The sequence below is a fragment of the Colius striatus genome, chromosome 1 (genome assembly GCF_028858725.1).
Source record: "Colius striatus isolate bColStr4 chromosome 1, bColStr4.1.hap1, whole genome shotgun sequence".
Taxonomy (NCBI): Eukaryota; Metazoa; Chordata; class Aves; order Coliiformes; family Coliidae; genus Colius; species Colius striatus.
The window spans coordinates 138152940-138216942 of NC_084759.1; the positions used below are offsets into that span (position 1 = coordinate 138152940).

General features: G+C 37.4%; 1 protein-coding gene across 2 annotated transcripts; it reads right to left on the minus strand.

Annotated features, from left to right (window-relative positions):
- Window positions 1-9921: 9921 nt before the first annotated feature.
- Window positions 9922-60527, minus strand: AEBP2 (AE binding protein 2). Of its 2 annotated transcripts, XM_062009391.1 has the most exons (9): window positions 59725-60527; window positions 42366-42573; window positions 38509-38616; window positions 30601-30787; window positions 22917-23041; window positions 17700-17767; window positions 13768-13881; window positions 13439-13505; window positions 9922-12154 (listed from the first exon to the last, which is right to left on the minus strand). In XM_062009391.1, the coding sequence occupies exons 1-8, from the start codon at window positions 60381-60383 to the stop codon at window positions 13451-13453; spliced, it is 1524 nt and encodes a 507-aa protein (XP_061865375.1). In that variant the 5' UTR covers window positions 60384-60527; the 3' UTR covers window positions 9922-12154; window positions 13439-13450. The 2 variants fall into 2 exon arrangements, with proteins under 2 accessions (XP_061865375.1, XP_061865385.1); XM_062009401.1 differs by lacking the exon at window positions 13439-13505 and having other exon boundaries at window positions 9923-12154.
- Between the last annotated feature and the right edge of the window lie 3476 nt (window positions 60528-64003).

Below are 64003 nucleotides of genomic sequence, written 5' to 3' on the forward strand. Positions count from 1 at the left end.
TTCTGATAACACATGTTTACTGAAAGACGCAGTTAATGCATCAGCCCCTGTACTTCTCATGGAACCTTGCTAATAATAGTGAACAGGTCCAGAAGACTGGAGTCATTCGGGGTCATTTATCTAACAGTATTAAATAGATCAGGAATGTAGCAAAACGACTGGTCATGCCAGAACTCAGAAGTTCATATAAAGGTAACTAAGAACCTCCTGACTACGACGGCAAATGACAGGCAAACTGAGGCATTAACAGGAAAATGGGTTGCCATTTTAATACAGTTTGTGGGCACATTTTCCTCCTCAGTGATGATAGAGACTTCTTCACGCTCTATCCCGTTTCCACTTTCTCCCTTAACTCTAAAAGTTCCCTTTGTTTTTGACAAACTTACAGCATCTGGACTCTCAGACATCTAACACTGCATGGTTTAATACATTTGAACTCGTAGACTGTCATTACACTGAGAACACAAGAGCTTGTCTGCACAAAAGTTTCACTGGTACAACACATCAATACAAGTTAATTTTGCCTACCAATCTAAGCATAAAGGCATGTTTATCCCAGTCACTTTTCAGTGTAGCTTGATGTCCTCTCTAACATATATATAGCTGAAGAAAACCCCTGGTGTCACTAAAGAAAGGTGACTAGAAGGAATTCACATCTTACGCCAGTGCAAGTTTTTGGGCAAATTCACTCTTCCAGATCTAGATGCGCTAGAAAAAGATGTCCATCTTTAGAGAGCATATTCCAGCAATTTATTGTAAAGTATTCATATAATTACACTTGAATTTTCTTCAAGTAGGATTAGGTTAACTCCAACAGCTACATGTAAAACAGACATTTCTCTCTTCACTCCTTGATAAAACTGGTTTGAAACCAAACAAAAACTGCCTTCTTTGTGGGAGGCTTAGTCTAAGTTGGTTTCCTTCATCAAAACATTTTAAATATTTAGGAGGAAAAACTGCATAGGCTTATCAACAAAGATATAAATTATCAGCTATAGACCATTTGAACAAGATCAAAGTGTTGAGACTCTATTTTCGAGATACATTTCTGAAGTCAATTGTGCATCAATCAAATTTCTTGCACAAAAAACAAACAATTCTGTTGTATTTCATCACTTAAGTGCAACCCTTTCATAAATAAGCCAGGGATCCCTTCTGATTTTTATATTTAACTTAAGCAAGTTATTTTTATATATATAACTTAGGTAACTTGAAAAATTTGGACTAGTGATGCTGTGAGTTATGACATTCTATGAAGACGAAAATGCAGGACATCAATGGAGGGTAAATTTTAATTTTTACTCATTTCTCCCACACACTTTGAAAAGCCTCCAGATAGAGATGATACTTTAACACTGGAAATCTAATGAAGGCCAGCTTGGAAGGTCAAAATCGGAATAAACTGGTAATTTCAGGCCACCTTTTATGCTTTTTACCTGTGAACCATTTGTTCCATTTGTGCGTGAGCCTCTCTTCTGTGAGGAAACAACACAGATTCTTTCATGGTAAAACAGTAAAAAAAAATCCCCAGACTGAAGTAAACTAATCAAACAGGGAAAGAACAGGTATACAAAACCAGAAGGACATGTTGACTTTTAGATTTTTACTTTTACAATATACAATCACTCAAAATCACACATCATCTGTATGACTGACAGCAAAAAAATTGTCCCTTATTTTAAAAGAAAGTGATGAAATGCAGATGGCAGCTTATGTACGGAGCTGGCTGTTTCATAAACTGTAATTATGGTGGATCTGAAATGAATCACCTCATCCATTTGGAATACAAATGGGATTATCACTTGGCAATTTTGGTTTACATAGGATTGCAAAATATCTTGCCCATCTCCACTCTTTGGCAAGGCAGGGGATTAACAATGAAATATAAAGGAAGGCAGAGCCTAGATTGTCTTTTATTTACAGAAGTGATAAGTTAACCACTGGAAAGATAAAACCTACTTAAGCAATCAATTCTTCTCACTGACCTCATGCTTAGGCACTGCTTGGAATGAGATCAGCTTTGGAAAAAATCATCCATAATTGAAAACAAATTGTGGCAATGCATAAAAAAAAGATAACATCAATAACTGACCTTATAGCTTCAAGATAGTTTCCTAAGCTCTGTGAATGCCTGAAGCTTTCCTAAATAGGCAGCCAGTATCTAGTGACATACGTAAAACCACTTGCCAGACTGTTGTCCGGTGCACGTCATCTCAAACAGTGGATTCGTTTGTTAAAAGGAAATAAAATTAGGTATACTGTGCTCATTTTAGCTCTGCAAACTACAGTGAAATAGAACTTGCTATGAAGTCCATCGTACACCACAGAAAACACATAGCTAAGGATCATGGAAATGCATATAATTATCACTCAAATCACCACTTACACGACACGATATTAGGGTTTGTTACACACAGGCCAGTAATGACTTAGTTACTCAGCATTTGCTTGTGTACTTACACTCAGGAGACTATTTCAGAGGTAAACAATGAAAAACAACCCAAGTTCTAAAATTGGTATTTTAAAGCCCAGAGATTTGGTGATGACACCACTGTTGGGGGTAGGGAGAGGTACCACACAAAGCATAAATGCACATTATACTTTAGCAAGGATGTTGACTAAACAGTTTGTAGAACTAGAAAAAAACAATTCATCACTGATTCCAACCAAAAGACAACCTGATTTCTTCTATAACTTTGGATGAGCACCTTGTTAACACAAATAAGTCAAAACCACCTGGATCACTAGAAAATAACTTACTTTGGACACACAGGCATGGCCAAGAACAAAAAAAAAAATTAGCTTTAAATCACTGCAAAAAAAAAATTCCCTAAAAGCATCCAAATCCAATTTTCAACTATGACTCATTCATCCCATTATTATTTCTAGTTTCATTCAGTTAATCATCCGTTGCCATTTGCATCATGGCAGAACAAGTACAGAAATTCTATACTTCTGCTTTGGCAGTATTCTGCATCTATTCTGGATGACTATTGAGCTGAACAGTAACACTGAATTTGGCTCAACAATTTCTTACATAGATGAGATGCTTGCCAAAAAAAAAATGCACACTCATGTTTAGTCACCATCAAATAAGGAACTGGATCTGCAGAAACAGAGAAAAGTGGTTGTTTAAGAAACTGCCATCTTACCACTTTCTCCTTATAAGTCCTTGCTATAGCAATAGGGCAATTTAAGTCTAGGTTGCCTTTGCCTCAGACTTATCTGCCATTGATCTACTTGCCTGTTTTTAGCCTTTGTCATTGTAACTGGAAGCTGGAAAGCATGACCCGAGTGTACACATTGTACTGATCTCTACCTGAGACTAAAAAGAGTTTCACAGAACCGTATAGCACACCAGAAACTCGACAATGACATTACTGGAAACCCTAGAAAGCTAGAGAGGGTGAAAGAAGCTGGTCACTTTCCAGACAACTGCTAAATGAAGGAAAGAGGGCTGCAACCATAAGATTTAGTATGAGATAAGGTTCAAATGCTACAATCCCTGGGCTAGGTGTAGAGTACACATCTGGCCATGCAAGCTAGTTTCTGAAATGTCAACTTAAAACACCAGGCTGTAAGTAGGAGAAAGACAGATACTATGTCAACAGCTTGTTGTTTACTGCATTATCTTGCACTACTCTTGGATAGATACAAAGTAATTCCCTTACTTACTGGGAACAGAACTATGTTGCATTATTTTTCATTTACTAGAAGATAAAGATTCTGATTACTGCAATACAGCAGATGCAGAGTAAAGTTTTGGGACATCAAAAGGTGCTAGAGATCTCACACGTGAAGAAATACAATGGAAAACAAACCAATTAACACTATCTTTTTGGAAAAAGGTTTTTCTCCAATGGAGTTCTATAACTAGCCAGGACAGGTTTAGTACATCTTGCTGCCTTCATTTTAATGCTGCTACTGGACAATTCTGAAGCTGACTTCAGCTCAGAGTTCAGGAAATTTGCTTTAATCTTGGATTGCACATGGCTACATGGACAAAAAAATCCAATTCTCCCTCTGAAAGGACTACTCAGATACAAAAGAAGGTGTGATCCTGCTTCTAGCAGCATTTTCATCTATCTCCTAAAGTGAATACCAACCTGAAAGGCTGATTGGAATTAGCAGGAATTTAAAGTTGTTTGGTTGTTTTTTTGTTTTCAAATCCATGCCTTTTTTGTGTGGGGGGTTTTCTGGGAGGCGGGGGTGCTGGAGAGAGAAAAAACCTGATCTGATTACTTGAACAACTTACAGACAACAAATACAGAACGCCAGAAATGTACTTCCCACTGTGCCCCTCCAGGAAAATAATCAGGTGGTCAAAAGTGCAATCTTGGGCATCACTGGCAAAGAACAGGTAATCAGAGAAGAAAATCGTGCTAGCACCACAATCATTCAGTCACATTTTAAAGAAATTTTATAAAGTTCAATCTTTTCAGTACTTTGATAATAAAACAGTAAAAAAGTGAAAATACTTCAAAGCAGTGAGTTTTATTAGAAGACAGTTTCTGGTCTCCTCTGTAATATCTGAAAGATATAGATGAGCCAATTAGACAGCTAGGAGAGCTGTTAAAATTAATACATAATGACATCCTATTTCAACCAAGGCAATAAATCGCGCATAAAGAAACTGGTTTAGAAAAGGAAGTAAGCACCTTAAGTAGTACGTTGCCAAGGGATGTATGACATTTATGCACAGCCAGAGAGTGGTAGGTTGCTGCCACCTTTTGGTTACAGATTGCTGTGAAATTACATTTGTACTTAAAAGGCACAAACACAGGAAGTGTACAGTGACACTGGATGCCGGTACCTCCGAGAGCAGTGGGGCAGGGCAGGGACATCATTTATGCTTTCATTGAACCGTAGAGTGTATGCCTGCATGACTTGACATCTACTTACCATCTTTTGGCTTAAATATCTTCATCTATTGCTGAAATCAGCTCCCATTGGAATACGTGTAATAGTTACTAGATTATGAATATCTCCCCTAAGATTCAAATTAACAAATTTATCCGTCAAGAAAAAATTTAAAACTGAGGATTCTAAGGGGACAAATACATCAGAAACTACAACGTGCAATTTGTACAGCTTGCAGATTACCCAGATGAGGCATTACCCAAGATAACACTTTTGTTTTGCATTTTTCCTGCACAATAATTCACTTCTGAACAACAATAACTGCAGTTTAAAACAGAGGCCACCTTTTATCCCCAATTCAACTCTTTGAAATTTTTACAGGATATACTGAACTTTGATCTTCATCTGTTCATTTTTAAAAAGCTATTTCTAACTAGTCAATGAGAAAAAAACATGCAAAAAAAATTAGAGTCACCATAGTTTTTAACTCAGCAGTCTATGTTTTAACTTGAGAGACTATGTATGAAACATGTGAGCGAACAAAGTTAGACAGTTTTACCCATGAGGAAGGTATTTCCTGACTGTGAGATCTGACTGTAATATAAATCCACAGCTTTCAAGTCTATGGCAAACTCTCAACAACTATAGAAGGAAGAGCTACAATGAAACTAACAGATGAGCACAAGACTAGATCTTCCAATCTACTGTTCTCCCTTCCTAAGGATATATAACCCCATCAAATTTCATCTGAATCAGGCAGCACATGTGTCCAGTCAGCAAGGACAAGAAATTCACAGATTACTGCACAGCACAATGAAAAGGCATCAATCAGTCCCACATGATGGCTCAGAGTTATGGAGGCAGGGCAAAAAATTTTAATAAGTAATTACACATGAACTTGCTCACTGTCAGCAGAACATCTCTCGACATCCTTTTATGTTTCCCCACCTCCCCATGTTTAAAAAGAAAGAATCCAGCTGCAGGCAACTGCTAATTAAATACTTTGGCTTTCAGCTACAGTTGCTATATGCACACATCTGCTATGCTATAAACACTGTTTTAAGTGCAATTGACATATTTTCCATGCTTTAGGAGTGAATATTTATGACATGAAGAAAGAAATCACAAGCAAGGTCCAAATGCCAGTCTTGTAATCACTAGAAAGCAAAAACTGCAAAGTGTTTAAAATTAAAACTGTTTAAAAACCCTCTTTACTACCTAAGGGCAGTCTTTAGTCTCACATTCCGTTGCTTTGCTCCCAAGACAATACATTTACTATTTTTTTTGGCCTTGAAATTACATAAATCCAAAGATATATTTCAGCGCCTAGACACGCTTAAGTGGCTCATGTTGAGCATTTTGGCTAAAATGAATCACAAGCAACATCATGCTCCATTCTTCCTGATTTCACAATCTGGGCTTAAGACGATGCACTTCAACAGGGGTAGACAAATATCCATAGCAAAGCCCTTCTAAAGTCAACAAGGCATTGGTCAGACTCCATATTCCTGTAAAAACCTCACTGAGCTATGTGAGCTTAAACATAATATGGATGGAACAAGCCAAAAAACCATGACTGAGCAACGATATTCAAAGGAGATCTCAGAGTTTGATCAGTGGCATTAAATGTCTAGTACTATTACATTTGTTTTGGACTGTAAAGTTGTTGTGGAATATTAGTACTTGAGTATTTTATAAATTCCTTTGGAACTACTGTGAAACATTTTTCATACCTTTTGGTGGATATTGTTGAAAGCAGGTTTTCTCACAAGCATTACAGGAGGAACATTTCCATTTAGATCCACCTATCTCCCTAAATATAGTAAACATTCTCCCTAAATACAATGCAACTATAAGGTTAAATAAATAAATAAATAGCTTGCCACCAAACACAAAACAACCCCACTGAACAAATCATCACTGACTACATTTTCTTGTTTTCTTTAGTCAGGACTACTGATTGTGTCAAAGCAGATGCAGTTCTTGATAGTAAATATTTAAGGGGATCTTATATCCTCAACTGAAGACTACAAACACGGGCAAAATACTAAGACAAGAAGATACTAAAATTTGAGAAAATTTTTGATCAGCATCCAGCAGATAGCACTTAAATCTCCTGTAAGCAAGCCAATCCAAGAGCATGCTGACCAGTAATTATCTCTGGTCTGGGATGAAGTAAACAGATTTCTCGTATTACTCTTTGTTGCTCTACTACCAAGGAGGATGTGTATGAGTAAAAAGGGTCATTTTTAGAATTAGTAAAAGCAAATTTGAGGTACATCTGACAGCAAAATAGCACTGGACTGAAATAATAGGCCAGAACACTGCTTTTCTTTATGCCTTAAAATATTGAAAAAAAGAAAAGAAAAAAAAAAGCACAGAACTTTAGCAGAGGTGTCTAGATCACTGCTCCTTCCTGTCTCTTGCTGAGCACAGCATTCCTAACTCTCAGCCTTCAGCAGTTACCAGACTCATGGGTAGCATTTCCTTCTTCCTCTCTTGTTCCAAGTCTGCATGAGACTACATCCACTCCTGGTCTGGGTTACTCCAACAGGACAGCTCAGCACATTAAGCCTCGTGGGTAGACACACAACTCCTAATTTTACTCTCACCCCTAAAAATGACGGTAAGATGCTAAATTTTGGAATTGGTATATATTCTTGAATCATTTAAGAAACTACAGATAAAAGTACTTTAAGATGAGTTTGCATGACAAATTTTGAAAAATTAGTGCATGCAAGACTTACAGGTACACGTGGAACTTTACTTTGGTCCACTTCTGTACTTGGCACTACAGTGTGCTATAACACAGTGTAAAGGGATACTGCTGAAATACAGTAGGAAAGCTAATTCTCAACATTGCATTTTCAGTCAAAATAAAAAAATGCAGACTGCAACACTGGTCTATGCTCACCACCAATTTCTTACCTGGAAAGAGTAAGTTCACAGCTTCTGTCTCCTGGAACCAATGTTCAGCTTTAAACACAAAACATAAATCTCTCACTTCCTTCCCTTCTGGGAGATAACCGGAGATTTGACAGCATATCTATTTGGTTTTTTCTAGTTTGTCAGCTATATTTGGAGAAATATACAGAACAGATGGCTTAAAAAACCCCAAAAATCTCTTTCCAGGAGCATGAGGTTTTATTGTTGGTCAGATTTTAGTTCACCCTATGTTAAAAAAAAATATATATCACAGTGAATATAGTAGTGAAGCCCTTTGGCACTGTGACAGATTCACTTCTCGTAATTATGCTCAATTCTTCTAAGCACTAGTAGATTACAGCTGTATTAATATAAGCATTCTTTCTTTTAGTTTTATTTGGTTTACAGAATTGCAAGCACATAGAATTTTAGAAAAAGGGGCCTTATTGAAAAGGCACGAATAAATGGATCATCTTGATTTTAAAATACTTGTCCCATGATATTGCTCAAACCCTAGTGCAGGTGGGGTGCTTTTAAAAAAAAAAAAATCAAAAGTTTTTTTAAAAAAGTCGAAGCAACATAGTTTACCAAGTAGTACTCTTTGCTTGGGATAAGTAAACACTAGGATAATTAACAGATCTAAAGGCACCTTTACTTGACTAAGAAAATCCATGTGATATTAAGACCGTCTTTTGCTGCTGGAATGTTTTGTTTAGAATACCTTGTTTTAGGGATTAAACTGCTTATTTTACTTTCAGAGCCATGTACATATAGCAGCTATTCACAGAGTGTCTACTCAACAACTTAAAGTGACTGCAAAAAAACACAAATTCAGATGCTTTTTTAAATCCAACTTCCCATACTTATGTTAAACTCATACATAGGTTTAAAGTGTCAAGGCAAGTAAGCATTAAGTGGAGATACATCCATTTCAGAGTGAAGTATAAAGTAACACTGGTTTTCTACAATAATCAATTCAGATGCTGCACTGAAAAGCTGAAAGGAACATAAATCAACCCCTTAAATTTCTATTACTAAAACAAATACAAATTTAAACAGAATTATTCTATTTGTTCCCAAATGAAGCTAGTCCAGATTTAATATGTAATTTAAACTGGAAGCTGCTGATATAATTACTTAACAGACTACCAGTATCAGGGAAAACACACAGTGCTGCATATTATGCAATTTAGCTAAAATCTGGAGGGGAGCAGAAAAATCACAGTAACTTCAGCTAAACTTGTATGTAATATCACTATTAGGAATGGACTGATCCGTAGATAGAATGAGATCTCGTTTCAAACAATTGGCTGTATGCTATGCTCAAATGCTAGGGAGTCTTCCCAGACAAGAATTTTCATCCATTTCAGCAAAAGGCAAAGTTGTTCTTTTTTCCCAAAACAGCATTCTTCACTCAAAAATCCTATCATTAAGCTTTAGAATTCAAGTCAATGCATTCCAAAAGGACTGGTGACTTTGGGCGCAAATATTTGCGTGCACTGCAACTCCTGAAAACTGTGACTTTCAAAGGGCTTGATTCAACACTTCTCCGTAAACATGTACTAGAAGTAAGATAAACCAAGGCACCCACAAACACATTTGATATTTCTGAAAACCTTTGCTGGGGAAAATAAACACTCCAGCTGTGAAGGAAGGAATTCTGTAGCTATTTGATTTTTTTTTTTTTTTTTTTAATGTTCTGAGAAAAACAGGAAGAAATCTCTTATGTTACATTCTGAAAGAAAGCTCACAATCATTCAAAATAGGTGGGACTAATTATTACATTAACGCTTTTCAAGCATTACAATAATAAGATTTTTCTTTCAGACCAAAGCATCAATGCCTCCCAGCACACTGTGCCAGTTCCACGTATCTGCTACTCTAACAAAACTTGAATTCATCTAGACACCCATAAAAAAAGAGCAGAGCTTTACAGACATGACTGTCATTTGAACGAAAACTCCACCGAGTAATCACACAATTGTAGAATACAAACAACTTTCAAACATTATGTTACAACAATTCGAGGTAAAAAAAAATGACTAAAGTCCACTTACCTTTTGACTGCTATGGAAAAAAGTTGCATTAATTCTATCTATTTGTTCACCGATGTTTTGAATTTAAACTGATTTTTTTTTTCCATGGCTGAAGCTATATCATGAGAACATCAGACAGCACTTTTCTCAAACCCAAGAAACGTCAAAGTTTATGTGAACAACACATGACTTCTGCATTTTAAAAAGGTATCTTTAAAAACTTAATTGAAATGTTACAATTTTGAGGCTAATGAGGTTTGTTTGCTTTGTTTTATTAGAAAAAATACTCAGGCAAGGTCTACAATCATCTGTCAATTATAAATGACTTACAAGAAACTCATGAAGCAATAAAATTAAAAAAATACAAATACAAACTATATCTGAAACACTTCTATTTGGCAATTTTATAACAAATTCAAAAAAAAAAAGAAACGAAGATTACGGATTACTTTATAGGTACAGAAAAAGCAGTAGGTGAAGTGCTCAAGCAAAAAAAAAATCCAAAACACTGCATTTTTTTTAAAAAATAAAGTCACATCACTACAGATTTTATGAATAATACCCTTATTAAACAACCATTCCAGAACATCTTATATTAGTGGTGCTTTTAATCTGCACTTCATTTCGTTTGATAAGATTTTTTTTTGTGTGTATATAAGTAACATTTTTTAACCCATTGGAGCTAAGCAAGATTCTCGTGTCAATACCAATGCAGAATGCATCTGTATGGTATAGGGATATGCTCACTTCTGCAACCAAAGGGTTACTTTAAGTTTTATTTATTTAATAAAAATTTAGTGTAAAAACTGCTGGTTATTAGTTTCACTGTAGTAAATTCCTCCCCAATAAGGAGGACTAACTCTGCAGTTTGACTGCATATATCCATACAAATTTTACATATTAGTTCCTTCCAATAGTAAGGAAAAACCTAATTTCATGTTCACTATTAGAAAGGAGCGCCATGAATTAATTATGGGTACTATTCATCCCCCTAAGATTTCTGGGAAGGATGTTCAATGTATTTTTGTTCTTACAACAGATATTAACAGTAGTATATAGTCCCTTAGGTATGTAAAAGAAGATTTTTTTATTGTTAAGGAAGGTGCTTTTTAAAACAATTCTTCTGGCAGCACTAGTGAATTACAATATCCTTCAATATTATTTCTACCATAATATATACATTTTAACTTTCATGCCTCTAGAAAAACATCTACAGTACATTTCATAATATAAAAATATATTACAAATCTGCTGAAATATTTACAAGCAATGTCCTATTATCTATATGCAACATTTTTGTCTCCATACAAAGACTAACAGGTTAGACACATCTCTATTCGTCAGTTAAAAAAATCCATGTCTTCTTGCTTATTAAGCAAGAAAATGATTTTACTTTCCTTTTCAAAGCCAACTTTGGTGCATAAAGGATTGAATTTCTAGATTATTTTTTTGTAAAAAATACCATTTTCTTTACATCTAGAAAAGATTAGGCCAAATAAAAAAAGTATACTTTACAAGTGAACAGGGATCCTAAAGGGTCAAAAAAGTAAAATAAAACACCAATTATACTAACTGCTTAAGTAAAGGTTTTTCAAAAACCGTCCATTGATACAGATCACATAAAAGCAGATCTCATTAACACACTATACTACTCCTGAAAAGGGGATCAGACATACTGCAACACTCTTAACATCTTTAAACCGTACTATATGTATTCATAGTTGACTGGAAAAGACAAGCATTCCATCAACATTTGTTTAAACATTATAATCCAACATATTTTAAGGATCTGCAAAAGGACACGCGATTACAAATGACAAATGATTACTACCCACCATATTCAAAGGGCAATAGGATATTCCCTTGGTAGCTGTTTTACTGTCTGGCAGTGTTATATTTAGTTTACATTGACAAGAAGCCTAATAGCTTGTTAACAGTTGTCCTGGGAATTGTGAGTAAATGGTGACGGTTACTTTTTCTTTCCATCAAATATAAACTACTGTATTCACTAAAGAAAAAAGCAGCTTATAGAAGCATGCATGCAAAGCCTTTTAGTTGTTCCACTAAGTTGCCAGAAGAGTGTTTGCTCAGTCTCCCACTGTACCATTCCATGAAAATGTGGATATACAGTAATATATTAATATATTCCACGGAAGCATCAACTTCATTCACAGAATGTTTACACTAAGCATAAATATTTATCTAAGAAAAAAAAAAAGGATGGGATTTGACTAATGTGCAACTTTATTTCTAAATCCATTGTCAGTGACTAAGACTGCAGGCATTTCCACTTGCTTGGTTTTTACCTCTTCAACCTCTTCTGGGGCATTGTTCTGTAAAAGAAGATAGTACAGTTTTACATAAAGACACCGAGATGTAAATTGGAGTCAGCTAGAGCAAACTATGAAATCATGACTATATAAAATCTGCTTTCATTGCATTTGATTAAAACTGAAAGACACTTTATATAAACCCACATTAGCGTATACTTCAAATAATTATTTGAAACTTTCTACTGGAGCCACCATTTTACCATGACATTAACAGCTGTCACTGCACTCCCTTAATCACTTATTTCCCTTGCAAAGTTTTAGAACTTTTGTTATCTTTGGTTTCCCACAGCTGGTCTCAAGGCTCTTTTTAATCACACAACAATCTACACTGCTACTGATCTAAATTTTATTTGGGGGAAGTAGAAAGGGTTGCTCTTTTTTCTCCAAGGACTTAATCCTAAAGATCACCACATTTTTATTTTAAAACACTACTTTTTCCTTTTCAAATCAATCTATTCTATCAAGTTCTGCAAAAGTATTCAATATAAAGATGATTAACACCTAAATTAGATTATAAAACAGTCACTGCATTAAGCCATTTTAAAACACACAACCCAGTTTCCTCATAACATTTTAATGGTTTACTGTTAAAATCAGAAATTCATATAAAGTAAGTATTTTAAATACTTACATTGACACAAAGCAGATACAGTAAAATGATTTATTTTTATATTGTAAACCAAGTTTTCATTAATTTGATTAGTGAAATACACTAAATATTAAAGGTGAACTGAAAAGCTTATCACATATCAAGACCTCAAATTAGTGTTCTAGTTACTCCTTTAGACATTAGGTCACCGGATATTAAGGAAGAAACACAGGAACACTGAACTTCTGTTACGACAGAAAACCTTTTTTTTCCTTCAACCATTTCAATGAATTTTTAAAATAAGCCCATAAATATGTATCTTTGTGCATTCAAAAGCTTAAAGGGTGACTTAAGCATTTCAGATTACCTTTAAAAACTGTACACACAGAGAACTGTGGGTACTGACAATTACATGAGCACACTAATAAAGGGAGGGGAGGGGGAAAAAATCAGGAAAATATTAGAAACAAGATGGATTAGAAGCCAATCTGAAGTCCTAAAAACACAAATGTGAATGCAGCTTAAAGACACGTAACATGTACTGTCCCCTTCTGTCCCCCTCTAAAGAATCTTGTTTTAAAAAAATAATAGTACTTGTATACAAGTACAGGTTTCAAGGTAATACTATTTGTATTACAGTTGAATATCAAATATGTAAAGATAAATTTGGACTTTAAAAAAATTGGTATACAAACCAGTATGTGATCTTAACAGAAGTGATCTTTCAGGATTCCACTGTATGTACCTCCTTTACTAGAATTTCTGTACACCAAGCACAAAAAAGTAAAATACACTTGGTAAATACACACATTCCCCATTTCTCAGTAACTAGAGTTCAGTTCAAGAAGTTAAGTAATTCTGAAACAACTTAAGACCTCAGAACTTAACTCCTGGACGCTGACACGCTCAAGGCTCCCTGGTCTGGTGTACAACGCATTAGCAATCCTGATCTTCCAACGTCAAAAAGTTAAGTGAGGCTTAAGACTATATTTAAGTAAAGGAAATTTTAAAATTAGCACATTACCTGTATATGTTTGGGTCCAGAAGCAAGGCAGTATCTTTTGGTAGTTTTGATAAATGAACTACTTTAGTTTTTAACTGATGTCGCTCACTTTCATTTACCCACACATCAGGCAGGCTATGAATAAATAAATAAAATAAAAATATTCAAAAAAGATCAACTGTTTTTCTTACCATATAATTATGTGGTAAACTATTACATAGGAACTTTTTAAAATAATCTTCACATTTCACTGGTTAAAAAGCATCTTCACTGAAGTGTGGAAAAAGACAGACAATCTTTTACGCATTATACTTCAGTTTTTCAAGATCTCAGTGTTTAAAAGATACTAAACCATTTAAATTACTCCAGAAGAATACTGAATCAAACATACAACAATAATGGCACTATGTTCTCAGTTTTAACAATTTTATGTCAAAATGGGTAGCAGAAAAAGAAACCCAGATCTTTGAAAATAAGTAAAGGCCAGAATACGCTGCAGGCACTGAGCTTCTAGTTATACCCATTTGCTTGCTCCAAGTTCAAAGCTTTCAGTTTCAAAATACTCCAACTTTGCTGAAATTTATCTTTTGATTATCTTCTAAGGAAATTCTGGCAATCACAACAAAATATTTTGGCTGTGTAATAATTCTCATCATTAGATGGAATAAAACCTGGTCTTTATACATTAAAGGGAATTGTTGCTTCCGAGTCCCTTGCAATGAAACTTGGGGAAGAGGGCTGGAGATAACATCCGCAACTGATCTGTGCTTTGTACTTTAATTGCTTGAAACCAAACACGTCTACTTCAGAGTGGCTTATTGCACTATTGCATCAGGGTTTTAAGGCCCTGCTGAGGTTGTCGGCTAACGCATTAAGAGAGGCACTGGGCTTGCAGAGGTCATTGGTGTCTTACTGAAATCTCACTTTCCTGTCTCCTACCAAAAGGTGGCATTTGACCAAGGCTGTGCAGAACAAAAAAGTGATCAATTTCTTTTTTATAACCAGTAATAGAAGCAGAAAGAAAAACAAACCAAATCTCCAAAAGGGAAAATAACAAGAAACAAACTCAATACCAAACAATTCTATGAGATTATTTTCAGCCCACAGTCTTTTTTTTTTTAAAATTACACGACCTAGGAGCAAAAAAAAACCCCAAAACTTCCCCAATCAGAAATTAAGAGCTTGTAACTAAGAATTCCAATATTTCTAAGCAAGTTTCAAATTGAGAAGCGCAACATTAAAGACTATCTAAACCAAACACAGGCGGACAGGGACCACCCAGGAAGCAATCCATAGATCTACTATGGCTTAGTAAGGATCATGAACGGAGAAAAAAAAAAGTCATAAAACTTTTTTTTAAATAAAGAAAAAAAAAAAATCAGGATTTTTTGACAAGCAATATTTGTAAATCATTTTTAGTAGAAGCTATATGCTGAAGATGCAAAACGATGAACAGAAAATAAGCAAACTTTTCACATGCAAGAACTATTTGAAACATACAAAAAGACAACTCAGTTAACTAAGAACTATTATAACAAAGAAGAAATTCCTGCTCTAAAAAAATAGAACTTAAAAGTTATTTCCCTCTTGTATAGGAAATTGTTAAAGACTAGTATCTACTTTTCCTGAAAAAAAAAAAAAAAAACCCCACAAACAAGCCAACCAACCAAAACTTAACATACAGGTAACCTTCATCGATTTAACATTTTCTCAAGATGACTCAAGGGTAGAAAAAGTTAACTTATTATTACTAGTCTTCCATGAAACACTGATGAATAGCTCAGCACAATGGGAAGAAATCATCATGACTGCATTCAAATTTTCTGAAGGGTGAGTACATAGCGGGCACATATAGCATAGCGTTATGGCTGCTACCTCATGAGCGTAATATACGCTGTGCAAGACATGACGGATGACATGAACCATGCTACCTCACATCTGCTATTCTTAATTGTAATAATCAAGATTAAATTGAATTTACCAAGTACTCAATTAAAAACTACATCATTCAGTGCAGAAAATATATCCTCTATTTAACCCAATAAAGATGCAAGAAGTACCAACATAAAACACATTCTTCCTATGACCTGACCAAACAAATCTACATTCTATTGGGGAATGCATTAACATAACTGAATAACTTGTCTTCTCTAACGCACAGACTGTAACATTGGATTAATCTATATCAGTAAGAAAAAAAATCATTTGACTGTGTATTAGGAAAAAAAGTACTCTGTTTTTTCTTCTTATTTCCTTTTCATGTTTCTACAGTTTTATACGATTTTTAATTACATTTCCATATAAAATGCATTATAACTGTCATAATCAGTAATACTGTAGTGAGAATAATTTCAGAATGCTGTTACGTATAGTATTACCAGTTGTCCTAAAAGGAAGCAAAGTAGTACACTTTTTACTAGACTATTTTATTCTCTTCCAAACTGAACTGAAACTTGCAGTCTACAAGTGCTGCAATGAGCAGCAAAAGCTACAGACGCTTTAAAATTTCACCAAAATGCCAAACATTGCTGCAGATCATGTAACAACCCCAGCCCTCTGCAAATTAAATTTATAATAGATTCACATTGTTAGATTTACATTACTGGACGTGATTAATTTGGAACATTACAAAAGTGAGTTACTTCCACCCACTTCCTCAAAGCAGAGGTAAATTTCTGTTATGCTAAGGCTTTGCATCACCATCCCACTCATATCACTTAAAAGCAGAACTGAATTGAAGAGATCTTCTTGTTGGAAAAGTTAATTGCATTAACTATGATATTCTTACCTAATGATTTCTACCAGTTTATAAAAATATCTGAAAATTCCTTTTAAGAAAGAGTCTCTAAGCCTGCACATCCTACCTAATTGCGCAGGCGTTCATCTTAGTGGGAACTGCATGTCCCAGCAACTTCCTTCTTGAAGTGAACTAAACGTCCCAGTAACTTTATCTGTATGAAGGTGTATGGACCCAAGAAATAAGTTCTATTATAATTATTCTTACCTTTAAAAGGAAAAAGTAGTTAATTGTCTTAAAACTATGGAAGACATAATTCATACAGGTACTGCCTCTCCTAAAACCACACAGCTTACTGCTCTCCTACAGCACAGTGGAAATCAAATACTGATTCTACTTTTTCACATTAGTAAGATGAAAATATTTACATATAAATTCTTCTTTGTGCCAGAAGAAAGAGATGAGATTTCAGATACCTCAAATAAGTAGATAGCTTATTTCAAAAGCACACTTACTACTTAATATGCCCCAAACCTACTCAAGGGCAGTACCTTCAACCTGTTATTACACACAAGCATACTCATTTGGAATAAGACAGAAGTTTAAAGGAAAGGGGGGGAAAAAAAAAAAAAAGCACTGAAACATGCTGGAAGGGTATTCCAAGCTTCAGTGAGAAGCTCCAAAGAAGCAACAATAAGAGATGGATACCTTAAATGACCAACTGCGGTTATGATACTGCTAAATTTTGGTACCTAGGCAAATACTGTAGTTCTTGTAGTTCTACTATTACACCAATGATTGTAAATTTTTCAGTACCTGAAAGTATTTCAGGATCATGATGAATCAGTGAGTAAAACCAAGTTGTCTTAGTGATAAACTCCCTTATGTATATGGCTGGCAAAACCGAACTGAGCTGCCCATTCAATAATTAGAGAACATTGTTAATAATATCCATAGTGACAAAATGTGTCAACAATACAGTTTCAAATTCACCTGGACTGGTATCAAAATCTAAAGACTGGAAATCTGAAGTAAAAAACAACTAAAGCATTGCTTATTATTTTTTAAATTTACTTCTAGATTACTTTTTTTAAAACACAATTTAAAAACATTAAATATTCAAAGGCATAACATAATTTAGCTACAGACAGTTCATTTGCCCCACTGTAAATCCTTCCCCATTTAAACCCTGTATCATGACTAGCAATATACTCACATGTCTTCTGGTGTCCAGTGAAGCAAGAGTTTTATTTTTCCAGAATCTTCTTTTCTTTTAGCTATTACCTGACAATAATTACATAAATCGTAATTAAAACCAAATCTGTAGATCTTTTGCTCAAAAATTGTTGTTCTTCATGTTCAATTGTACATCCATAAAAGGCAAATTTTTTTTTATTCTTTTAAAGCGATATTAATTCTATATATAGAGTAGTGATATGTATATTCTACCAAGTCATTCTTGGTAAGGTTTACTATTTTCCTTTGTCTACTCCAAAAGTTTTCAAGAACATACTCTTCTACAAATATGCTTGTGTTGCTCCACAAGATGTCTACAGTAGATGTGAGAACCTGATGCAGTTCATAGTTTAATTGTGGAACAGCATAAGAATAAAATCTTGTCTCACAAATGCACTGAAATGTGGACACGCTGTACATCTAACTTCCCAGCTAACTTTTACCCGTTCCCTTTCAATATCTAAACCAAGCACTGAAAGAGGCAACAGCAAAGGCTCATTGAAGGCATTCATGGAATTACAGAGATCATTTAATGCATATGTAATGGGGACCCTTAATGTTGTAGAGGATACACTTGCTACTATTGTTATAGGAATGACAAATCAAATTACATGTCAAAGACCTGTTGACAAATGGTAAGAGTTTATGTAGAACATATGTACTCTGCTGGTAAATATCCAAAACAAAAAGTGAGAGCTCCTTTCTCACAGAGAACAAAATTAGGTACAGGACCCTGAAGCCAGACTCCCTCCCTTTAGGCAAGACGAAGTCAGAAATACACAGAAAAGTTTACAGGTGACATTTTAAAATTTTAGCATTTGGACACAGTAAACTAGCTATACCCGAGTTAAAAGTTACTCTCCACAAACTGCTTTTTATCCTTTCTAAAATAAGAAAACCATAAAAAATATACAAATCACAGACGTCTATTACATCTAAGTACTAGTTAAACCTGGGGTTGCCTTCCCCATGATAGTAATCATATTGATCATATGAACAATAGCATTGCTTCTGTGGGAATTACAGTATTTTATTATATTTACACTGTGACTCCAGAACCTCATAGATCATCACCTCCATTCTCCAAGAGGGGAAAAAAGGTACAAACAAACTCTGACATCAGCAATTTCTCATTTTCAGGAATATGCAGTACAAAATTTGGGAATCTACTCTTTTACCATTACCACATGGGAAAAAAAAAGAGATGTTTGTAAAAATTCAAGAAATGAAACACTGATGTATAAGAAGAGATTCAGGGTACAAAATTCAGAGCAAGTCTTATACTGCCTGAATGATACAGTTGCAAGTACCATCTGAGCCCTAGTAACATCTTCAAGCAAACAGTCATGAACTAAGGACTTGAACAAGATTTCGCACATACAAAAGTTCAACAGGATTGAAAAGTAATTTTTAGTAATAAAAAATCCAAATTTTTTGTAACAAGAGAGCTAATCATATATAATACATGAAAGTTATGAAAGCTATATCTAGGATTCTGTCACACAGAGATATCCTTGTATCCAAGGTGAATTTTGCAGACTTTCTCCTCATGTCATCAGCTAATCTTGTCTCCACTAAATAACCAACTCAGAATCTGATTAAATTCCTTTGGTTTTGACAGAGATGAAAGATCCTCTCTCTGTATATGGAACAAGCTTAGCTTTGTTTAATATTAAGTAGCTTTCTCTTAGGATACAACAGAAATTTGGTATCTGTAGCTGCCATTGCTTTCTCCCACATATATTTTGAAACAGACAAATTTGAAGACATTTTCATAAGAAGGCACAAAATGTATCCACTTTTAGCACAAGTAGTGCAGTAAAAAAAATTTAACATATCCTAGGAAGACTAGAGTCACAAACATGGCTCTGATGCAGATAAATGCAGAACCGCAAAAACTTTGAAAAAAGTCAATAGAGAAACTGATTTACTATTTTGACACTAATAATCAGGGCTTTACAGTCAAGTTTGCAAAAGTTAAAAGTAAAATGGAAGGAATACAGCATGTCTGCAATAACAATGTACTGAAGACTTTAAATTGTTTTGTAAAGAATGGGAGTCCATTTAAGTTTTTCATTTTAAATTACAATTCTGTCAGTAGATGCACGTTCAGTACAGCTTTATTTGAAAAAGTTCTTAAACTATATTCTCTAAATTTCATGCGCTGCCCCAGAAACAAAACAAATTTAATTCTTCTCTGTGAAGAAAACGTGCATCAAAGTTGTCTCAAATCATAGATGAAGTTCTGCTGACCTCTTCTGGAAGAAGAAAACAATTTCACCCCATAAATTGGTGTGCATCTTACTTTATTAATGTCTTGTGTTTTAAGATTCCAAAACACATGTAACTAGTATCAGTACATGTGAACTATCTAAAGAAGATAAAGTTGGTGAAGAACAGTTTAGTATTCAAATATTTTAGAGAATTAATTCTAGTAATTTCAAAGGAGTGTAGCAGGAGAGGTAGGAGACCGGATAATATACGAGTCGCATTTTTAAGCAGTGTTATCTGCTCTTTAGGTTGCACGGAAATGCTTGACTTTTTCTAACTGATAATTCAGAGAATCAAATCACCAAGAATTTGCAATTAAAAAAAAAAAGCAGGAAAAAAAAAATCAGAATGAAGTCAAAGGTGAACTCTGGATAGTAAAAATGTTTCTTCAACAAGCCTTTACTGACAACCACATTCTAAAGCCCTCCGTGTCTATAAAGAAAAGGACAAGGTTAAAAGAAAATATACATATATATATATATATATATATATATATATATATATATATAGAACTGCCCTTTCATAGGAGATGAAAGGTATCTACAATGATTGCTTAGAAATTCTTTGCATTAGTGCCTAAGATAATATCCCACATTTAAAAAAACAATTACACCATTTATGTCAGTTTTAAGACAGCAACACAATTTTGTCTTCCTATTTTTTCACCCTTCGAATGAATACCTCCAATAATTTCCTTCTTAAAGTGAAGGTGCACCACACAAACCATGTGTAATTTAGCCAGTCACCATTCAAATTCAATATCCTAATGCTTGTAAGTTATGGAAAATGTGTTTGCATCTGAGGTGATCTTTATCCTAGTATAACAACGTACATTCACAAGGCAGCTTCCACTCTACCTTTTCTTCTTAAAGCAGATTTCAGCCTAAGTCTCATCAATACAGTTGATGTGTGGCACAAGTCCACAGAACTGTAGCAGCACACTAAAATGGGGTAGCAAAAAGTGCAGCATACAGCTGAAATCTTTGAAACTGTTCTCCCACTAGTACGATCTCTCTCACAACTGACGTCTAAGCAATTTCAGATCTAATGAACTCCCTGCCATCATGAGTGATGCATGCACAGGTAAACTAAAAGGATTTTCACCACTTCCTCCAAGTTAACTTGAAGCAGTTTCAGAGCACATTCCTCCCTCTAATTCCTCCTTCTTACAAATTATTCCCATAGCCAGAGATGAACTGCCACAACCAAGTGGCCTATCTGGATAACTTTCAGATTAAAGCAAGCTGATAATTAAAAGATAATTGGCTTTTCTCACAGCATTGTAAAATCCATGTTGACCAGGAAAACCAGAATGAGATTTAAATACAGCTAAGACACCTGCAATCACCACCTGCAGCTGGTGCTACATGCACATGAAGTTCAAGAGTAATCATTTGAGAAATCTGAGGCTAGTGCTAGAAATCTATAACAGTCATCAGTCTTGTAGAAAAGGACACCATAAGTTTCATTCACCTAAAATCACTTTTTATTTATGGAAAGAGACTAACAGTTCAATAGTTTGAATCATGCTAAGGTTAAAATATTGCTGAAGCCACAGTAGCTGGCATTCCCTCCTTGGGCTACAGTTTACCTTGCACTAGTCTGTGAATTTACAAAGCACTCCCTCCTCATTTTGTCCCATCTCTTAATCCTTTTCTTCAGCTATGTTTCTACCTTTTGTGGGCCCATAACTCCCAATTTGGTTAAGAATATCTAATGTTATATAGCTTTTTGAATTTCTGATCCCTATAACCCAATTCAGTACTCTCTTCCCCATTTTGAACTTTTCAAAATTAATAGTGATGTGTATCTACATCAATATTAATTTAGAAATTACGTGTATCTAAATCAGTATAGAAACAGGACTAAAAGACAGTTCCCCAACTCACACTTGCTGCCTCCTAGCAATTCACTGACATTTTGGTGGTAAGTTTATTAAAAGAAAAAAGCAAAAAAAGGGGGACAACAATACATTTATTCAGGATTATTTCTGTTAAACTGAAAAAAGTCATTAAAAACAAATTTCAGAACAACATCTCTAAATATTCAGTTATGCAATTACTCTCAGAATATTCCTTGCAATAAATGAGCACTATCACTCATGACTATGGACAGACCATCTGAATTGCATTCACAATTTTTTCTGCAACACATACTTGCTGTTAGGTATTTCCCCAAGTGTGTCAGGCAGGAAACACTGAAAGCTATTCAACTTGCTCATATTACTTTTGAACATTATTAATTTCTGTTAGCTAATTTACTGATAGAAATGGACAAATCAATATAAAACGTCACAGAATTGTTTTGGTTGGAAAACATCATTAAGAATGTTGAGACCAACCATTGCTGCAACTCTGCCAAACCCATCACTAAACCATGTCCCTCGGGACCTCATCTATACATCTTATAAATATCTTCTGGGACAGTGACTCCACCACCTCCCTGGGTATCCCGTTCCAATGTTCAACAACCTTCTCAGTGAATAATTTTTTCCCCAATATCCAATCTAAACCTCCCCTGGTGCAACTTGTGGCCATTTCCTCTTATCCTACCATTCATTACTTCGGAGAAGAAACTCACCATCACCTTGTTACAATCTCCTATCAAGTAGTGATAGAGACTAGTAAGGTCTCCCCTCATCCTCCTCTTCTCCAGGCTAAAAAACTCCAGTTCCCTCAGCAGCTCCTCGTAAGACTTGCGCTCCAGACCCTTCGAGTCCACTCCAGAATCTCATTGTCTTTCATATTGTGAGAGGCCCAAAATTGAACACAGTACTCGAGACGCAGCCTCACCAGTGCCAAATACCCCCTTATCACTTATTTCTGATTAAATGCTTACAGCAGTAGGAAGAAAACAGAAATCTTTCTGAAGTATTCCATTTTTCAGACACATAGGTAAACAACCAATGCATAGTACGTATACTTACAGTACTATGAAATACAACACTGTGGCCTTTTCCTAAACTTTCTATATGTGCTGAGAGGTTAAAGCAGATGGCTCGATGTCTTATAGCATCCAGTGTCTGCGCATCAAAGAAGTCATGAGGTCTTGCTAGAAAAAAAGGAAGAGACATCCTTAGTGTACAACACATTGAAAGTATTCAAACACATTCAAGCACGTAAATAAGTCTGAAGTGTCATTACTAAATTATTTATCATTATGGCAGTAGCACTAACTTATCAAAGAGTTGTAAACATTAATTTAACTGAGAGGAAGAAATTACGTCAAGAGGGGCACTACTCATTTAAGTTCGGTCACAACATACTCCCTGTAGACAGAACAGCTATTTTAACAAAATGAATTACATTCACTCAGGTTTTTTAAGTTCAAATGAATTTTATTAACTCTTCTTCAAAATTAAGGATTCATTAATTCTGCTGAGTACCTCTGGGAAAAGCCATTGCTATTAACTCTTTAATAAAAAGGTTCCAGTACAAAGAATCTAAATCCACAATTCTTTAATAAATCTGAGTTCTAATTTGATGCCAAAACAGCCTACCTATGATGTTTATGGGAACCTAACTGGCCAAGTCACCCTTACAGCAGAGTCAATAGTTCCAGTACTACTGTTGTGACTTTTAAAAAAATAGTATTGAAGTACTTCAAAATATGATAGCACATATAATCAACATCTTAAAAGCAGAATTATATCTATATATTATTTCTTAACTTTATTAAAAATAATCAGCTAAAAATACCCCAGTCATTTCTAATGAATACTCGGATGCTGTAAAGAGATCAGCAACAGCAATGAAAACTAGAGCTTGGTACTGCAAGGATTAGTAAGAACTCCGGTGAACAAAAAATACTAGCTTATCAAGACATTTCTGATCCCCAAGGAGTAATACTGTGAAAATCTCCCCTCTACTAGACATGTTTCTTTCTCTATACAAGTCATCATTTCATGTTCCTTTATCATTAGTAAATAGCTTAGTTTCTAGCTAAGAAGCACCAATTGCACCTCATACTATACTTAAATTTATAATGACTAAAGTGCAATTGACATTCATCTGATACTTTACAAGTATTCTAAAACCAGCAGGCACTAACAAAGTCTTTTTACATTAGCAAAAGGAATTAACAGTTAAGTGTTTCTTGAATAGCAAAACCTATTGATTTTCATTTGGACTGCAAAGAAGGGCTATCAATTCTACATTAAAAGCACTTAAACAAATAATTGCTACTATTTATGTACTGTAAAATAGTATATTTTTTTTTAAATATACCATATACAGTAGTTAAATTACGTGAGCAAATACTCACATTTTTTTAAGCCTTGAGAGTACCTTTTCTCTATATCATAGAATGGTAGGGGTAGGAAGGGACCTTTAGAGATCATCTAATCCAACCCCCCTGCAGAAGCAGGTCCACCTAGATCAGGCCTCATAGGAACATGTCCAGGAGGGTCTTGAAGACCTCCAAGGAAGGAGACTCCACACTCTCCCTGGACAGTTTGTTCTACTGCTCCCTCTCCCTCACAGTAAAATAATTTTTTTCTTATATTTAAGTGAAACATTTTGTGTTCCAGCTTCATCCCATTACCCCTTGTCCTGTTGCTAAATATCATAGAAAAAAGGGATGTCCCAACCTCCTGACATCCATCATTTAGATATTTGTAAATATTAAAATACTCTCTCAATCTCCTCTTCTCCAGACTAAACAGCTTCAGTTCCTGCAGCCTTTCCTCATATGAAAGATGTTCCAGTCCCCGATCATCTTGGTGGCCCTGCGCTGGACTCTCTCCAGCACTTCCCTGTCCCTCTTGAGCTGAGGAGCCCAGAACTGGACACAGGACTCCAGATGAGGCCTCACCAGGGCAGAGTAGAGAGGGAGAAGAACCTCCCTCAACCTGCTGGCCACGCTCTTCTTGATGCATCCCAGGATGCCATCGGCCTTCTTGGCCATGAGGGCACATTGCTGGCCCATGTTTAGTTTATTATCAATCATGACTCCCGTGTCTCTCTCTGCAGAGCTGCTCTCCAGCAGGTCAATCCCCACCCTGTACTGGTGCATGGGGTTGCTCCTTCCCAGATGCAGGACTCTGCACTTGTCCTTGTTGAACCTCATGAGCTTCCTCTTTGCCCAACTCTCAAGCCGGTCGAGATCCCGCTGAATGCCAGCACAGCCTTCTGGGGAATCAGACAGTCCTCCCTGTTTGGTGTCATCAGCGAACTTGCTGAGAGTACACTCTGTCCCCTCATCCAGGTCGTTGATGAAGATGTTGAACAAGACTGGCCCCAGAACTGATCCCTGTGGAACTTCACTGGCCTTCTGGGCTCTGTCATTCAGCCAGTTCTCAATCCACCTCACTGTCCACTCATTCAAGCCACACTGCCTGAGCTTTGTGTGATGAGAGATGATGATGAGAGATGAGAGACAATGAGATAGTGTCAAAAGCCTTGCTGAAGTCAAGGTAGATGACATCCGCTGCTCTCCCCTCATTTAGCCAGCCATTTATGCACTCATAGAAGGTTTAATCAAATAGGATTTCCCCTTGGTGAAGCCATGTTGATTCCCCCGATAACCACCTTTTCCTTCAGATGTTTAGTGATGACATTTAGGATGAGTTGTTCCATCACCTTTCCAGGGACGGAGGGGAGGCTGACTGGCCTGTAGTTTCCCAGACTTACTCTTGTATTTACTCTTACTCTTGTTGTTCTTACTCTTTTTGAAGATTGGAGTGACATTGGCCTTTCTCCAGTCCTCAGGCACCTCGCCTGTCCCCCATGATTGTTTGAAAACAATGGAGCTGGTATTTCATTATCAGCTTGTGATGAGTTTGTGTGGAGCTGTTTGAGCTCTGTATCGAGATGAGGGGGTTGCAGCGCTGGTCCCTGTAAAAAGTTTCCAAAAGTTCCTCCAGCTCCAGGTGGACCCACTCAGAGTCCAGACAGGCCAATCTGCCACCTCTGCCATCACTATTTAAGAATAGCACGTAGTGCATAGGAGGAGTGCATAGGTCACTGAGGAGCCAGGCTGCCTTTAGGAGAGATAAGCAGCAGAAGCCATGAAAAAAGGACTGAACTCTCACTCCTTGCCTCCCTGAGCTGTTTGGGGTGGGGGATGGAGGTAAAAACACCAGGTTCAAGTACCTGAGCCTGGAAAGAGGGGAAGGGTAGGGGTAAGGGATTTTAAAAGGGCTGGTTGTACTTTTCATCATTCACCCTACTGTCATGGTTTAGTAAGGAGCAGGTTTTGTTTGGTAACAGGAGGAAGGGGTTGCAGTGAAGACCCAGTAAAACGTTTTTGGACTCTCCCCTGGCTCCTGGGTTCAGACCCACCTCCGATCCAGCTGGGCCAATCTGGTGCTTCTGCCATCACTATTTAGGGATGGGAATCTGAAGTGCTGGTAGGAAGTGTAAGAGGTGACCATGGAGGTGACCACATGGACTCCACAGTCAGAGAAGGAGGAAGGAAGAAGGAGCACCATACCAGAGATCCCTCTGCAAGCCGTGGTGAGAATGCAGGCTGTACCCCTGCAATTCATGCAGGGCCATGGCAGGACTGAGAGCCACCAGCAGCTCTGTGTGAATGCATCCGAACAGGCGAGGGACTGTGTGGGAAGGCAGCCATGGCACAGGCTGTGCCATAGAGCCTGCGCACCGCAGAGCAGACCCACATGAGAGGCAGAGAGGAGCTGCAGCCTTTGGAATAAACAGGCTGCCATGTGTGTGAGGTACCCCACGGACTTGCAGGGAGGATGAGTGCGGAGCCCACCTGCTCTGAGGAGAGACAAACAGCAGAAGCTATCAGAAATTGACTGACTGAAACCCCCACTCCCTGCCCCCCTGGGCCATTCAGTGGGGAAGGAGGTAAAAACACCAGGATCAGGACTCTGAGGCTGGGAAGAGGGCAAGGGTGGGAAGAAGGTGTTCTTAAAGGGCTGGTCGGACTCTTCATCATTGTATCACTCTGTGTTGTTTTATTTTGGTTATGTTTTGTGGTTTTATGGTTATGTTTTAGTTGGTATTGCATGAAATTATTTTCTGTTTTCTTCCCCCAGCCGAGTAGCCTGGTCTGTTTTGTCCTGGACCTTAAGTGGCAACTAAGCTCTCCCTGCCCTTTGGCAATCCTCAAGTCTTTGGTACTTGAGGCTAAGTGTGGTCTTTTGTTCCCTGATGGGCCTAAACCAGGACACCTACTCCGTACTGTTTCCGGTTGGGTATTTTTGTTATTTAATATATGTATATGTTGCTAGTTAATCTGTCTAGAGGCAGATGGTTTTTTTTTCCTTCCCCAAGTTGAGCAGTCCTGTCTGCTTTGCCTGGGACCATAAGCGGTGAGTGAGCCCTCCCTGTCCTTAAGGCATTCCAAAGACCCTTGATACTTATGGCTGATTGTAGACCTTTGTTCCTGGATGGGCCTAAACCATGACATAACTATATATCTATCATCCTGTACTCAGCAAAAACAGTGATTCTGTTGATTTCATTTAAAACAACTGCTGTATTCCTTTCTACCAAGATTATTTCTCTATTATTTCAAAACAAACTACAAGTCCCTCTAGTATTTGCTACACTCCTGAGACTAATTGTTTTTAAGCATTCATCTGTACATTATGTCCTGTCCTTACTCCATCTCAGCTGGATACTGCCAATTAGGCAATCATCTCACTGAAATGTTTTCTCATTGTGAGTGGTAACAGACTCACAGCTCATGCTGCAGGTGGTCAGTGATGCAAGCATATAAATATTTTAGAAATAAACATGAAGAAGGAAGGAAGGGAGGGTGGAAAGGAAAAGACAACCCCAAACTTATGCTTTTGGTTTTATACACCAAATGTCTTCAGTATCTACCATTGGGTAATATTCAACAGATGCAGAAGTAAGGGTGTAATTTGTCAAAAGCACATGAGTAGTTTTGTTTATTCCTTATTGAGTGTGAATGTTGTGTCTTCTATGTATCTTAAAATCTATCCCCTCAAAACTATTTTCAGAGTAAGGTGTGTTTCATCTTGCTTAATACAAGTTGCAAGTACACATACGTTACTCAAGTCAAATAAATTAAAATATTCATACCAGTAGCCTATCAAATGAAATTCCAAGTCTTATGTAACTAACATAGTCTTACTGTAAATTCCTTGTAAAGACAAAATACAGAAATTTGCACACTTCATTCTTTAACTAAAACTAAGCTAAGAAACAGAAAGAGAAGCAAAATTTTATCAGCCCTTTATCAAGTTCACCTCATCAACAGTAATCCACACAGTTTTAACGAAAAGCTACCAAAACTTCATCTTTTCAGAAAATGTCGTCTACTTTGGATACATTTCTGGGTCACATATCCTCTGAAGAAATATCGCAGTAGTCAGTTCCTAGCTCAGAGATGATTTTTGCCTTAAGGCAGAACTCTGCAGCCAGAATTGCATTTGTCTCAAGAGGCTGTCATTTTTCCTCCTACATAACTCTTGATCAAGACAGAAGACTGTTCAAGTAGAGTCAGGTCTTTAAGATTACTATAATATTTACTACTTACATTTTTTGCCATAGATTCATTCAAGAATTCTGCAATAAATTCTCATTATGACTAGAACATCTTTGTTGAGCAGATTATTTGAAGTTTTAACTAGAAAGCTCTGAGAGGAAACTTTGTAACTCAATACTGTTCATTAATTACTTATGAACTGCCAAACTGAAAAATTATTTCTGCATATGCTGTGGGGAAAAACTGAATTAAGATGCATTAAATCAGCTATGCTGCAACTCAAGAATCTCAGAAAGTGAAAATTTTGAAGTGACCCATCTTAGACATCTAAATTTTGTCTGAGTAACACACTTAAATCAAGATGATTCTTGAGGAACCTGCAACTATTTCAAGTAAGGCTCTCTTTCATTAAGTCTAAGAGATACTAAAGATATACTGCAAAGTGACCACAGAATCCTTCATTGATCAGCTTTCCCGTCTTGAACCTTCTCATTTATAAAGAATGCTAGAGTAAGAAGAAAAGCTCTTTGAAAGTCAAATTCTGGAAAGAACAGAAATAGCTTTCTACTTTCTTTGAATGTTGAATCACTGTCAAAATTACAGGAATTCTCAAAGTTTACACTTCTAAGATGTGTTTAATTACATCATTTGCTCATATGTATTTTAAGAACACTCAAGCATTTTTGAAAAAAGAGGGGGGGGGGGGGGGGAAGCCCCGTAACTAAGTTCACAGTGGCTCCTCTAACACTGAACTGCAAATTTGTCACAGCGTGAAAGACACAGGAAATAAACTTTTCAGAATGCTAAGTGATACTGTAACTTCCTAGGACAGGCTTCTTTACTCTCAAGGCATAAATATAAACATTGCATCATGAATCTCAATCCTTTAAAACACAGGTGAGGTATTAAGGTAAGAATAATCACAATAATGTGATATAGAGCAATTGCCTAAGACCACTACTATATGCACCCACTGTTGCGATACTATATGAATTGCTAATTGAATAATTGCAAAAGAAAGATCAATGCATTGAAGTGTTCTGCCATAGAAGAGTTCCGGAAAAATAACACTACGACTCCTAACCCAGCCAAGTAACACAAGTTCTCTGGCACACCATCACTAAAATCCTATCATCAGCCATGAGACAAGAGTGAAATAATTGCCAGCTTATGAAGAGAGCTCTAGTTCTGTGGACAGTATGAGATACAATAGGTCCGCTTACTCTTTTGCTTCTCTCCAATACTGCAAGGTAAAAAACTAATGGAAGTTTTTTCTTCAGCTGTTGACACACCAGCAGGAAAAAAAAATAAATGGGTTTAGATGTCTACTCTGAAATACGGCTGTCATAGTAAGAGTATAAAATAAGTAAATAATCAGCTCAGTACTGTGGAGTTGTATCAAGAGCAAGTTTAAAAACTTGCCTGGTCTTTCCTAACCATTTCTGTACACTAGAGTATCTGTATAAATTTGACATAGTTATTAGTCTGATGCAAGAATAACTCAGGAATAGAACAACTGGATCAAGATAGACTGGAAAAGGTAGTAGGTAAATGATTATCACTTGCCAGAGAAAACAATCCTCACTTTAAATTATAAATCTCACTTCTCAGAACTTTGGTTCATACAAAATTAACAAACACCAACTGTGTGAAGAAAGATTTAAAAAAAAAAAAACATAGCAAGTTAAATCTGCCCAAAATTAGATCTTGGTTATGCTCATAAAACCGTCATTAAGCTAATAAAATATTGTGCTTGAAAGAAAGCTTATAATATGCATTTCTCTCTAATTTATATGAATCTGCAATCTGTTTGCAGTACTGAACTTCATATGTCATCATCACTAAGCAGAATATTTTCCAACAATAATATAGTTAGTAAGCAAAAAGCAGCTAAAATGAAAAGCATCTTTAAATTGTAAACTCAAGCTGTTGCTCACAAGAAAAAATGATCTTTTCTACTGAACCCATCAATGCTTTACCCTAAAAAGGAACACAAACAGAATATGGAATTGTTTTTCTTCCCATCACAAGAGATGCCAACACTATAATGCTAAAGGACCACCAACCCTACTCAGACTCACATCTGCAAAGAAGAGGAACTTCCTATCTGAGACAATCTCAGACTGAAGAGGAACTTCCTATCTGAGACAAAACTTCCAAGAACTTCTGCTTCCAGTAATACTTACGTAATGATCGGCGTCTCTTGTTCTTCAACTTTCTTCTTTTATTCATTCCAGCTTTAGATGGAGATTCCTCTTTGGCCTTTGGCTGACTGGCAACTTTTGAAGAGTTCTGCTGGCTGAAGTGTGTGGGCACATGACGGGCAAGTCCTCCCTGAGATGCAAAGCTGGCGTTGCACCCACCAACTACACACTAATGAGAAAATAAACAGAACTGTATCAGTGCGCTGTACAGCATTCATCTCTAGAAGTTTGATAGATCTTTCAGTTTGACTTTTCTGGCTCAGCACACTAAAAAGAAGACAAATTCTTAATGACCATACAATTCTTAAAAAGAAAATCAGAAACATCATCTGAACTTTATAACTCAATTTTTCTACAGTATAATAATTTTTATGCTATATTACATTCTCTAATATCATACAGCATTAAACCAATCTCAAGCAATACACTGACAAACTCTTCCCACAGAAAAAAAAATGCTTCTGAAGAACTTTCCCCTTCACAATCCCATTGTCTTTCAAAATACTGCACTGTTCTGTATTTCTCAACAGCTTTCCAGTCTTCTGCATTTGGTAGCAGTAATCTCTAACATCCTCCTTTCTTGTGACAAGACAGAAGTGTAAAAAAAAAAAATACATCCCTATCCACATTAAATTTAAGTTTTTTCTAAATACTATATGATGCAAATAAACCATTTCCTTACAGTTCTGTCTAAAGCTTTAATTTCAGTAACTTAGAAGCATTATTAACATTTATATATTTATTTTGATATGCTGCTATTATTTCAGAATTATTTAAGAAAGTTCTTATTTACAGAGAATGGCCTCTCTTTCTCAAACAAAAAAATACTAAAAGATCCAACAATAATTAGGCAGGAATACAGAAATCACAAGATATGTTCAACTAACCTAGCACTAACTACAATAATAACTGGGTTTTTTAATAAGTATTTCCTTTATATTTACAATTATTTAATTTGCAAAACGAGTGTTTAAATTATCCCGTGGGTAAAGGAGGCACAAACTTTTTGTCTGGTGCTAGGAGCTTACAAGGGTAATAGAGAAGTGATTTTAAGATATGCGCTCCATCACTGGCTGCAATGTATTGTGTATCAATTTTTCTTCCAATACTGGTAACAGTAGAAGGGCAAATGAGCTGAGATAGCAGCAAAAAACCCATTACCACTCAAAACCACTGGAAAGTTCCCCTTCTTTCATAGCTGTTTTGTCCCTCCTCCTCCTTCTCAGTTTTTCCATCTGTATCTCTAGCACTTCCCTTCACAACAAACTGAGACAGCTCCATGAAGAGATTTTTTTTAAGGGAAAAAAAAAACTGATGAGGAAGTTAGAAAACTTCCCTAAGTGCTATGCTAACTACAAACATATAATTGCCTTACTAAAACCTTTAGGATCCTTCATATTGTATTGGTGGAGGAGACAGGGAGAAACAAGTATCTTAAGACTCATGAAGAGTTTCACCAAAAACCCATCTATGGCTTTTTACCTCATCCTATCATTTCCTGTGTTCAGACAATAGCAATATTGTATACTTGTATTATAGTGACTTACAAGGTAAGAAATTCCAGCACATCTATAAAATTCAAAACACTCAAAAACCTGATCTAATTTACATTATAACTTAAATGCAATATATAGTACTTTAAATTGATACTGAAGATTAAAAATTTGCACTTACAGAATGGTTTGGGTTGGGAGGAATCTTTAAAAATCATCCAGTTCCAACCTCCCTACCATGGGTAGGGACATCTATTAGATTAAGTTGCTCTAAGTCCCATCCAATCCGACCCATTTAGTTGTACTAAAGTTAATCAAATGATCAACAGATACGGGTAAAATATATATGCACATTAGGTCAGACTTTTTTTTTATTCTCCAGTTAAGTCCCTGAAATACCTATCTTGCCCATAAGAGTAGTTTCATGAAACTAAACTAAGCAACTAAATCTAAATTTAGGTTTAACTTTTATTAAGGTGCTCCTGACGTCAGCTTCTAGCTCTTTCTGTCCTTCAAATGCTGACAGAAAAAAAAAAGTGCAAAAAACTCCAAACAACTTTATATCCTAAAGTTCAATGATAGTGAGAAATTAAAATTTCTGTCTTGCCAATGCCTGCTGTAAGTAAAAAATAATCTAAAGTCTTGGTACAGTGTATGCATTCCCGTATCCCAAGTTCACTAAACTATAATATCGAAAAGCAATACTTTCTGAAAATAACACATACACTTTGTGTCAGGCACATTTCTAAAACTCTTTAAAACGTAACGTCCTAAGACTTAACTCTGTTTCTTTTTAGATGGGATATACTGGCTTACAACAAATTGCACTTTGATTCAATGTCATATATTCACTTCTGTCTAGATGTGTTCAAAGAAAACACGGACATTCTACACAAATTGTTTACAGAAGCTACCACTTATTTTTCTTGCTCTGCTTGTTTTACATCAGCCCCACATCAGCATCCTTAATTCTTCAATATATGCAACTTGTAACTAAAAATGATCTTTTTCCAGAAAGTCTATTTATAGTCTGCAGCCACAGTATGAAGTATTTGCAGAAAACAGTACATTCAGATATTGTGTAGTTTGAGACTACCTAATCATGTCATCAAATAACAGTTCATGTATCAAAGATGACACAGAATGTCTTTGTAGTAGACAGGAAATAGTAGAAGAGGAGAAAAATCTTACCTGTTTTTTTCCTTTTTTTTTCTCTAAAATAATATATCCAGCAATCCGTTACTAACGAGTAAAGTCTCTTCTCTCCAAAGATAAAGGAGCAGTTCAGGCTGTCACTTCAGGATCTCTGGACGGTAAGTCACACCAAATCAGCTTTCCATCAGATAATTATACAGATCTAGAGGGCCTCTAATAAATCAAACTCAACTATTATGCACAGCTTTAAACCATTTTTCCTCAAAAACCTAAAATCTCAAAATTTTGCATTCAATTTTAAACATGATAGATTGGGTCCGGATTGGTGGATATGTTACTTCAAGAGAAAATAAGTCAACACGTAAGAAGTTTAATTTCTCCAGTGTACCCATACCCACCATTATTAATGGGCTGCAATGACCAGTGACTAACATAACAGGATACAAATGTATCTAGAAATACAAACATAACCAAATCTCCTTTTCAGAATATTTACTGTGGAATTTTTACAATAAATCTAAAAGTAATAATTTAGACATCTGAATAAACCTTCTTATTATCTCAACTTATTGTCTCCACACGTAAGTGTTCAGGCACAATGTCTTTACATTTTCTAGCTGCAATGCCCTAATGGATAGAAAATATCCTGCCAAGAGAGAAACGGACACGAACTTTGAACGAGGCCTGAAGTTGCTTGGATGTGTCTTCTAGATTTCAACAAGTGTTACTCTCCTGAGAGTCATACCACATGTAGTCATGCCTTAACGAGTTGTGGAAGTAGAATTGAGTTCTGGTGGTAGAATTGAGCACCAAATTTTGCTAGCACTTTCTTCCCACCTTTAAACAAAGGATAAAAGCCTCTAATGAACCTGTGTACGATTACTGAAAGCATTTACCCCACATGAGTAAACTTTGCATAAGTGATTTATTAAGAGCATAGCCAGTGAAATCAGTACGTAAAAGCAGTTGGTAGCATACCCACATGCCATCTTATATTTAAAGAAGACTGCCATATGCAATTCTTTTACATAAAATCTCCCCCATTGTTTTCTGCTCACTGCTTGTCCACTCCTCAAAGAATTTTCCACGCCTTGTTTAGCAAGAAGACATGGCACCTAGCACCAGAAACCACATTGGAAAATGCAGTCTGCCACAGCACGTTATCTATTCAAATACTTAAATGTTTGTAATAGTCAAGTTTAGGACAAGTAAGAATTTTAGAATTTTTTCATTCACTTTTTCTCAGCTTGCCAAAGAGGTACCAGCCTCAGTTTTCTAACTCAGATTATTCCTCTAGATGTACCTGTCTATATGTTCTAAAACATTTAAAAACCTAAGGGTTAAGTTACTGAACCCGTGACAGGACCACCACTATGTGTTGACGATACTCCACAACATTCCACCATGTAATAGCAGAACTAAAAATCAATAGTCTTTTTAGTTTTTTCTCTCTAAACTTTCAATTTAAAGTCATACAGAAACATGAGCATACTAAATGGCTTCAGAGAAATAATTATTCACTCTGAGAAGAGCTACATTAAATGAATGTCTACATCAACAAAAAAGAAAAGAAAATAAAGATGGCTAGAATCAGACTGCCACAGAACACAGAGGAAACTTCCAGTGGCACAAGAGTAATGAACTTCAGATTACTAAGAGGAGCAGTGTAACTTTAAAAATACCTAATAGGGGGCCAAAGAAGGCCAGTAAGTTCTCAACCAGAAATATGTTCTATAATACCAGTTTGTTTATTCTTCTTGATGAGAAAAAAAACATTCTAGGAAATAGTGCTTACCAAAAGTAGGATTGGAAAAGCATGCTACTTGTCAGAAATCACATTTGACTACCAACTGGGAACTAGCCGCAATGGTAACTGTATTTCATTTAATGGACAATTTTTTTTTGGTGGAGAGGATAGTGGGTACTAACTGAAAAGACATCCTATAACTAAAAGAACTTCATAAAATCTGTCCATTAAATCTACATGGAAACTAAGGCCATCAGTATTAAAAACAGAGGAAAAAAGGAAGAAAAGCAATATGATGACTAATAGAGAACTGAGGTCCTAAATTCTGTCCAACAAATTAAGGTGTGTGTTTTTTTTTTTTTCTTAGTTCAGCAGATGACTCAGATACAAAATGTCTCCTTCTTACAAGCTAGATGTACACTACCAGGAAATTGTCCCATTTAAAAAAAAAGGAGCTAGTGTAACAAAGTGTCTGGAATAGATATTAAAAAATATGTATTGCTAAGGCAATTTACCTTTCCTATGACACAATATTAATGCTATGGGAAATACACTAAACCACATAAATAAACAAGCAGGAGAAAGTTTTGAAAACATGAAACATTTTGCTTTTTAAATTTAGAAGTGGGTTAATTTTTGTGACAAATGAGCTACAATCAGCTAGTTTATATGAATGCAAGGACAGGGCAGGTAAAGCCACAAAGCCTTTTCAATATGAATGCACAGCAGCTCATTTACAGCTGGATACAGCCTAATCAAAAGCCAACACCATGTGTACCACAAAAACAGAGTACACTTGCAAGCAAAAAGGTGACAAGACAGGGGCACATCCGTCAGCAGATTAGGTCCAATGCAAAGGAGAGCTTTATACCCAAGAGTCCCCAATTGCTTTTCACTTTCATAATACAGTTTTGTCTCTTACTTTGACTAGAAATATAATACAGCAACCTGACATATATTTATTACTCTTCTCTGTTAATTATACAATTACAGTATTTCTTTACTTTTACAAAAGTGCATTTAGCATGCTTTTAGTTGCTACTTTCCTTGCTAACTTTGTCTTTCCTAAAAGCTCCTGAACAGCAGCATGCAGTTATGCCATTTCCATTACTGCCTTTTACAGCTTTCCTCAAAAAATCCTGACAGTCATTTATTTTTAAATTAAAACACTGAATGATTAGATATTTTCAACAAGTTCTCTAAAATGATTTCTTCCTGTTATGCTAGAACTCAAATAGTAATTATTGAGAACAAGGTTCTTAATCCAACCCTGACTTGAAAAAGATGGCTTTTACTAAAAGGTGAGCAATTAGGATTTATAAGAACAGCTGAATGTACCAAATGGAAACATATGTTCTATTTTTTAACGACTGCTGTAAAACAATTCGTAATGGCTGTTCTTGGACCAATCAAGACTAATATTCAACACTTTCTGAAATGTTTTTGTATCACACAGTAGATTTCATAAGCTTGTAAAAGAAGTGAGGAAAGGAGGCTAGCTAATTAATAGGTTGCTATCACAGACACTTATATACTTGGCTACTGCATGTGAGCCCTGAAGCCTATATTCAGCATAAATGACAGGGGAACAAAAGATGTTACGAAATTCTACTCAGACTACAATTATCCTCCATTCAAAGACCCCAGGAAGAGATTGAGAAATACAGAGATAAAAAACAAACAGAGGGACTAAACACAACAGTAGGAGTAGAAAAAAAAAAAAAAGACACTGAAGTGACACAGTGACACACATTGAGCCAGGATGATTAACTGCTGCAGTCCTAGTCTGGGTTTTGTTCTTCCCCTTAGTATGATCAGAAAGTATAGAAAATCACCTGGCGAAATAACACGTATTTACACAAGATGATTACTGTCAGAACCAACTGTTTCAAATTTAGGGCTCTAGTTGTAACTGGTCTAGCCAAAAAAAAAAGGGGACACCAGCTTTTACTGTGTTTCCTAGATAACTCTGCCAGACTCAAAAGTACTACTGGTATTTCTTGAGCTATGCTTACCTCTTTTAAGCTCAATGTCTCTAAATTATATATTTTTTTTAACTAGACCAAATAATTATACAAATTACCCTACTGAAATACTTTCCTTCGAGACCAAAGCTTGCCATTATAATTTCAGGTATATCAAATATTTAATTCAAAAAATGAAAAGACCTAAGGTGTAAGTTTTCTCTGATGATTGGGCTTTAAAAAAATTGAATTCAGCGATTAGCATTTAAGATCAGATCAGTTGCTAGAGTAATCATATCTGCAAATCTTCTGGGATCTATGATCCTTATGCTATGCTTCCAAGGACATGCTAACTTGACTACTTTGAACAAAAGACACGATAACCTCAAGAGCAATTTTCCTGATGTTATTTGCTCTGTGTCAGAAATTTTCTGACTAAACTACACAGTTCACCATGGAAAAAAGTCTAACCTTACTTTAAAAACTTTTTTCATGTGCACTGCACTCTCTAAGTTTTACTTTTTACTCTCTAAGTTTTGAGTTTAGGTTTTTTTTCTGTCACAGCTACTGTTATAAGCTACGCAGAAGAAGTAGATTCTGGAAAACATCACTGAAACAGAAAGTGCTTTTTAGTAATAAAACTGCCTTAAAATACTTTATTTTTTTTAAAGCAGACAATATTACCTGAAAGAGATGAGAGGGGAGAAAAAGTGACTAAAACTCAGTGGTGGGGGTAGGTGAGAAAGCATAAAATACTACCTAAATTTAAAAAAAACCAAAAACCAACAAACCAAACACCTAATTCATTCTCATATCCTACATGGAAGAACTTCAGTCTGAAGTAGTGTGGGTGGGACTTACCATCAAGTGATCCAGGACTGACAGCTATGAACTGCCCCAACTGTATCCATAAGAGGATGAAGCAACTCATTAATAACGGATTGGTGGATATGGGAATGATAAACACTACTATACCTAGAATTGCAGGTACAGATTAGGGGGAAAAAGAAAGAGAAAGTTAGAAAATACTATGCAGGAAATAATCAGTTCAATGGTCCTGTATTCCTGACTTATTATTCTCAGCGATGATAACTGTAAGTAGTCACTGACTGTGTCAATTGCATTTTCAACAAAACCAGCTCTCACTCAAGTACAGAATGTGCACATCAAGCATGATCCAAAGTGTAATGTGAAAGTGTAAAGCATGAGGCAAAATAAGTCACTGTTACAGTGTAAGTGGTTCAACTGGAAAACACACAAAAATGAACTTCAACATCATTTCTTTTTACATTCCCCTACCGTTTACAGATTAAAAGAAACAGGCAAAGAGAAGAAATAACAGTATCTTCACATGTTTTTGTAACAGAACAAGACCTTTTGGCACTATTATTGCAAAGACGAAGGCTCAGCCCACTGGATACTTGTTAAGAAATCCTCCTGGGGTAGTATTTTTCAATTAATAGATTGTACAGGAAAAATAAATAGGATTGTTCTCAAAATAAGGGATGATATCTCTTACAGTGAACCTTACCTTGAAAGGTTTGTCCCCACTGTGTGTCAGCATATGCCTCTGCAACCAACTTTGACTTGTTGAAGGTGTATTATATACTTTGCAACCTTTCCACAAGCAAACAAACACCTAATAAAGTAAAAATGTGGTAAGTTTAAACATGTAAAAAAAAAAAAAAAACCAACAGAATTAAAAAAAAATCAGATTAGCAAAGAAGCTCATTTTCCTAACACAAAGTAGTTCAAAGAATTTTGAATAATAACCCTTTATTTTGCAACACACTTCTCATCAAGGAAAAAATAATTACAACAAGTGGTCAAAAAAGTAGGTCACTGGAATAAAATATCAAAAAACCCCATATGTTCTTGCAGATAAACTCTATCGAGAGCCATAGCATCCACTGAAAAGAATTTGTGTTTGCACTCAGTATCTGTATACACCAGATATTGAGATGGAACATTTTAAAATGGCAAATATATTTTCTGGAAAGTAGATACAGAAACAAAATCATTTACTCTCTTAAGCAATTAACAATTTCATTCTCTGAGCATGAGAAAGATGAAACTCTTAATTACAATGCGGTTTGTTAGACACCAGAGTTTTGTATTATGGAATACTGTATACCTCTAGTTAGGACCTTATACACAATTCTTGATGAAGAAAGTTACAATTTCTTATAGGATTCAAAATCAATGGGTGTTTTGTGATTCAAGTGTACAGATCAGTCACATACACAATAGTGTATTAAGGGGAGTAGAACTCATGCTGCTTTTCTCTCTCCTCTCATTGTGTCTATCTAACTGAGAGAGCGAAAAAGCCCAATGAACTTGTCTTTCATTAGAATTTCCTCAAACAGGTCTGTGTGTGATGGGAGGTATAGCCCTAATTTGCAGCAGTAAAATACAGTCCACAGGAATAGCATTGTCCATAACACAGGTTTTCAGAACCGCAGGAAACTAATTGGATTTGTGTTTCTTGTTTTCTTTCAGAGATTAAAAAACCTCAATCTTCAGAAGATTGTATTTTCAAAACAAAAAATCAGCCACAGCAGCGCTACGTACTTGTTATAATACATAGATAACCCAGCTTCCTAATACAAACCTGAAAAAAACTCTACATGTCTATATGACTGATCCAGACCTACTTACACATAAGGCCCAACCCCCTAAACCTTTGGTGTCTGTCACTCCTCTTTTGAGATCCCTCAGAAGCCACAGAATTAGAATTTTTGAGACTCTTGGTTCTACAACAGCTCTATAACTGCCCTAATACTTCCATAGCAACTGCAGACTGCAAGGCACTCAGTAAAGGAGTATCACTATGAAGATACAGACTGTGGAAATGCAATTCCTACAAAAAACAAGCACTTGGTTCTACAACCACCCACCAGTCCAGGCATGACTTCTTGGGAACCCTTGTGAAAAGGACAAATCTGAAATATTCCTGGAAAAAATAATTTGGGGAAGTAGAACTATTTTGTCAAAAAGTTTCCTGGACTCTTCATGAACCTATTTGGTATGGAGCTATTATTTCAGTATTAGCTTGAAAATACACATTTTACCATAAAACGATGTTTATCACATTGTTTTTGTGTTCTCAATAAGCAGTCATTACTCCCACTTTTTTTCAAACTTATCATCACTATAGTTAAGTAATATCTGCAATTAAATCCAAATCACAGGAATAGAATTTCTAACACCACTTAAACACCTCACCAGCAGGTGGCAGACAAAACCTTGAAACAAGCCAGCCAGGATCAGTCCCCTTCCATAGCACCAAGTTGAAGATGTTTTCAAAAAGAAACCGATTCCAGTAGGGGGATAAAGAGTGCGGTCTGAATACAACATTTTTTAGACACTTAGTGCTTCCAACCACCTCCTCTTTCAGAATTACAAATAGAGCCTAACACTTTCCAAATAAAAATATCCACAGTTCATGTCACATGGAATGTAAAAGAAATACACTTAAAAAAAAAAAAACCAAACAAATAAGAAAGCCCTCAACCAAACAACAAGAAAAAAACCTGGAAGATCTTCCAGTGCTAGAAGTAGGATATGAAAAGGGCTCATGGGTGGGATAAAGACTCCCAGAAATGTGAAAAGCCCACAGGATAGGAATAAATATCATCCATTTCATTGTTTCACCCAGGATTCATATAACATTTTCACAAATCTATGAACAGAACTACAGGAAACATCTCATAGATGGCTAAAAAGCCAACTCACGGGATGTATGATTCTGCTTAGAGACTGGACTGAAAAAAAAGTCAAGAAACATGAAGCTGAAATCATACCAAAAATCATTAGCTAAATAGAAGTCACAGCTGTGTTTGTGACACTTTACATAATAAATTATTTTAAGTAAATCAAATTAGCATTTTCTAAATCTCCTATTCACTGAAGAAAGTGTGATGCCATGACATTTCACTTCTGGAAAAGTGGCAGGAAGACAAAAAGTGAAAAGATAATGACTACTTTAGCTTAACATTTGATATTAGGTCTCCAAGAAATTAAAGAGCTGCTATGTACAGTGTTGAAAGCAGGCAGATTACTTGTGTTTGATGTAAAGGTAATTTACGTGACATATGCCAGGCAAATGTAATTTTTGAGACTGGGGAGATGCAAGCAGTTAAGTACAGAATTGAAATTACTCTACTGGAAGATGTTTTGGAGCATTAAAATTGTGAGACCAAACAGAAACTGCATCATTTGACCAGTGATTAGACTGAAATATACATGATTAGGTAGGTACCTCAATTTAAAAGAAACACTAGATGCAATTATATTATTTAAGGTCTACTCACCATCAGCATTATATACAGTGCTGTTACAGTAAGACTTTGTACTCTCAAGTCAATTAATCTAACATCTTCCCTATTACATATTTTGTATGTACTTTACCTCTACAGACTTGATTTGTAAAAATAATCAAGCTATGACATCATCATCTGAGTTCACATGCAGTAACGTATGCCAAGAGTTTTAAGAAATTTAAGTCCAAGTATAAGCACTTAAAGATATACCAATAACTTCAGGATGTTGAGAAGTGTGCTGGTTTTGGCTAGGATAGAGTTCATTTTCTTCATAGTAGCTCCTATGGGACTATGTTTTGGTTTCATGCTGAGAATAGTGTTGTTAATGCCTAGATGTTTTTGTTATTGTTGAAAAGTGCTTACAGAGAGTCAAGGCCTTTTCTGCTTCTTGAGCTACTCCACCAGCGTGTGGGCTAGAAGGCACAAGAAGCTGGGAGGGGACACAGTTGGGACAGCTGACCCCAACAGACCAAAGGGATATCTCAGACCATTATCATGTCACACTCGGCATGTAGAACTGGGGGCAAGAAGGAGAAAAGGTAGGAAATTTAGAGTTGTGGCTTTTGTCTTTCTCCATAACTGTTGTGCAAAAGGTAGCATGAATGTGAATGAATCCCTTGTGTTCCTTTGCTTGTGTGTGCAGCTTTTGCTTTACCTACCGAAATGTCTTTATCTCAGCCCATAAGATCTCACTTTCCAGATTCTCTCCCGTATCCCACCTAGGACGGTGTAGCGAACGAGCCTCTGTGTGATGCTCACTTGTTAATCAAGGTTAAACCATGACAGTAGTTAGCACCATCTATCAAAAGCCTGATAGCCTCAAATCATTTATTAGAAAAATTTACTACATTGTTAAAGTTAGGCATTCAATTAAAAACACAAATTATCAAATCAAGTGAACCATGCAAAAGACAACAGCTGAATGCCTAATACCAGACTGCTGAAGGCCCCATCTTAGTTGCCAGTATCTACAGAACTGATATTTGAAAACATAAAATTTGCTAGCATCACTAAAAAGTAAAATGTTGGCAACTAAGAAAGAGGAGGGGAAAAAGGAAACACCAACCCCTCCTCGTTGACCATCCACATGTACGGAGCGAATATGATCTGCCAAATCTGGGCTGGAGCTGAAGCATGCATGGCAGTGGTCCCAACAACAGTTATATGCGATGTTCTTTGCAGAGGAGGCAGCAACTCCTTGTCCATTCATCATAACTGGAGTTGAACGCCCACTGGAAATTGTGCTGTCTACGTCCATAATAGTGCTGCTTATGCTGCAAGACAAACAAAAAGAGAAAGGTTGTATTTTGTTACATGTAAACACCAAAAAAAAAAAAAAAACAACCCAAAAAAAACCCCACAGCTCTTTGGGATTTTGTTTCAGACATATGTAGACAGGTTAAAAAGAAAATCTTACACAAACTTACTATTTATTGTGTTTCATCACTATAATTAGGAAATAGTTCAGTAATTGAGAATGTAACTTCTTCTGGACACTGACAACAAAAGGGAGGGATGGAAAGTTCTCCCATTCTTTGACTTGTCAGAAAATTACTCTCATGTGATTTACAAACTCATTTTTAATATACATTAAACAGTCATTTGTTATTTTTGTTTCCCAGGAGAGAAGTGAAAAAAAAAAGGCATGCTATATCAGATCAAAGATGTATCTAGCCCAGCATCCATGGCTAACACTAGATCCTTAAAAAGAATACAACACTGAAGTTCCACAGAAGTGTGGAACCACAGAAGGTTTAAGGGATGCCCACACTTGCCACAGCATGATGTCCGTTACATGCAGGTCTAAACTAACACTATACAGTTAAGATGACCCTCACTCCTCCCTTGCTAAACTTTACTCTCCAAGTACAGCATTTGCTTCAGCCTTCTAACCATCTCGGAGACCCTTCGCTCACATGCTGGAGAGGATCCAGTATCTACAATGATGTCAAGTCTTAGTGATGTCAAGTAGAGGTGAAGAATCACTTCTATCAACTATACAGGTACATTTTTGGCTAACAGAGCCCAGTATGCAGCAGTAATTTTTACAGAGGTATCTTCACGTATTCTTCTGAGCAAAGTGGAAGAGGAAAAAAATCTAAAGAATTAAAAGAATCACTTCCTATTCAACTCTACATTATGTTTATAATTTTCTTGCTTTTATCGTATCCCTTTTCTCCCCCACCTCTTACATACAGTTTCTATGCTAAAGCATTCTGCTTTTAAAGGTATAGGTGCTGTTTGCATACACATTATTGTTCTATTATGTATTTTGAGATGGATGAAACAAAAAATACACCATTAGTCAAAATTTGAAGATATCACTAGCATATTTGCTCTTTTGCTCTAAATGCCTCTACTAGCAATTTCTCACATTATGGCTATTTTTTTAAATTACTACTGTGCTAGCAGATTTTCTTGTGATAGATTTTGAAGTTATCATAGATAATCCATTGCATTTAACAATAAAAAAATCTCTTGCACTAGTCAAAATAACAGACTCTCTTTAGCAATGCCTTCCAGATAAGCTTTTAGAGTTTCAATCACTCTGAGTAATATGCTTTCATGAGCAAAGTCTGATCTGAGATAGCAGCATGATAACATTTATGAAAACACTGACTACCATATCCCCTTAAAAATCTTTCCAACCCACTAGTCTCCTGTTACTAAAATTGACCAATTATTCTTAGGCCTTTGTTTTCCAAGTTTGAGAGACCTTTTCAACTTTTTTTTCTTGTAATAAAAGTATATATAAGATGTACTTTCTAAATGATACGCAAATAACACATGCCTCTCCGCTCCTGCTCCCTCCCAATTTCAAAAGAGATGTAACAATTTAGAAGACATGACTTCTACCCAAGCAAGTCACATGGAATCTTTGCTGCTACACAGCATTTTTCCACGTGTCCACTGTTTTTATTTTCTTTCCTTGTGTAGTCTATGAATACACACAGTTTTCAATCATCCTTCCCCACCTTTCCCTTCTCCCATCCAGTCCCTCAACCAAGTAGTCTTGCTTCTTTTCAAGACATAAAAGCTTACAATCTTTGACTAGTAAATAAAGAAAAGGTGGCCAACAGAAGCCTATAAGGTATAGTTTTGAAACTGTTCTATATTGCTGACTTCCCCATAAAGCTTATTTTACATTCACGAGAAACTTCAAAAAAGAAAAATGCAGCTAGCTCTGAGCTGAAGCTGTCAGTCCCAACAGTGTTAACAGACATTAACTACAGCTACTAGTAATAGTAGTTTAGAATCCCTCTAGCAAATTGTCGGAAGCTCAAGTGCAAAATATGTTCCAAGTAATTCTAATTTTTCCACAATGCCAGGTCCACAATAGATGTGACTAGGAGACTGACATTTCCACCATCCTCAGCTGATGCCTAAGCCAAAAGGCAGTGTCACACAGATCAGCAGTTCCAACAGGAAGTTTCTTAACCAAGGATGGCAAAGCACTGCCGATACAGCACTCATGCAACAGCTTCTTCAGACCACTTTGTGCAAATAAGTAACCTTAATTTTTCACAGTTGAAAGGCCCCAAAGTTCAGTACTTCATAAATGCTTTCAGTAGGATCTCAAATTTCTAAGCTATTTACAGTCAGTCCAAGTTTCTATATCCTCTAACAGCATTCTCAAAAAACCCACAAATTTGCACAAGGAAACTTCCAACTTAGAAGAGGTATGGTGTTGGTGACCACAACAGATATTTCTCTCAATGCTTCCTTGGTTTTAAGGCTGGTCTTAAGTGGGAAAGCAATGAGAAAACATAATGCAGAACTAATTCTGTAAAAGAACTGAGGGATGGAGGGGAGAGAGAAGTGTGCAGTTAGGCAGATGTGTGTGGCTGCATGCCTGTGAACTGGAGAATTCTGGTTAATTTCTCTAAGCAGAAATTAAAAAAACCTCCAAGTGATGAACCTGTAGTGTGTTTTTTTCATATTGCAAATGTAATGCAACATACCTTGATACAAAAATCACAATTTAACAGATTAAGGAATGCAAATACTTGGGCTTTTTTGTTTGGTTGGGGTTTTTTTGCTATCCTACTACCTATAGGAAATTATTGGTTTGGGAGAAAAATCTGTAAAGTCAACTAGCAAAACTGATCTAGCGATAGATATTCTGATCAGTAAGGTTTTAACAATATGAGAAACCAGTAACACCTAGAAAGCTGATTTAGCTGTAACAGTTTAAATGTTTGCTTGGTTTGGTTCTAATAGCCTAAGTGTTTGCTAAGAGCTAACAGATTAGAGTTGCACACAAGACATCAAAATTTAGTAGCAGACAAAAATGGAACAACAAAAGGTTGTCCACAGCACTTAAATCAAGTAGGAGTATATACAATATATTTGAAATTGTAGATGAAGCGCTACACTAGACTATAATCCGATAATCTATTCAAGATAGTCTAAAAATGGAAAAAAAGTAACTCAAATCCAATTGAGTGATAACAGGTCAGTATTTCACTTAAGACAGAAAAGCTTCCCTTCTTCTAGTTTGAAGAACTTTGTGTAAGAGTACAGACAAATATTGCTGTAACAGGATGTACCAGAGAAATAGTTAAACTGCTTATAGAAGAAATGGCAGGGAGTCACACAACTGGAGATCACTGCTTTCTGGTGATTCTCTTTATAGGCTCTGACAAAATGCAAGAAACTCGCTGCCCTGACATATTCCTTCTCAAGAAATAGCTCATTAAATAAAGATGTAAAACAAATTCTTGGTTTTCTCTTCTGTGCTTTCAGAATCATATTTCAGATGATCAGATGCCTTACAATACTGAGAACCTAGAATTAACTTCTTTCTCAGTGAGTTCTGAGCGACCTAGCAAAGAGGTAAAAATTACTATGAGAATCTGTGAAAGATCAGCACATTCTCTCTATCATAATGCCTTGTACAGCTCAAGCCTGTCTACATTTTCTCTAGTCTTTCACATACTAAGAAAATATCAGGAAGTTTTCAGAGAAAAGTCTGTAGTATATAGAGCATCAGAGAAGACACTGACTTGGGAGGTCTCTTGCCCTTGACCTGTCACTTCAACATGAAGCAGAAAGATCCCAAGTTTTATTTTATAGAGAAAGCTGTGGTTGCTGCTAAGTCTGTAAAGACTTAACTGCAACACTGTATTTGTTAGACTTGCTGATTTACCCACTTTGCCTCCTGAGATTTTGGAAAGGGTCTGAGGGCAGGATATACAAATGGGTAAGCTGTGTGTGCACACTCCACATCAACTCAGCCCAAGAAGGGCTGGATTACTAAAATAGCATCTGTATATCCTTCAAATGTATGAATAGGGCTTTTCAATCCGATGTGACTTTCTATCTACTTGGGATGATCCAAGAGAGGGAAAAGTTCCTTAACAAAGGGAAAGTAGTAATGGAAATTACATCCTTCTGCTTTCTCATCTGAAACTCACAAAGTCTGTAAATGGGAAAGTAATAAGGTGTATCCAAAAGAAGCAAACAGAACAAAGTAAGGAAAACAGACTAGTAATAAAACAAAAAGATATTGAAACAAACTTTTAGCTAAATAAGTTAAAGTAAGTTTTTCTGCCTTTTTCTAAGCCCTTTTTCCCCAGCTGGGAGATCTGTTTAAACCCTGACTGCTACTATCAAAGCAGAATGACACGAGCAGACCTTAAGCGCTTGTGGCATTCCCCTATTGCTAGTGACAGACAGGTCTGGGTTTGCTCCCAAGCTGTAAGCAGGCTCCAGCTCCATTGTAACAGATCTATAGACCATAGCCTGATGAAAAACATTAGACATTTGAGTTTCAGAGAGTTCAACTCAGGGGTCATCTCAAACAATAGAGCATCAAAAACAGTCACTGCTGGAGAGAGCCTGCATACACAATAGCTGTTTTTAAGAAGCACCATTCAAAAGATCGACTAATTACTAAAATTTAAAACTGTTACAAGCAAGCACAACACAGACTTCCAGCTTATGTTATCCCTACTTTCGTCCTAATCCCTGCACCAAAATGAACTTGAAAAAAAAAAAGAAAAAAAAAAAAATCACAGCTCTCAATGCGAGGCCTTTCTAAAATACTTGAAACTTGCACCTCACTTTATAAGTCTGCAAACACTGGCAAACAGTGATTTCCAAACTCAGCAAGGTGGAATTGAAAAAAACAGAATCTTCTCAGCTTTTTACCCTTCTCCTGTAATTTTTCCCTCTACCAAGACACCAATAGCTTTGAAATGATACTAGCATTTATACTGTGTTTAAGCAATAACATTAATGCTTGCTTAAATAGAGGAGTCTTTACCTCAAAGGCAGTTTCAGATCTTATTGTTTACTTGTACGTGCTTCACTAGCAGCTAGAAATAATATATCTTCATAATCAAGATTATTAAGATTTTTCTACCATCACTTTGATGTCAATAGGTTAACATCTGCACAATCTATATGTGCATGTCAATCAAATCTAATTAAATATAGTCTGAACTGTATGTAAAAACAATCCTGAAACTGAAATACAAAATAAGTTGCAAGCCTTTTTTGACTTTACAGAGAACAGAAGTTCTTGAAAGATTTTAAATCCTGTATTATTCTCTTCCTTTAAGGTTCTCAGCAAAATCAAGCCATTGTTGGAGTCAAGTAAATAGCTGCATGTTCTATAAGGCAAAAAAAAATTATTCCCAATTTAAAACGCACACATTTCAAATCACATGTTTTACTACATGTGCATTTGGGCACTAATTGTTGTGTATGGTTAAATGTGAATGAAAACATAACGAGCCTGTGACTTAATGCATTAAAAAAAATGGTATTTCATGCACCATTCCTGACACACACTTCACTCTCCAAGGAGATGCATTTCCTCACTGCTGCAAGTAATCCTTTCCATTGATTTTAATGAATGGAATGTCCAAAATTTTTTCTTTCTCTTTTTTGTTAATCTTTCAGAAAAACACAGTTGGAGTCTAGAAAGAATAGCAACATAACAATTTTACTTTCCATAAACTCCCATTAGCAACTGCCCACTTGAAGTAATAGTAGAGCCAGGCACCAAACACATGCACAAAAGCCCAATCAATTTGCTATTATATTTTTAATGTCTGCTGAACATACTCCCCCTAGACCTTAACTGAAGCAACCTTCCCTCAGGCAAAATCCAGACCTAACAGATGGGCCTTATACCATGCCCTTGAGGGTCAGCAAGCACACTACTTCAGTCTGATCAACAGGAGCTCATTTCAGAGTTACAGTACCTCCACGGAGAATGCTTAGCTTCCAGTCCCCAGATGTTCACTAGGTAAGCAAAGGACTCAGCTGATTTCATCCACTAACACCAAGAGAAATTACTGTTATAGATCCTATAATAAATAATGTCATCTTGTAAATCATCAAATTAAAAATAAGCAGATAGTTCAGGATCACTAAAACCAACATTACTGCGCAGCCATCAAGCTACACTAATTCAAGTGAGGGATGCTCAGAAACACTCTATTCTAAAGTATATCCTGATAACCTAGTCATAAAGCATAAAATCCACAGAAGACTGCCTTGGACTAGATGAAAAGCATAATTAACATTAAAAAATTCAATACTAAAAACCTCACTGGAAGTAGGTGAATATTTTAAGGATTAAAGAAAACCACCCTGCTAATTCCTTTAGCTTTCACTAGTCAGTGAAATATCTTATCATTTGCACATGGAGCTTTAGTTACATTGTTCCAATCCATATGAGGGAAGTTTAAGAAAGAAAACTCAACAGTAACACTCAGATAAAATACTGAAAAATGGAAACACTGTGAATGACAGTCCTTTCTTACATCAACTTCAAAGATTAAAGCCTAGAATCCAACAGAAAAAGCTTTTGCCACATGGAAGGCTAAATGACAACGAGGTACTAATTCCAAAAGAAAACAGACAGCATCAATCACAATCTCTCAATTACAAACACCAAGCTGAAAAACAACAAAATTTTAAAGAAAAAAAAAAATTACAGGCATCTCATTATTTTCATTGCACTAGGAAATTCCAGAGTGAAAACAAAAACTGTTGTACAGCTCTGACCAATGGATCTCTGACCAGTTCAGATTACCTAGTTATTTTACAGTTTTTGAGGCCATGAGATTTAAAGTGATTTACACACACTGCTTCCCTAATGTAATCAATGGTTAAGTGAAGGTAAACCTTCATAAAGTCTGAAAGCAATCAAATCATCAACTCTCAGCTCCCATCATAAATAAGAAGCTCCTCTACATGTTCTAAGAATTTTATTTACCTTTCTTTATAAAATCTCCATCACTTCCAAACATGGGAGCTGCTGTATCTTCTTCAAGCAGTATTACATTATTATCTTTTTTTTTTTTACATTCCACCCAGCAATATGAACTATACACCAAAGCTGTTAAAAACTGAAGCAGGATAAACCTCATTTCTATGAGTCAACCATTTCAATGGTACAACACAATTTGATATGACTACTAATAACAGAAATTGCTACATTGGATCCTAAGTGAGAGGAACAATAAATTCACATGTTTTTGTACTCCGATTTAACTTTTGCTGACCTTCAATAAATATTATGTAAACTTAAATGCCAACTTCTTTATGAGGCTACTATCAGAACATCTGCATCAGGGTACCAGTATGCAATAAAATGCAGTGCGCAAGGAAGCTATACACAGGTGTCCAAGCAGGTTTAAATTAATCTTTGCTTTATGCTCTCCAAATGATCATGCCAATTTAGAAAAAAGATTAAAACAGACCCTAAGAAAAATGAAGAGTTCACAAAACGTAAGCAACCGCTATGCGCCAGAAGGGGAGTAGAAAAGTTTAACATTTGCCTGAACCTGTTTGTTCCTCTCTGCAACTTCGGTGAATTTGGTATTTTATGATGCATCTACACTAGTAAAATATACTCCTACTAATACACTTCCATCATTTACCCATTTAATTCCCCAAAACAAACACTTCTGTTGCACATAACTTTTCCTAAACAGTTTGTTGTCTGACTGTTGCATGGAAATGCCACAGTTCTTTAGAGCTCCTAGAGTTTCTTTCCATCTTACCAGCAAGCAATCCTGAGAGAATCTTCAAAGTAGACAGAAAATAACTTCCGCTATCCACATTTCTAAGAGGGTTTTAAAAAAAAATATTATCCCAGAGAAAACCATTTGTCTTTAACTAGAAAGTATTTAAAATAATTTTATGATTGACAATGATCAGTTTCTGAATTCAAGAAAATCTACCAGCAAGAAAAATAGCCTGTACAGATAAACAAACCACTGTCAAAACAAAAACAGAACAAAAACAGACTGCAGAACATTAAATGACTGCCAAAGAGAAAGACAATCCACATGGCAACAAGAAACTAGAATACTTGGATCAAACCAATAAGCCAGAAGTATATGAAGTTAAAGTCAACCACTGTGTTTTAAGGGAAAACCCTCTGTTCGTATTTACCCTTGCAGCTCCTATCCACAGAGACACCTGATATCAGGCAACACAACTAACTCCAGGGTTCTTCAAAGGCAAAGGAGGAAAAAGAGGAGAGACAAAAATTGTGTACGTCAGGGTTGTGAAAGTGAGGGAGAATCCACCTCATAAGAGAAATAACACTACGTTAAGAGGGATAAAAAAGGAAAATATCAGTATTTTGTGGCCTAGCATTTTACAGAAGCATCTTCAGGTTCTTAACAACTAACTTGTTTATGTTATCTTTAAACAAGTAAAAACAACATTAAGGCAACTTCTAGATACAAGAAAAAGATCACAATTTCTAGGACTGCATGATTTAAGAGAGCATTCGCTCACCTGAAAGCACTTATGCTTATGAATCGCTTAGGCATTTTTCTATAAATGAAACCTACGCTTTACACAGATTTTATTCTCTAACAAAAACTTTTCAAAATAATAAGACTCAAAAAGTATTCATAAATCTGAAAAACAAATCTGAAAAACTTTATTGAACATCTATATGGTTCTATGACTACTAGGAAATCAATGTAGTGGAAAGTAAAACAGTGAAGAGAATTTCACAGTGTGACAAGTGAGAACACCAAAAAAAAAAAAACTTGTTTTGAAATTATTTTTGAGGCTGTAACTTATTTTAGAGTAAAGCTATGTCTAGATTGGGTATAAATACCTAGAAAACGGACCAACACTGCAAGTGCTACATACCGGTAATATAAAACCAGGGGAAGATAGAAAAATCGAAGAAACTTAAAATAACAAACATGCACAGGAAACAAAACAAGACTGAGAAAGTGTGTTATGAATCACCACCTCTCTAGAGCCGTTTCCACTCTCCTAGATCATTTACTTTGATTATTTAGATTGTTAGCCCCAAAATATCTGGGTTCATAATATTTACACAACATGAACCCTCATTATTGCTAGACTTGAAGCATAGAAAAGGTAAGATAATAAAGAAAACTTTGAATGACCAAATATAAGAAGCGTAGTGAGAAAATAGAGAAGGATAAATATTCATGCCTTGTGATATGACAGCAAAAGGATTACACAAATCAAGAAACTGTTAAATGATTCTGTCTTAAGAATACAAATAAAAAACTGACTTTCCTGTCTGGGAACCACATTATCTTCAACTCTATGATCTCCTTGGAAAGTTACAGAACAGCAACAATTTTCAGTCTTTACTGACAAAACAGTATGTTTACAAGCACAGCTTCAGAGAAGTACAGAAAAAATGCATTTAGTCATTAAAGAACCACCACAATTAGGTTGTTTTTGTTTGTTTATTTGTTTTTAACTGGACTTTCCACTCAGAACCACAATCAATGTGATGTGGTCTAATCAGTAGTGGAAATTAACAGTCTTCAGACACAGCGTCAAGGAAATTTCACCAGTTATTAACTGCTATCCTCTCATCCTCAGGATACCTTCTCTTACCTTCACTCCCATAACTCAAAAAGTGAGGAAAAGATAAAGTGACCAAAGAAAGACACAAAAATCCCTGAGGAAATGTTAAAAAAAACCCCATTTATAGCATTGTACAAAAGTAGCACCTTTAGTCTATTCATAACTCAGTAAATATTTGCTACTTCAGGTATTATCCAGTCAGCAAAAGCAGAAAAAAACAGCAAAATAAAACTCCACGAATTGACTCAATTCATAACAGAAAGGTCATACATTTAAAACTGATTCCAGTTCTGCAGGACAGTGAATTAACTATTACTTCTACAAATTCTCTAATCTATGACTTGTCATACAAATTAGCCTAAGACTGTCTACTTAAAGACATGCCAGAAGTAGTTTTATTTCAAACGAAAACGGTTTTCATTGTATACACAGTAACCAGAGAAATGTAAAGTATTTTCTTTGTGCCATTAAGATTTTTTTTTATTTGGAATCTCAGTTACATTTACAGCACTATAATGCTGTAACTATTATGATCAAAATAAAGACTGCAACTTTATGGGGGAAGTGGTAATTTGTACAAGATGTTGCATGGAATAACATTAACAGTAATTGGAGATTCTTTAAAATACATTTTTATTTAAGTATATTTAATAAATACTACCACTATACGTGCCAGTAATCTTGTCTTTTACAAGTCTCAACTCAATTTTTTTTTAGAAGTTATCTGAATTACAGCACTCTTCTACAGTGGATCAGCATGCCAACAGGGCTTTCAAGATGGTAAAAAAATCATTTGCTTTTCTATCACTATCAAGTATCTTTGCATTTAACTTACATAAGCTCTGTTAAAAGAAAGCATGCATTAAATATTAGTAACTGAGGTTTATCGAAGGATATTCAAGATCTTAAATTCTTCTATAAAGCAGAAAATTAGATATGGGAAAAGAAATCCCAGGTCTTTTTTTTTTTGCGTTTCACCACCACAAAGGGAAAATAATATACCAGGATCTTGAGTGAGAGGCTTCAAATTTATTCCCAAATTGTCTGTTTTTTTTAGTTTTGCAAAATCACAGTGAGAGAAAGGTAAACTCTGTCTTAGCACATCACGGAACCAATGATAACATGGAATATTTATATTTCATTTTCTAAAGCAAATTTGTTTGAACACATTCATATTCTAAAAACAAACCATGAACTCTAGACAAAATGCGCATAAAGCTACAGAAAGGAAACAGTTACATAGGTCAATAAGAAAGTAATTTCTATCTCAATCTTCCAAAACTATCCTTTTCATTGTTCTGTAAGCCACGCCAATGTATTTTTCTTAGTATCAACTGGGAAAGTTGGTAAAACTTATTGTTCACACAAAGGAGTTCCTTACTCTCTTCTGTTCTTTTCTCCTGGAAAAGTTAACTGGAGATTACATTGCCACCTGTTTCAAGGACTCCCTGCAATTACTTGGCTCCTTCACAGAACAGATCAGTTTTTCCTTTCCGTCAGGTTAAGCTCTCACTTTTTCCTTAGGATACCAGACACATTTCATTCCCTAAGACACCAAAAGTTACCTGTGTCTCACATCTCCCCCTTGCCAGAAATCTCTACTCCTATCTCAAATGCTCTGTTTGCTCCCTTCGATGCCATGTCCTCACTTTCCTATCCAGTAACAGAAACAACTACCCAAACACAGTAATTTCTAGGTATACTTCCATACTGCTGTCCTCCCTTCTAGCTTTGCATAGTGCTCATTCCCCCAACCTACTATTCCTTACATGGATACCATTTTTCAAAAACATATGTAAATACATTAAATCTACTGAAAAGCTGTGCAAATTTGAGTAAGACTATGGTAGAACATTTCCACCACACCATCCAAAAAAGTTGCTTTTATTTGTGATCAACTCTGCCAACACATCTCTGCCAAATGGATGTTCAGGCTGTATTTAACACCCAGCTTAACTCAACTGGAAAGTGGAAAAGTAAAAAAAAATAAATAAAATAAAACCATCAAACCAATCCACACATCAAGTCAGCTCTTTTCACTACAGCCTAGGAAATTCCCTCAAACAACTCACCAATCAAACTTCATATCCTCAAATTCAGAAGTCACCAGACTTAACGACGTCACAAACTAACCAAAATGCACGTAGCCCTGTAAGTATGTACAAATCCAACATAAAAGAAATACCATTTATCTCTTACACTGAATAGGAAAATGTTTTTCTCAAATTCTATGAAGTATATTTACATCTTGCTACAATAACTATAACAGCTCATTACACCAAGCTCTTTCATCTAGTTCACAAACAGACCTCATGTTACCCACTCAATTATACCAACCAACAGCTTCAGTAATAAAGATACTCACCATACAAAATATCTGGGCTGTTTTGTCTTCCCATCAAAAGCTATTCTCTTCCGTGCCAGAAAGGCCTGAACATAACTATTACAGAAACAAGGGGTTTATTTTGCTATTTGAAAGCAAATAATAGCAACAATAAATGCAGTCAGACACACTGAAAATATAATTTTCAGCAGAATTCTGGAAACTCAGGTGATCTTCTATACCCAATTTGACACCTCAATATTACACACACTCTAAAAACAAAAATTTCTGACTTAACCACCTTGTCATTAATGCTAATGAATGATTCTTCACTTCCTGGATAGGAACAGGCTAGATTATGTAGCAAAGAGAGCCGAAGCACTTTTTGTTACATGGATACACGAAGCATATCTATTAGTACCATCTGCCTTCCTGATTATATTTTCTGTCTTATTATATTTACTAAATTTACTACTCTGCCTTCATAAACAGCACTCCTACAATTCATGTGTCACTGCCTAGTCAGTCTTGAAAATTCTTCATTTTTAAGAGTTTAAAAAATAGATTCAAAGATTGTATCTAAACTTTTGAGTTAACTACTATTTTAAAATCAGCATACATATTAAAGGTTAAGAAGGCCTTCATTTTAAATTAGAAACCTCATCTTAGATCCTAGACTTTCCACATCTTTCAAGCTGTTAGTTGCACACTGCCTCATCTCACTTAAAGAAACAAACAAACCTGACAAATCTGAAGCACTAAAAGGTTTATCACTGAAACATCTGTTTTTGAAGCTGCTCACCTACTACATGGGAACAGAATAACTTTTCTAGAAGTACGCTGCAAGTCTAATATGGTTAAGATAGATCAAAGTTTCCTTAAGTATTACTGAGTGCCGCTTGAGTCACTCTCTCCCAATAACTAATTCTGTTTGTGATTAACAATAAATGTGAAAAGGCTAACAAAAACAAGCGTCTTACAAGTTACATGTAAACTGTCTGCTCAGAAAAAAAATGGACATTAATTAGTGCTGTGCCTGAGGCAGATTACTACATAGGTACAACGACAACCTGTTACATTTGGCCAATCAGCACTTATATAACAGTCAGCAAAACAGCTGATACGTCTAGCTAGAACATATTTTTTTAGTGCTTCTTGTCTAGTCAATAAGAAGAGGGAGAAAAACATAAACTGCTAAAGAATGGTAAAGATTATGTAAGAATGGAAGACCAGAGGTAACTTCTCAGTGAGAGTACAAAGATACAAGATAAATTCAAAGGTGAACAAAAAAAAAATATAAGCCCTTCATATAGCACTATTACCGATATTTCTGCTAAACATATAATAATTGCATGATCTACCAACGTTCTCTAAATCAAGCAAAAGCTGATAAGGAAACTAATTCAGATTGAAATATACAATATTTAAATTATTTCAGTAATTCAACACTAAGTGTTTGTAAGTAAATATTGTAGTTCAGCAATAACACATCAGTGAGCTGCAGATGTGTTTGCTGCATTCAGATCAGCTGATTTATACCCAAATCCATGCATCTGCTACAGTCTACCTTCAGTACCTGTGGCCCAATTCTAAACTCAGTGACTGTGTTCATACTAAGTGAACCAGTGTGGCTTTTTTTCTTTTAAAGTCTTATCAAATGTTTGTGATGGTTGTTCCAGAAAACTCTGAGAAAAACATTCATCCTTTCAGCAGATGTCTGAGTTAAGGACAGGCACAACAAAATCACCAGTATTCACATGCTGAAAATAGTCTTTGTTTTAACTGTAAATCTGGAAGATAACTAGACTCGAATGTAGGCTATTATTATCAAGCCAGTTGATCCAAGCTTACCCAAAAGTCACAGAAAAACTTCAGCACAGCAGTAGGCACTTAACACAGTTCCCAGATTAAACAGGAATTAATACAGAGCATAGAGGTAAGTCCTAGCACTATGGCATTCCATACTTCGATTATTAAGACTACTGAGCTGAAAATGTCACCTGGTTGTCCTAGGTATCAGTCTGGGTTTTGCTTTTTGGTTTCTGGGGGTTTTGGAAGTAGAAGGTAAATCTGTCTTAACAAAGTCCATCTGTGTGCATGTAAACAGTTAAAGTTCACCCTACATTTCTGGGTATCAATATTGAACACTATATTTGTTTTTTCATGTTGTTATAAATACTTAAAAATTTCCTATAGTAATGCCCCAAATTATTTGTTCTATTGGCAGATAATCTCAAAGTACATTCAAAATGTAAAAGAAGTCACTGAACAGTAGTTGCATTTTGATAATATTCAAGACTTTCATGTTGTTATATTCGTAGTTTATATCACTAAACCAAAATGATACAGACAGTGTACAGGGAAACAGGAATTTGATCACTCATGGAACTTAGGCATTCTCACCACACCCTCCTATTTATTCAAATTTTCTAAAGAGGAAACAAGAAAAAAAATCCCAACCCCTGGGGCGTGATCTGAATGTTACCAACCCGTCTTACAGCAGAAGAATCTTTACCAGGTATACCCTTCTGCCAGCTTCCTCTCGCTTAACCCACGGACTGTAAATTCAAGCATGTTCATTCAGTCTCTTTCCATTTCTCTCTTCCTCCCCCACGTAATTTTACTCTGCAACACCAACACATCTCGTAAGCTGAGACAGAGTTTTGCAGGACTTCGGAGACAAGGGTAGTTGGCAAAGGTCACTCTACAATATACTGTTTCATATGTAACTTCACTTTATTACAGTACTATTCCCCAATAGTTACAGAACTTACATTTTAATATATAGGTGACCAAATCAACAAATAAGTTTTTAAGGATTTGAATACACTATCAATAAACCTGTACCTCTACCTATAAGTCTAATCCCTGGTGTTTCGCCATCTCACCTCACATACTCTTTTACTCTTCAGCACATCCCCTACCTTTTGCAACACTGCTTGTCTGTCTGATCATGTAAAAGGCACAAGATTATGTTGCAGCTGGCTTCCAAGCAGCAGCAATCACTTCAATCACTAAGTCAAGCAAGTAACTTGCTGGACTACACGCAACAAAAAAATAAAGCAGTCTACCATTCTGCAGCACATAGTGCACACAGATTTTTGATCACCAGGAACAACAAAGGGCACTCTTGGTAGCATTGCTCTTCTCCTACTCAACTCAACAAGCAAGCTTTGAAATGGCAACGTAAAATTACCTTTCGGCACCCCAAGTTTTCAACTTGACAGTTCAAGATAAAACTTTGCAAAGATTAAAAACAAGGCACAGACCTTATTTAAGCCACTAAACGCAGAGTCTCACTTCTGCAACTGAGACCATGCCAATGGCACTGGAGAAGAATAATGATAAGCACAAAAGTAGATTTAACTGTATGACTACAGCAAGAGAACCAGGAGAACAATAACAGCGAAAGAAAGTAGCATGCTAGCTCTGGAGTGTGCAAGAAAGGCATAATGACACTACACTTCCAGAAAAGCCCTGAAAGCTATTTCTGTTATTTCCTCAACCCACAAATGCACATGCACTCAAATAAGATCACATTTTAATTCTATGAAAATCAAGAAATTATTATCTTAAAACTCCATTATACAGTTGTTGTTTTTACATAAGTCTACTCCAATACTTATGGGATTTCACTTCAAATTTCATATTTTGCAAAAGCAAAGTAAAACAAAATCCCAACACCACCACCCCCTTTCCATCTTGCCTAAGTTTGGAAGAAAGAAAAAGTAACTCCCACGAGTCTCAAAAGTCTGATGAAAACCAAAGAAACAATTTTTTTTGTCTTAAGAGTTTTAGGCCAATTGCATGGTTTTGGGGAACTGACTCATTAGGGTTTTGTTTGTTTGTTTTTAACGCTTAAGATTACATCTAGTGATGCCCCACTTGTGAAACATGCGGATTTGAATAACTACACAGCATTTGAGCTAACAAATACATTTCTGGACCAAACCACATATTTATTTCTTCACACTTAAGATCGAGACTATCTTAAGAAAATACAAACAAAATTGTAACTGTTACTTAACTGTAACTCTAACAGGGAAGACTAATACTTTTCAATGCTAAACTGAAGTTAAAAAAAAAAGCACAACTTTCTTCAGCTTCATGAAAGGACTAATTAGTAAAGGGACCGACAGCATTTTAAGACTGTGCTTACATCAGTTTGTCGACTAAATTGTTCCACATAAGACCCAAGAAAGTTACTACGTAAGCCATGTTCTTTGAAATGTTAGGCTAAATCAAACCTGAAAAGTAGTATTCAGCCATGTGTAAGAATTTGGTTTTGCCTTTCCACAAGAATCAAGCTAAGGCCTTGGTAAATGAGACTCATACCTTTAACGTACAAAGACTTAAAAAAAAAAAGTCTTTAAATTTAATATTATAGAACTCATTGAAAATGACTTTGAGCCTAGTTCTGAGCCTTGCTTAATCTGTGCATGCTTGTAACTTGCACACACCTAATACTGAAAGGCCTTTTTATTTCAGTAAACCGGATTTTCTCTTCTTCCCTTATGCTTTAAGAGGTTATCACTCAGTTTTCTGCCTCTAGCACAGAGATCATGGTGCGGGTGCAGGTAAAACCGCATCCACTGATTTCCCATCCTGAAGCTATGGTACACTCTGCCTCTGCATTAGCGTATGATACAACCCTAAGAACCCTAAAAACATCATCTGAAAAAAAAATAAAGCAAAACAAAAAATCAGCAGCTTCTGAGAAAAGCGACAACCAAATATCGCCACCTGAAGAGGCAGCGCCCCGTCCTCAGATCGCAGCGGGGGCCGCTCCGGGGCTCTCCAGAAAACGCCTAACGGTGATGGCTGCGGCTTCAGCAGCCCCCACGCAGCTTGCCGCTCGGTGCCGGGCCAGGGCGGTGAGGGGGGAGCGCCCCCGCCTCCCAAAAGCAGCGGGCAGGCTTTCAGAGGGGGCCTGGAGGAGGGCCTCGGCGAGGGCGGCGGGCCCGCCACAGGCCGCCGCAGGCCGCTCCCCGCCCCGCCCGGCGCAAGTTGGCCGGAGAAACCTGTGGGAGCCCCCCGCCGCCACGGCCCCCGAATCGGGAGAGGGGCGACGGGAGGTCAGAGACCCAGGGAAGAGGGGGCCCCTTCGCTGCTGCGGCGGGGCGGGCGGGTTGGCGAGCCCCCCAGCGCTGCGAGGTGGGGAGGCGACCGGACATGGCGCCCGCTGGCCCTGGGACCCAAGGGACTCTCTCGCACTCTCCGGGGAAAAGGCGACGGCCGCCGGCGTGGAGCCGGGAGGCACACTGACCTGTCCTCCGAGTCCATGCGGCTGAGAGGCTCCCCGTCCGAGGACATCTCCAGACTGCCCCGCCGGCCCCCCGACGTGGCGCTGCAGCTGCTGCTGCCGCTGCTGCTGCCACCGCCGCCGCCGGTGCCGTAGCCCTCGTCGCCACCGCTGGACACGCTACTGGAGCTGCTCCCCCCGCCGCCGCCTCCGCCGCCGGGGCCGCGGCCCAGCCCGTCCTCCTGGCTGCCCCGGGGGCCCTTGGGCTCCTCCTTGGCGTCGGCCTCGCTGCTGCCACCGGGGCTCAGCGATCGGGTCTCGTCGCTGCAGCAGCCGCTGCTCGTGCTGCTGCTCCCCACCAGGCTGCTCTCCTCCTCCTCGCCGCCCTCCTCCTCCTCCTCCTCCTCCTCCTCCTCTTCCTCTTCTTCCTCCTCCTCCTCATCCTCCCCGTCCCCGGCCTGGCTGGCGCTCTCCGGGCTAGGCTCCGACATGCTCTCCGCCTCGCCGTTCAGCAGCAGCAGCGACTCCGTCTCCGCCGCCGCGGCCGCCGCCGCCGCCGAGGACGAAGGCGAGGACGAGGATCCAGCCCCAGCCTCCTCCTCCTCGGCCGCGGCGGTGGCGGTCCCTGCCTCGCCGGGAAGCAGCCCCTCTGGCTCCGCCATGTCGCTGCGAGCGGCCGCCATGGCGCCTGCGAGTCGCTGCGAGCGGAGCGAAGCGGAGCGGAGCTGAGCGGGACCGGGCGCGCGCAACGGCTGCGGCGGCAGCAGTAACTGCGGGGGCGTGCGCGCGGCCTGTGCGCGCGGCCGCGCTCCGCCCCCCCGCCGCTCCCCCCCTCCCCGTGCCCTTCTCACCCGCACAATCGCGCGGCGGCGCGAGCCGCAGAGAGAGAGGAGGGGCCCGGGCCGCGGCCGCCGCCGCCGCACGCGCTACGGAACGCGCCCGGGGACAAAAACGGGAGAGAGGGCGGAGCGGCGGCCCCCGGCGCGGGGCGCCCAGGGAGGCGGCGCGCGGGAGGGGAGGAGAGAGGCGGGGCAGGGCAGGGCCCCGCGCCCGTGGCAGTACCGCATCAGCCTTACTGCCGGTCCACTACTCGGGGTGCGGGGCGTTCCGCCGGACGAGCGGAGGGAGCCGGGCACTGCGCCCCCGTCCTTTCCTCCGCGGACTGCGTCCCGCGCCTCCCGGCCTCGGCGGGTCACTCAGGAGCTGAGCAGCGTCAGGCCCGCGAGGCTGTTGGAGAGAGGGAAGGAGGGAGTAAAGAGGCCAGGAGGCACGGCTGGGGAAAACTTGGGGTCGTTTGTATCCGTGAGAGGAAAAGAGGGGCGGGGAGGAGGCAGTAGGGACGCCGGGGCTGAATGGACTCGAAGTAACTCGAACGAGCGTCAGACGGCTTAGGGAGCCCACGAAACGGGGAGAAACGAGGTTCCCCGGCGAAGGGAGCTACAGGGGTGCGGGTTGCTACAGGGGTGGCTTACCCCGTGAGAGCTGTCAAAGACAAGCCCCGGGCAGACACAAAGGCGACAGGAAAAGGTTTTCGGAGGCATCGACAGGAATGGAAAAGCAGTCGCGCTGTGGCACCGGTGAGAAGAGAGCGAGCAAAGAGGATAGACTAGATAACGGCCTTAAATCTTCATTTGCAACCAAGAGGCACGTCAGCGACCGGGCAAAAGCAAAAGTGTGATTAAAAGGGAACGCAAAATGCAGGTTACTGCATTTAAGTGAAAGCAAAACCAGAGCTGAATGAACTAAAACTGGGGGAAACGGTTATTTGGGTGTTTTTTTCATCTCACAGACCTAAATTCCTTTCTGGAGGCATAGGTTTGGTAAATTCATTGAGCTGGGAATTGTGTCATTTGGGGGAAAAAAAGTAATGAAAACCCCTGTGCATGTGCAGAAGAGGAAAGTGAAAGGTTAGCAGAATGACTGTCAGTCATGTATAGGACCTTGGAACAAATGTTGAAAATTAAAGTCACTCCAACGTAAAATCGAGTAAAGTTTACTAAAGGTAGGCCACATCAGACTAACGTGGTAGACTTTTTGACAAGAGTCTTGTCTCCAAGGACATCAAGAGAATGTTTGATACGTTGTCACGTGGAAGTGCTTAGCAGAAGTTTATAGGATGCAGATTTGCAGTAGAACAGGAAGGTGGGTAGAACCTGGATGAAGAGGTGATATCAGGTAGTAGACAAATTATTGAAGAGATGAGGAGGGTTATTGAAAGGATAAAATGGCATGCCACGTGATTTTTAGGTGTCTCATATACATAAACTCTTACAGTTTGCCACATAAAAAAGAAAAAGAGTGCAGTGATGGTCGTTTAGATTAAAAACAAACTACAAAACACAGAACCACAACTCAGTCCAGAAAAACATTATGCCTTCTGCCCAATGGGAAGAACATCACTGATTCAAGTTACAGCAGGCGTATCTGGCATTTCCACAGAGATCCTACATTCCAGGAGAAGTTAACTGCATAGGATTCGAATCTGGAAACTGTGCTCTTAAGACCTGCGTTAGCCTAGTTAAAAATGGCTCCCAGCCCATCAACAAATGCAGCTGTTCACAGCAACACCAACAACCCGTGGTGTAGCAGCGTCAAAACAGAATGTCACACTGCTGAAACAGCAATACGGTATTGGAGCTAAAGGGACATGACACTGGATTAATCATTGAAAACAAACCAATGACATCTTGAATGTGCAGAGGAGCATAAGCGAACTTCAGAAACCAACAACAGCCAAAAAAAAAAAAAAATCAGGTTATGGTAGTTTCCCAGGTTTCCAGAAACCAGCCTCAGCTGGAAATGGTTAAAAAAATGCAACCGAACAAAAAAAGACAAGGACAGCTGTAATGCTGTTTCATCTGTGGAGCTGGTCTACTATCTCTACCAAAATAGTCTCTTCTGCTTTTCCTCCTCCCTGTAACATGTTCTGTGCTTCACTTGGGAAGGCGTGGCACTCCCGAGTGGGTGTTGCTGTCACTTCTCAAACACAAAGCGGGAGGTTGCAAAAACAAACGACAGCATTTGATTTCAGTAAGAAGGTGCCCGTAGCTGAAATAATTCCCACGTCTCTTCTACCCGTCGATTCCTCTCTGGATCTCTCTGCTGTAGTAAGACACAGAATCAGAGAGGTATCAAGTCATGAGAAACTGAAAATAGATAAGGGACTTAGGTAAAAGACGCCTTTTGCAACCTAAGAATATGAGAAAAGAAGGAGGAAAAAGTTATTTCAAATAATTCAGTGTACCCTAATGTAAATTGTCTACATCCACTCCACTGTGTATTCACAAGCCCATCAATGTACTTGTTTGGGGTTTTTCCCCCCTCCAAGTCTTTCAGGGTTTCTGGAAGTCGTGTGTACATGCAAGGCTCCTTGTATTTGTGTACCAAAAGCAAGCAGGGTGATTCAGACCTCCCACTTTCCACTTTCTTAAGTAGAGCGCTTAGAGACGCCAGCTCATTAGGTAATTTGTGTATTCAAAGCGGGTCAGGGAAGGAAACCTCAGGACACGAATTGAATAGGAAGGATGGTGTGAACCTGCCTAATAGAAATCGCTTAGCATTTAAGCAAGACATCAGTACCAAAGGGGTCGCTACTGAAGCAGACAGGCACCAAATATTCTGTGATAATCCCTAGGTGTCTTGCTCCCAAAACCCACAAAATTCGGTGTTCAGGCTTGGTCCTTGAGTGCTGTAATAAAGTCCTAATCAAGTGCAAGCAGCAGTGATGACAGATGAAGTCTCTTGGACAAAATACAAAAATACCCAGTTTACCAAAGAGAAATCTTTTTCTCCAATGTTTTTTACTTCTCAAGAAAAGGAGACTTCTCTGAGAACAGGTGAGTCTAGAACTTGCAAAGGCATGTAAGTCACTTGCATTTGAATGGTCTGAAAAAGCACAAAGCAGGAGACACGCTGCTAGGAAATCCTTTGGAAAAAAAAAAAGTAACTTATCCACTTAGGCTTTGAGGGCGGATGTTACGCCGTTGTTCACACACAGGGCCACACAGGGCTTTTGGTGTGCTCAGTCTAGCTTGGTATGATCACATTACAACAGGGACGATGCTTTACGATATTTAGCCATTTATGTCGAGGCATACTAATCTGTGGTACTTGGAAGATACACTCAACAATATAATAATAAAAAACCCCCTTAAAAGTCACTAGATACACTAGGAGAATTTGCTCACGAGCAGGGTCCAAGCAGAACCATTCTCCACTAGTGCAAGAACAAACAACATTGCAGCCACAGCAGAGTAGGGAGGAGAAATTAAGAGTGCATTCTCTTACCTCAGGAACACCAGGG

What these genes read in the sequence shown, in the direction of transcription:
- AEBP2 (XM_062009391.1), bottom strand. Translation starts at nt 60,383, where the DNA reads ATGGCGGCCGCTCGCAGCGACATGGCGGAGCCAGAGGGGCTGCTTCCC. An exon ending in TGGATGGTCAACGAGGAGGG is followed by an intron (nt 38,617 to 42,365) that starts GTTGGTGTTTCC and finishes TTACTTTATTAG; the next exon opens with GTGTTTGTTTGCTTGTGGAA. An exon ending in GTGGGGACAAACCTTTCAAG is followed by an intron (nt 30,788 to 38,508) that starts GTAAGGTTCACT and finishes TTTTCTCATTAG; the next exon opens with TGTGTAGTTGGTGGGTGCAA.